Source organism: Triticum aestivum, chromosome 2A, assembly GCF_018294505.1.
Source record: "Triticum aestivum cultivar Chinese Spring chromosome 2A, IWGSC CS RefSeq v2.1, whole genome shotgun sequence".
NCBI classification, from domain to species: domain Eukaryota; kingdom Viridiplantae; phylum Streptophyta; class Magnoliopsida; order Poales; family Poaceae; genus Triticum; species Triticum aestivum.
In genome coordinates this window covers 724,818,827-724,890,915 of record NC_057797.1, presented here as the reverse complement: position 1 = coordinate 724,890,915, position 72,089 = coordinate 724,818,827, and the positions used below count along the sequence as shown (strand labels likewise).

At 44.3% G+C, this 72,089-nt stretch overlaps 1 protein-coding gene and 1 pseudogene across 1 annotated transcript; both read left to right on the top strand.

Annotated features, from left to right (window-relative positions):
• LOC123191931 (G-type lectin S-receptor-like serine/threonine-protein kinase B120) overlaps positions 1 to 3,908 on the top strand; it is a 6,923-nt pseudogene extending 3,015 nt beyond the window's left edge.
• A 9,048-nt stretch (positions 3,909 to 12,956) lies between these two features.
• On the top strand, positions 12,957 to 26,183 carry LOC123186224 (receptor-like serine/threonine-protein kinase SD1-7). Its single transcript, XM_044598009.1, has 7 exons — positions 12,957 to 14,251; positions 17,920 to 17,939; positions 24,742 to 24,926; positions 25,010 to 25,068; positions 25,319 to 25,557; positions 25,656 to 25,807; positions 25,881 to 26,183. The coding sequence occupies exons 1-7, from the start codon at positions 12,957 to 12,959 to the stop codon at positions 26,181 to 26,183; spliced, it is 2,253 nt and encodes a 750-aa protein (XP_044453944.1).
• The last annotated feature ends 45,906 nt before the right edge of the window (positions 26,184 to 72,089 follow it).

Genomic DNA, 72,089 nt, shown 5'->3' with positions numbered 1-72,089 from the left:
GTTTTCCCTATTGGATTCCTCGTGTCGAGATCTTCAAAACTAGATCCCATGTTAATAGGTTTTGACGAACTTTTTTTCACGAAAAAAATCAGGCGAAAAAACCGAACCGAGAGCACGTGTTTTCCCCTTCCGAAAGAGGCACACCCGTGCCTCTCGTGGAAGAAAAAAAAACAAAAACGCGTTTTTCCGTTTCCGAGAGGCACGACCATGACTCTCGTGAAAGCACAACCGTGCCTCTCACGGAAGCAAAACCGTGAATCTCACAAAAGAAAAAAACAGAAAATGTGTTTTTCCCTTTCTGTGAGGCACGGCCGTGACTCTCGTGAAAGCACAACCGTGCCTCTCGCGGAAGCAAAATCATGACTCTCGTGAAAGAAAAAAGACAGAAAACGCGTTTTGTTTTTCCCTTTCCGAGAAGCACGGCCGTGACTCTTGCGAAAGCACAACCGTGCCTCTCACGGAAGTAAAACCGTGACTCTCGTGAAAGAAAAAAAAACAGAAAATGCGTTTTTTTTCCGTTTCCGAAAGACACGGTCGTGACTCTTACTAAAGCACAAGCGTGCCTCTCATGAAAAAAAACCGTGACTTTCGCGAAAGAAAAAAAAGAAAACGCGTTTTTTGCACGCAAATTTTTTTTAAATTTTTTTTGATCAAAAAGCTAAGGAAGACCGGGGGAAAACCAAAACGTAAAAATAACCCGGAAAAAACTATTTAAAAAGCCAAAAACCCGTGCGAAAAAAAACAAAATCCGAAGGAAGCGTCCAAAACGCGACACGTGACGAATGACTGAGAGTGCGCCAAGTGACGCTGATTGTTGCGACGCTCCCGAGGGAGCAACTAGTTAACGAGAGCTCCTTCTCTTCGGATGGCTCTCCTCCGGCAACACCATCGTCTCCAAGGGCGGGGACTTCGCACTCGGCTTCTTCTCCCCGGATGGCTCCAACACGAGCTTGTACCTTGGCATATGGTACCACAACATACCCGGCCGCACCGTTGTATGGACCGCCAAGCGCGATGATCCAATCGCCGCCGCTTCGTCTCCGACGCTCACCATCACCAACAGTTCTGACATGGTGTTGTCGGACTCCCAAGGTCGCACTCATTGGGCCGTGAAGAACAACATCATGGGCATGTGAGTTGTTGCGGTGCTGCTTGACACGGGGAACTTTGTCCTCCAGTCTCCAAATGGCACATCCATATGGCAGAGTTTTGATCACCCGACGGACACGCCCCCCCCCAGGTAGGATTGTGTTGAGCAAGAAGGGCCATGTCGTTTGGCGCCTGATTGCTTCTAAGGGCCTCAATGACATGTCAACTGGAGTCTTTTCTATGAGTCTTGATCCTAGCTCTGACCTTCAGTTTTTCATTTGGAATGGGACAAGGCCCTACCGCTGCCTCTCTATCTTCAATGGTAACATGGCGGTTGGCAACATATACCAGAATACTGTCTTGTATGAAGCCATTGTTAGCACAGGGGATGGGTTCTATTATGATTTTAGAGTCTCTGATGGCTCACAGTATGCACATCTTACGCTCGACTACATGGGTGTGTTGATTCTGAGATTGAACAACCGCTCATCTTGGACTACCATCACCGCACCCCCTGCTAGCTGTGACATCTACGCTTCATGTGGCCCGTTCAGCTATTGTGACTACACGGCGGCTCTCTGTCGTTGCCTCGATGGGTTTGAGCCCTCTGGTCCTAACTTTTCAAGCGGATGTAGAAGAATCGAAGAGCTGAAATGCAGCAAGCAAAGTCATTTCGTGACCTTACCTAGGATGATGGTCCCTGACAAATTTTTACATGTCCACAACAGAAGCTTTGGCTAGTGCATGACTGAGTGCAGCAACAATTGCTTGTGTACAGCCTACTTTAGCACTAATGGTGCTATGGCCGACCAGTCACGGTGCTTGGTTTGGACAGGTTAGCTTATCGACACAGGAAAGTTTAGCGACCATGGCGAGAACCTGTACCTCCGGCTTGCCAACTCTCCTGGTGTGCACCAACTTATTCTAGGCTTCTAGCCTTATATTAGCATGGCACTTAATGTTGTCAGATAAACACCAAAATTTAATCGTATATCAGTAATGGGCAAATACTTTTTTTGCATCCAACTACTTTGGTGCAAGCGTAATCGATAGATCTCTTTTTACCATAAGCATAGCAGTAATTCTAGAGGGTTATGTGTAGCACTTTATTCGATCCATGGTTCTCTCATGGCTGTAAATTAGCGATGGGCAAGCTTTCCATTTTGCAGTTCAAAAGAATAACAAATTGGTAAAGATTGTACTACCAACCATGGCATGCGTGCTGATACTTGCATGTATAGCCCTTGTCAGCATATGCAAATACAGAGGTAGACTGAAAAACGACCCTTATTTTCAAAATTCTACTTCATTTTATGAGTGTTAATGACAAAAGTATTAATCTTTAGCAATCACATGGCAGAAGAAGGAAATACACAAGGGGCTGATGCTAGGATACCTTAGCTCGTCCAGTGAAATGGGTGGTGAACATGTCGAGTTTCCATTTGTTAGCTTCGAAGATATTGCTACTGAAACGGATAATTTCTCTGAATTTAACCAAATTGGAAGTGGAGGTTTTGGTAAAGTTTACAAGGTAGCAGAAAGCCTTGCACCCACAGTTATAGTAGCACGTGCTCTGTTTTTGAAGAATAGTTTTATTTGTGGAAACAACTGCTTTCATTGTTTAACAATTCAGCATGATGCAAACATGTAGGGACTGTTGCAAGGTGACAAAGAAGTTGCTATCAAAAGGCTTAGTAAGGGTTCTGCCCAAGGGATAGAGGAGTTCAAAAATGAAATAATTCTAATTGCGAAATTGCAACACAGAAATCTTGTTAGACTTCTTGGTTGTTGTGTTTATGGAGATGAGAGGTTACTTATCTATGGATACTTACCTAACAAAAGCTTGGACACATTTCTCTTTGGTATGTTCAGACTTCTGATGCATATTACATGTTTTTGATTTACCAAAAGAACATCACTCAGTACTAATGATGTATTTCATTCATCTTTGCAGATGATACAAGACAATATGTGCTTGATTGGCCCACACGCTTCAAAATAATTAAAGGGGTAGCGAGAGGGCTTCTTTACCTCCACCAAGATTCAAGATTAACTATAATTCACAGAGATCTCAAACCAAGCAACATCTTGTTGGATTCCGAAATGACTTCCAAAATATCAGACTTCGGTATGGCGAGGATCTTTGGTGGAAACAAACAAGAGGCAAACACTACCCGGGTTGTTGGGACATAGTAAGTTATTCAATGCAGTAGCTACATCTCAAGGTTCTAATTTCTGTTGTCTAGTTTATCCCAAATTATGCACCTCTTGCTGAATTGTCTAAAACAGTGCTTACATGTCGCCTGAATATGTGATGGGAGGTGCCTTTTCTATAAAATCGGACACCTATAGCTTCGGTGTTCTCCTCTTGGAGATTATAAGTGGATTGAAGATCACCTCCCAGCAACTCGTAATGAACTTTGTCAGCCTTACAGCTTATGTAAGTATAGATAAATTCTTAGAATCTCAATATATCAAACATAGTAACTTGATCATAAGTTGGTTCTGTTGGCTTAGGCATGGAGACTATGGGAAGATGGAAAAGCAACAGAACTGGTGCACTCTTCAGTTACTGAGAGTTGTTCACTTGATGAAGTTCTATGGTGTATCCATGTCGGACTCCTGTGCGTTCAAGACTGTCCGAATGATAGGCCACTCATGGCATCAGTTACTTTTATGTTGGAGAATGGAAGTGCACTGCTCCCACTCCAAAGCAACCTGTATATTTTGCTCTAAGTACTTACGCAGACGATGAAGGAAGGGAGATTACAACAAATTCAGTGAATGCAGTGAGTATCACAACAGTTGATGGACGTTAGAGATCTTAGTACAACATAATTGTATACTTTATGTTTGCTCTCCGTGAACTGATTTTTTGTGTGGTTATTTACAATAACTTGTATATGAGTTTATTATATAATAAAAGTTGTGATTAACATAGGGGGACCGTCCTCACCCCTACCCCTGCCCTGCAACTCAATATGCCGTACTAAATGTATAGTGCCTTCAGATTTTTTTTGTTGATAAAAGAGTTTAATCAGATTTTTTTTTACTTTCAGAAGCCATACATGATATAATATCCTAATAAACAAGACAATCACCTTCTGCTGTTTGATCAGTTAAAAAAATGTGTCCAAAACATTACAAAATACTATAGTCATGATTTAGTTCATGTAACTGTAGCACACACCATTTGATTCATTAAGCAAATTGTGCGCTTCATGTCACTGTGGCAAACACCATTTGTTTCATTCAACAAACAAATTGTACACTGAACTCAAGATGCCCCCCTTTGCACCTCAACCAAATAAGATATGCTAAAAATTCAGTTCAGAACATGAATCCAAATGCGGGTTAGTACCTTTGCTCAAGCCTGGACTATGAAGGCATCTTGTGTCCTGCTCCACCAGTTCGTTGAACAGGACCTGGGCAGACCTGCTCCACCATTTTGTAGAGCTGACGGTGTTTTGCTGTGCTAAATTTCCTTGGATTCAACGGACGGCCGGGCTGCCACTGCGCCACCACTGGTTGAGTCGGTTGCTTCCTCCGAGGCATGTACACCTCGACTGATGCGCCATAGCTTTCCTCAGTGGCGATGCAGCTTTCCTTAGGCCCTTCCCAGTGCTCCAAAGTGCACAGGTGCTAAGCATACCACATAAGCAAAAAATGACATGGCACAACAATTAAGGAGGAGAGAGAGGACTTTGGTGACCTCAGAAAGAACCAATGTCAAGCGCGTGAACTTAGGCAAACCACTTAAATGAAACAACTTGACCAATGCATGAAAGACTTTGGCCTCCTTTGGTTCATAGGGCAAAAAAATCATAGGAATAGGAAAGTCGTAGGAAATGAGATGACATGTATAAAAAATCCTATGAATAGGAATAGGAAAAGAGATGCCCTTTGATTTATATCATAGGATTTTTTTCCATTAAGTCTAGGCTAATGTTATTTTCCTATGAAATGTGAAGGTTAAGGAAAATTCCTCCATAGGAATAGAATTCCATTCCTACAAACCAAAGGGCTCTAAAAGAATTTTTCCTATAGAAATCCTATCATATGAAATTCCTACAAAATTCCTCTAAACCAAAGGAGGCCTTTATGTGCCAACTCATTAAATAGAGTATGCTTAGCAACAAGAATTAAACACCTATGCATTGGGAAGTTGACTTGCTAAGGTATTTAATGCACTTAGCACCTCATCTAAGCACCTTTGCATTGGAATAGGTCTTAGAGCAAGTATAATAGGATGACATAGGCGGGCTGTAAGACTTTAAATATTATATTTTTGATGAGTTGGCGGAGAGAGAAATGAAGAGAGAAGAGAAACGGGCTACTCACTAACAACCGGCTGTAGCACATGCTCCTAGACACTTTGTGAGAGAGGGTGGTGGGTCATGTATCAACAAAGTAGTACAAATTGATATGCGTCTATTATACTTGCTGGCTATAAGGCTGACTATACATGACGTGGCAAGATTATGTAGCCAGCAGCTGGCTATACTATTAATCATGCTTTTAGACTACCTACAATGAAAGTAACATAGATGATAACATCACACTTATCTATATAAAATAGATGATGTGACATATAATTAATGAAGAAAAAAAGACATGTGGTAACATAGCTAGTTACTGTAACATCATACATATCAAGAAAAGATGAGTCTATAACCTAGCTAGTTACTATAACTTAATACATATGGAACCACTTGGTATAGCCGAAAGTCCGTGATGGGTAAGGATGGGAGGCCCATATCAAGCACTCGTTGCTCCCCCATCCCCAGCCGAAAAAACACACACACTCATTCTTCCCCAAACCCACGTTGTGGTTTCCTCGATCAAATCCACGCCGGTTGCCGCGATACCTCCTCCTCTATCTCTCTAGTAGAGCAATCCGGGCACGGATGGATAAGCCACGCCGTCGCCCCGATCCCAGTCAGCCATGGCGTCCAGGCCCCGCACCGGGAGGGAGGCGACGGCAGCGTCCACGGCTGCTGGCGGTACGGTAGGGCGCTCCCCATGGTGGTTGGTGCCTTGGCGGCGGCGGAAGGAGGTCGCCGTGGTTGCCGTCATGGGCCGCTCTCCCCGCCGGCCCCTTATATGTACCGTCGCACATTTACATATCTCAAAATGTGGAGTCTCAAATCCATCTAGAAGGTTCGCACAGCCCCTCCGTCTTGGCTTTTTTTAACCTTCAAATAATATGTGCGTCAGGTAGGGTTTGAACTCCCAACCTCCTAATTTACTTCCACACACTTTAGCCAACTAGAACAGCTAACTTGCCATGCCTAGTTACTTCTTTTATTCTTCTTGCTGTGCATCTTCTCAGTTTTTTTTTGTTTGGCCCTTTTATTCTCCCGTTTTATTTATTTTTTATTTTTCTTCCTAAAAACGTTCTCGTCCCCGTGTTAACAAAACGAGTCACGCGCATGGTGTTGAACACATACAGTTAACGCAAAAAAAATATTAAATACAAAAGGTGAGCGTGTTTCAGTAAATGAACAAAGGAAACGTCCGCATGCACAAGATGGATGGACGTACAGGTTCTTTTCTTGTCACATGAATCGCCATGTTGGTCCTCAATTTTTCTTTAAAAATTAAACGCAAAACAAAAAATGAGTCGTGTTAGGAATGGATGAAACGTACGCCGACTGGTCCGTGCATGGTTTCAATGAGTAGCTACCTACACTTTTTTCTAATAATAATTCAAAGAAGAACTACGTACACTTTTTTTTTCATTTGCTTAAATTCGTGAACATTTTCTTAAATTCATAAACATCTTACAAATCCATGAACTTATTTTTTGAATCCATGATTTTTTTTCAAATGAATAACGTTTTTAATTTTGTATACTTTTATCAATTTCGTGAAGTTTTTTGTCAAATTCGTGAAGTTTTTTTCAAATCGATGAACTTTTTTCAAATTGCTTAACATTTTTGTCAAATTCATAAACTTTTTTCAATTTCATGAACTTTTTGTCATATTAGCTTAATTTTTTGAAATCAACAAACGGTTTTTAAACTTGTGAACGTTTTTTTTCAAATCGACAAATACACCATGTTCAACCGGGCCGTCCGGGTCGGCCGGTAGGGCATGTCTCGAAGCACTTTTTTCTTCACCTCCACCAAACGTACCCAAATGTTTTCCATGCAGCGGCAACACCATGGCAGGCATGGATGCCAAGTTTCGTTGGTTTTTGACATTTAATGCATTTTCCAAGATTTTCCCGGTGGAAAAAAACTCCGCCTATGTTGTCTCAACATAGCCGGTCCCAAGCCCAGGTAAAGGAGGAGGATTGTGATAGGCTTGGCGAGCCAACGTAAAAACTCAGCCACTCTTATGGAGATGAAACCCAGAAGATTTTCGTTGGGGCGTAACCCTCTCAGCGACGCGCCACATCGGAACCCGGGTGTGGTGGAAAATGGGCAAGGGCCGGGCCGTCACCCCCCAAGTGGCGCACCGTATCTTGATCCGGATACGGTGGCAAGTGAACGAGGATCGGGTCGTCGCATCCTTAGTGGCGCGCTACATCGGCGCCCGGATGTAGTGGAAAATGAGCAAGGGTCTTCGCATTTGACTCGACGAGTGCGAAGGGTAAGGAAGCTAGCCGAGCCTAGGAGGATTCGCTTAGGTAGCTGGAACGTAGGGTCTCTGACAGGGAAGCTTCGGGAGCTAGTTGATGCAGCAGTGAGGAGAGGTGTTGATATCCTTTGCGTCCAAGAAACCAAATGGAGAGGACAGAAGGCGAAGGAGGTGGAGGATACCGGCTTCAAGCTGTGGTACACGGGGACGGCTGCAAACAGAAATGGCGTAGGCATCTTGATCAACAAGAGCCTCAAGTATGGAGTGGTAGACGTCAGGAGACGTGGGGACCGGATTATCCTGGTCAAGCTGGTAGTTGAGGACTTGGTTCTCAATGTTATCAGCGCATATGCCCCGCAAGTAGGCCACAATGAGAACACCAAGAGGGAGTTCTGGGAAGGCCTGGAAGACATGGTTAGGAGTGTACCGATTGGTGAGAAGCTCTTCATAGGAGGAGACCTCAATGGCCACGTGGGTACATCTAACACAGGTTTTGAAGGGGCGCATGGGGGCTTTGGCTATGGCATCAGGAATCAAGAAGGAGAAGATGTCTTAAGCTTTGCTCTAGCCTACAACATGATTGTAGCTAACACCCTCTTTAGAAAGAGAGAATCACATCTGGTGACTTTTAGTAGTGGCCAATACTCTAGCCAGATTGATTTCATCCTCTCGAGAAGAGAAGATAGGCATGCGTGCCTAGACTGTAAGGTGATACCTGGAGAGAGTGTTGTACCCCAGCATAAGCTGGTGGTTGCTGACTTCCGCTTTCGGATTCGTGTCCAGCGGGATAAGCGTGCCAAGGTCGCTAGAACGAAGTGGTGGAAGCTCAAGGGGGAGGTAGCTCAGGTGTTCAAGGAGAGGGTATTTAAGGAGGGCCCTTGGGAGGAAGGAGGGGATGCGGACAATGTGGATGAAGATGGCGACTTGCATTCGTAAGGTGGCCTCGGAGGAGTTTGGAGTGTCCAGGGGAAGGAGAAGCGAATATAAGGATACTTGGTGGTGGAATGATGATGTCCAGAAGGCGCTTAAAGAGAAGAAAGATTGCTTCAGACGCCTATACCTGGATAGGAGTGCAGACAACATAGAGAAGTACAAGATGGCGAAGAAGGCCGCAAAGCGAGCTGTTGGTGAAGCAAGGGGTCGGGCATATGAGGACCTCTACCAACGGTTAGGCACGAAGGAAGGTGAAAGGGACATCTATAAGATGGCTAAGATCCGGGAGAGGAAGACGAGGGATATTGGCCAAGTCAAATGCATCAAGGACGGAGCAGGCCAACTCTTGGTGAAGGACGAAGAGATTAAGCATAGATGGCGGGAGTACTTCGACAAGCTGTTCAATGGGGAGAATGAGAGTTCTACCATTGAACTGAATGACTCCTTTGATGAGACCAGCATGCGTTTTGTGCGGCGCATCCAGGAGTCTGAGGTGAAGGAGGCTTTAAAAAGGATGAAAGGAGGCAAGGCGATGGGCCCTGATTGTATCCCCATTGAGGTGTGGAAAGGTCTCGGGGACATAGCGATAGTATGGCTAACCAAGCTTTTCAACCTCATTTTTCGGGCAAACAAGATGCCAGAAGAATGGAGACGGAGTATATTAGTACCAATCTTCAAGAACAAGGGGGATGTTCAGAGTTGTACTAATTACCGTGGAATTAAGCTGATGAGCCATACAATGAAGCTATGGGAGAGAGTCATTGAGCACCGCTTAAGAAGAATGACAAGCGTGACCAAAAATCAGTTTGGTTTCATGCCTGGGAGGTCGACCATGGAAGCCATTTTCTTGGTACGACAACTTATGGAGAGATATAGGGAGCATAAGAAGGACTTGCATATGGTGTTCATTGACTTGGAGAAGGCCTATGATAAGATACCGCGGAATGTCATGTGGTGGGCCTTGGAGAAACACAAAGTCCCAGCAAAGTACATTACCCTCATCAAGGACATGTACAATAATGTTGTGACAAGTGTTCGAACAAGTGATGTCGACACCGATGACTTCCCGATTAAGATAGGACTGCATCAGGGGTCAGCTTTGAGCCCTTATCTTTTTGCATTGGTGATGGATGAGGTCACAAGGGTATACAAGGAGATATCCCATGGTGTATGCTCTTTGCGGATGATGTGGTGCTAGTTGACGATAGTCGGACGGGGGTAAATAGGAAGTTAGAGTTATGGAGACAAACCTTGGAATCGAAAGGGTTTAGGCTTAGTAGAACTAAAACCGAGTACATGATGTGCGGTTTCAGTACTACTAGCTGTGAGGAGGAGGAGGTTAGCCTTGATGGCCAGGTGGTACCTCGGAAGGACACCTTTCGGTATTTGGGGTCAATGTTGCAGGAGGATGGGGGTATTGATGAAGATGTGAACCATCGAATCAAAGCCGGATGGATGAAGTGGCGCCAAGCTTCTGGCATTCTCTGTGACAAGAGAGTGCCACAAAAGCTAAAAGGCAAGTTCTACAGGACGGCGGTTCGACCCGCAATGTTGTATGGCGCGGAGTGTTGGCCGACTAAAAGGCGACATGTTCAACAGTTAGGTGTGGCGGAGATGTGTATGTTGAGATGGATGTGTGGCCACACGAGGAAGGATCGAGTCTGGAACGATGATATACGAGATAGAGTTGGGGTAGCACCAATTGAGAAGAAGCTTGTCCAACATCGTCTGAGATGGTTTGGACATATTCAGCGCAGGCCTCCAGAAGCTCCAGTGCATAGCGGACGGCTAAAGCGTGCGGAGAATGTCAAGAGAGGGCGGGGTCGACCGAATTTGACATGGGAGGAGTCCGTTAAGAGAGACCTGAAGGATTGGAGTATCACCTAAGAGCTAGCTATGGACAGGGGTGCGTGGAAGCTTGTTGTTCATGTGGCAGAGCCATGAGTTGGTTGCGAGATCTTATGAGTTTCACCTCTAACCTACCCCAACTTGTTTGGGACTAAAGGTTTTGTTGTTGTTGTTGTTGTTGTTTCCAGTGGAAAAAACCCAAAACATAGGCCGGACGTGATGCAATGTGCGACCGGTGTCCAAATTCGTTCAAATTTTATGCGAGGGACTACCATGGGCATGCCCACCCGTTGGAAAATTTTGGTGTCACTTTATGCATGGCATGAAACACGACATGTACAACCTGAACCTTTCGGGTATGCCGATACTTTTTTTTCACCTCCATCAAATGGACCTTTTTTTTTCACACAACAGAAACATCATGGCAAGCATGCATGCAAAGTTTTGTTTGGTTTCCCAAATTTCATGCATTTTATAGGGGTTTCCATGTGAAAAAATCCTAAAATACAGGCCGAATGGACGCAACGTGCGTTCGGTGTCTGAAATTGTTCTATTTTTGCGTGGGGGACTTCCATGGGCATGTTCACATGCTGGTAAATTTTGGTGTCATTTTATGCATGGCAACAAATACACCATGTACAACCGAGTACCTAGGCTACCATATTTTTTGGTTTGCAAACATTCTTTCAAGCAATAAGATACCAAACAAAAAAAATTACGATCCCGGTTAACCCAAGGGAGGTTAGGCCACTGTAGTATTTTGTAAGCAAATTTCATTAGTAAGCAAAATTTCATTAATAAACAATGTAAAAAATGTCCACGTAATTTATAAAAATGTTTTTTTGCACCATTGAAGTAAATATTCTTAATGTTTTTAAATATTCAGGCATTTCAGAAATATGCTCGGGATTTTTTCTAAAATGTTTATACAATGTAAAATATGTACATAAGTTAAAAACATTGTTTATTACCATTCAGAAATGTGCATAGCATTTAAAAGAAATTTTGGCACTCAAGAAATGTGTTCAAAAACCATCGTGTGTTTAAAAATATTAACATGTGTTCTAAAAAGTTGAACATGTATCTTTAAAAAGTTTAACTTGTATTAAAAAGTTCAATATATTCTTAAAAATGTTCAATGTGTATCCAAAAAATATTATACCTGTATATAAAACCAAAAAATCGATAAGGAAACACCTAGGAAAAAGCCAAAAATGTTCAAGATGTACTTGATAATATTAAAAAAATCATTTACTTGCTAAGGTACACTTTGCTGCATCAGTTATGTGTAATACTTCTCGCATCATTTGGAAGGCTTGGGCTCCTTTAAAATGCAAGCTCTTTCTCTGGTTGGTCGTCAAGGGGCGTGTCTGGACAGCGGACCGTGTAGCTAAGCGTGATTTTTGCCTCATAATGCTGCATGTTGTTTCTGCAATATTGCGCAAGAATCAGTTCATCATCTCTTCATGGGTTGTAGTGTTGTGACCATCATTTGGAGTTCAGTGCTTCTATAGGCAAATCTAAGAGACGCCATCCCTCAAAATGCTCCTGATTTGTAGGATTGGTGGCAAGAGGCCAGAAATAGAGTCCATGGACCTAGAAGGAATTCCTTGAACACTATGTTACCACTAATTATATGGAGTATATGGAGGGAAAGAAATGACAGAATTTTTGAAAACTCGCACACACCGCTTCAAGGAATCATTAATCAGATCAAGATTGACGCGATGCATTGGGCAGAAGCAAGTCTAGGTCGTTTTGTATTATCTTAGTTTCGTTCTATTCGAGGCTTTTGTAGACAGTTGTGATGGTCAGGGTTTTGGGTCTTTTTGTTTGCTGAAGTTTAGGTTGCCCTTCTTGTAATTCTGATGAACCTTGATCGTGTATTTCTCCTTCTCTCTTTAATATAATACATGCACTCCTCCTGCATGGTTCAAAAAAAAATGTAGAGTTCTATTTTTTAGATGAAACATGTACATTGCTTGATAATGTTCAACATGCGTAGAGAAACATACATATAAAATAAATCAGTGAAGGGAAACTCAATACACACACACACACGCGCACACACAAACACAGAAGGTTCTAAAAACGATTTATACCGGTCTTTAGAGCCTTTTCAAAACCGTTATACTGAGTGGCCGGCCATTTCATTGCCGTTGCTGGTCGTCGCATGCCGGCCATTTGGTCCAGGTCTTTCCACATACCTCCCCAGCCTTTTCATTGCCGTTGCTGGTCGTCGCATGCCGGCCATTTGGTCCAGGTCCACCTAGCTGTCTTTATCCATTACCAGTCTCAATACTTCTAGACATTTGACCACCTCCTTTTTCCCTTCTTCAAGTGCGGTAAAAGTCTCGAGTTCATATTTGGACGGACGGGAAGAAAGGTCCCCAGCCGAGCTGTTTCGAAGAAGCACCCACCTCAGTTAAAATTTCTATAGATAGATTGTCCTCACTTGGCGCGGGCAGAGGAAGAAGACGCCTAACGCATATCGCACATGCATGGCCGCCTCTTGCGTTCCCATTTTCATCGTCCTCTTGTTCTTGAGTTCATTCTGCAAGTCCGACGATGATACTCTCACGCAAGCAAAGCCGCTCTTCTCCAGCGACAAGCTCGTCTCCAAGGGCGGGGACTTTGCTCTCGGCTTCTTCTCGCCGACGAGCTCCAACACGAGCTTATACCTTGGCGTATGGTACAACACCATCCCTGCACGCACCGTCGTGTGGGTCGCCAACCGTGACAGCCCGATCGCCGCCTCTTCGTCCGCGACGCTCGCCATCACAAACAGTTCTGACCTGGTGCTGTCGGACGCCCAAGGCCTCGCTTCTTGGGCGACCAAAACAAACATCGTGGCTGGAGGAGCTGGAACTGCCGCGGTGCTTCTCGACACGGGTAACTTCGTCCTTCGCTCGCCCAACGGCACCTACATATGGCAAAGCTTCGATCATCCCACCGACACCCTCATTCCAAGCATGAAGTTCGTGGCGAGCTACGGGGCACAGGTGGTTGGGCGTCTCATTGCTTGGAAGAGCTCGGATGACCCATCCTCCGGGGACTTCTCCTGCGGCCTTGATCCTACCTCCCCAGCCCTTCAGATGCTCATTCGGAACGGATCCAAGCTGTACTACCGAGGTGTGTGGAATGGCGCGACTGTGTCCGGCGGCACATACTCAAGCAACGACGACTCCATAGTGTACCAAGTAAACGTCGGGCAAGGGGGTGAGGTATCCTTGACCCTCAATGTCTCCGACGGCTCGCCTCTCACGCGCATCGTGCTTGAGCACACAGGCAAGTTGACGTCTCTTAGCTGGATCAACCAGTCATGGGTAGTCATCGGTTCACGCCCCGACGCTGCCTGTGGCATCTACTCCTCGTGTGGACCGTTCGGATACTGCGATTTCACTAAGGCAGTACCGGTGTGCCAGTGCCTCGATGGGTTCCAGCCTAACGGTCTTGACGTTTCGAGTGGATGCCGGAGAACAGAAACACTGACATGCAGCAAGCAAAGTCATTTTGTGGCCTTGCCTGGAATGAAGGTCCCTGACAAGTCTTTGCATATACCCAACAGGAGCTTTGACGATTGTACCGCTGAGTGCAATAGCGATTGCTCCTGTACAGCATATGCTTATCGCAGTTTGAGCAGCGTCATTGCTAGGGTCAGCCTGCCACGGTGCCTGGTTTGGAAAGGGGAGCTTATCGACACGGGGAAGTACAACGGTAACACTTCTTTTACTGCAGGGACATACCCTAACTTAGGTGAGAACCTGTACCTCCGGCTTGCCGACACCAATGGTATGCATCATCCAAATCTACTGTTATATTATTTTCATTTTTGTTTTATTTCAATCTCGTTTTAGCTTATTTTCTTAGTGTCCATAGTGAAACTGTGCAATTGCATTTCGTCAACATTTTCCCCTTAAGTAGTCCGCCGCGTCAAATTACACCAATGTTTGAACAATTTAGAGAGGAATGGACTAAAAATTTGTGTGAACTAATTCAAGTACTTTTGTGTGTGCTACTAGAGCTATTATGTACTACATCTACATGCAATGCATGTTTTTGCAGCAAATGACACACCGGCTGAATTAACCACTGATAAAATGATTAAAATAACGACAAAAGTATTAACAACAAATGGCTTCTACAAAACCAACTTGTTGATGATAATCAATTTTCTTAATTTGAAACTAAATATGCACTCTTTGAGTAAAAAAAAAAAGAATAGTTTCAGTTCAGCTTAATGTGTTTAATAACTGGATGGTATGTAGATAGCATGGGCTAAGCATAGTAACCTAAAAATAGTTTGATCTTTGGCTTTAGGAGGACTATTACCAAGTTCTTTAGGGAATAAGCTACTACGAAGTTAATTTATAAAGACATCCCCTAACACTACTACAACCAGGTTTTGTGCCGAGTTCATTCTATCGGGCACTCGGTAAAGTAATGTCTGTCGAGTTTGATTCAAAATTGGACTCGGCGGTGATAAGGAACTCGGTCGACTTCATACTTTGCCTAGTTCCATCTAGTTCCAACGGAAGACGACTCGGCGAACTAAATAAACTTGATAGAATCACAAGTTCACCGAGTTCTCAACAGAAAAACTCGGCAAAGTATGACAGTTGGGCCCTGTTGTACAGAAGGCGATGCAGCCGTGATGACGGCCGTTCTTTGCTGAGTTTCGGCTAACAAAGACTTGGTAGGCATTTTCTCTTTTTCATTTTTTAAAATGGAAATTCCAGGGGTCACCTCTTTGCCAAGTTGCAGCTAAAGGAGACTCTGTAAACATTTGACCTTTTTCATTTTTTAAATCAGAATGGCAGGGTCACGGCTTTGCCGAGTTCCCGACAAGATGAATTCGGCAAAGATATGACTCTTCGTCTACCTAATCGACGACATACAATCAGTGGCTTAGTCCCACATCGCCGCGTTTATCACGGGCTCTGGCGAGTTTCTTTGAAACTCGGCAAAAAGGGTGATTCTAGTAGTGTAATATGTTCACACAGTTCCAATACATGCCCCCCCCCCCCACACACAGACACACACACACACACAAAGAAGTAACTTTTTCACATAGCTTAGTTGTTGGGGAACGTAGTAATTTCAAAAAAAATTCTACGCACACGCAAGATCATGGTGATGCATAGCAACGAGAGGGGAGAGTGTTGTCCACATACTCTCGTAGACCGAAAGCGGAAGCGTTAGCACAACGCGGTTGATGTAGTCGTACGTCTTCACGGCCCGACCGATCAAGCACCGAAACTACGACACCTCCGAGTTCTAGCACACGTTCAGCTCGATGACGATCCCCGGACTCCGATCCAGCAGAATGTTGGGGAAGAGTTCCGTCAGCACGATGGCGTGGGGACGATCTTGATGTTCTACTGTCGCAGGGCTTCGCCTAAGCACCACTACAATATTATCGAGGACTATGGTGGAGGGGGGCACCGCACACGGTTAAGAGATCAATGATCAACTGTTGTGTCTGGGTGCCCCCCCGCCCCTGTATATAAAGGAGCAAGGGGGAGGAGGTGCGGCCAGGCAAGGGGCGCGCCAGGAGGAGTCCTACTCCTCCTGGGAGTAGGACTTCCCCCTTTCCATGTTGGACTAGGACTTGGGGGGGGGGGGAGGAGAGAGAGGGAAAAGGAAAGGGGGGGGGGGCGCCGAACCCCCTCCTTGTCCAATTCGGACTGGGGGGGGGGGGAGGGCGCGCGGCTGCCCCTTGGCCTCCTCTCCACTTCCTCCACTAGGCCCATTAAGGACCATTAGGTTACCGGGGGGTTCCGATAACCTCCCGGTACTCCGGTAAAATGCTGATTTCACCCGGAACACTTTCGATGTCCAAACATAGGCTTCCAATATATCAATCTTCATGTCTCAACCATTTCGAGACTCCTCGTCATGTCCGTGATCATATCCGGGACTCCGAACAACCTTCGGTACATCAAAATATATAAACTCATAATGAAACTATTATCGTAACGTTAAGCGTGCGGACCCTATGGGTTCGAGAACAATGTAGACATGACCGAGACATGTCTCTGGTCAATAACCAATAGTGGAACCTGGATGCTCATATTGGCTCCTATATTTTCTACGAAGATCTTTATCGGTCAGACCGCATAACAACATACGTTGTTCCCTTTGTCATCGGTATGTTACTTGCCCGAGATTCGATCGTCGGTATATCAATACCTAGTTCAATCTCGTTACCGGCAAGTCTCTTTACTCGTTCCGTAATACATCATCCCGCAACTAACTCATTAGTTGCAATGCTTGCAAGGCTTAAGTGATGTGCATTATCGAGAGGGCCCAGAGATACCTCTCCAACAGTCGGAGTGACAAATCCTAATCTCTAAATACGCCAACCCAACAAGTACCTTCGGAGACACCTGTAGAGCACCTTTATAATTACCCAGTTACATTGTGACGTTTGGTAGCACACAAAGTGTTCCTCCGGTAAACGGGAGTTGCATAATCTCATAGTCATAGGAACATGTATAAGTTATGAAGAAAGCAATAGCAACAAACTAAACGATCAAGTGCTAAGCTAATGGAATGGGTCAAGTCAATCACATCATTCTCCTAATGATGTGATCCTGTTAATCAAATGACAACTCATGTCTATGGCTAGGAAACATAACCATCTTCGATCAACGAGCTAGTCAAGTAGAGGCATACTAGTGACACTCTGTTTGTCTATGTATTCACACATGTATTATGTTTCCGGTTAATACAATTCTAGCATGAATAATAAACATTTATCATGATATAAGGAAATAAATAATAACTTTATTATTGCCTCTAGGGCATATTTCCTTCAGTCTCCCACTTGCACTAGAGTCAATAATCTAGATTACACAGTAATGATTCTAACACCCATGGAGCCTTGGTGCTGATCATGTTTTGCTCGTGGAAGAGGCTTAGTCAGCGGGTCTGCAACATTCAGATCCGTATGTATCTTGCAAATTTCTATGTCTCCCACTTGGACTAAATCCCGAATGGAATTGAAGCGTCTCTTGATGTGCTTGGTTCTCTTGTGAAATCTGGATTCCTTCGCCAAGGCAATTGCACCAGTATTGTCACAAAAGATTTTCATTGGACCCGATGCACTAGGTATGACACCTAGATCGGATATGAACTCCTTCATCCAGACTCCTTCATTTGCTGCTTCCGAAGCAGCTATGTACTCCGCTTCACATGTAGATCCCGCCACGACGCTTTGTTTAGAACTGCACCAACTGACAGCTCCACCGTTCAATATAAACACGTATCCGGTTTGCGATTTAGAATCGTCCGGATCAGTGTCAAAGCTTGCATCAACGTAACCATTTACGATGAGCTCTTTGTCACCTCCATATACGAGAAACATATCCTTAGTCCTTTTCAGGTACTTTAGGATGTTCTTGACCGCTGTCCAGTGATCCACTCCAGGATTACTTTGGTACCTCCCTGCTAGACTTATAGCAAGGCACACATCAGGTCTGGTACACAGCATTGCATACATGATAGAGCCTATGGCTGAAGCATAGGGAACATCTTTCATTTTCTCTCTATCTTCTGCGGTGGTCGGACATTGAGTCTTACTCAACTTCACACCTTGTAACACAGGCAAGAACCCTTTCTTTGCCTGATCCATTTTGAACTTCTTCAAAACTTTGTCAAGGTATGTGCTTTGTGAAAGTCCAATTAAGCGTCTTGATCTATCTCTATAGATCTTAATGCCCAATATGTAAGCAGCTTCACCGAGGTCTTTCATTGAAAAACTCTTATTCAAATATCCCTTTATGCTATCCAGAAATTCTATATCATTTCCAATCAATAATATGTCATCCACATATAATATCAGAAATGCTACAGAGCTCCCACTCACTTTCTTGTAAATACAGCTTCTCCAAAAGTCTGTACAAAACCAAATGCTTTGATCACACTATCAAAGCGTTTATTCCAACTCCGAGAGGCTTGCACCAGTCCATAAATGGATCGCTGGAGCTTGCACACTTTGTTAGCTCCCTTTGGATCGACAAAACCTTCTGGCTGCATCATATACAACTCTTCTTCCAGAAATCCATTCAGGAATGCAGTTTTAACATCCATTTGCCAAATTTCATAATCATAAAATGCGGCAATTGCTAACATGATTCGGACAGACTTAAGCATCGCTACGGGTGAGAAGGTCTCATCGTAGTCAATCCCTTGAACTTGTCGAAAACCTTTTGCAACAAGTCGAGCTTTGTAGACAGTAACATTACCGTCAGCGTCAGTCTTCTTCTTGAAGATCCATTTATTCTCAATTGCTTGCCGATCAACGGGCAAGTCAACCAAAGTCCATACTTTGTTCTCATACATGGATCCCATCTCAGATTTCATGGCTTCTAGCCATTTTGCGGAATCTGGGCTCACCATCGCTTCTTCATAGTTCGTAGGTTCATCATGATCTAGTAGCATGACTTCCAGAACAGGATTACCGTACCACTCTGGTGCGGATCTTATTCTGGTTGATCTACGAGGTTCGGTAGTAACTTGATCTGAAGTTTCATGATCATTATCATTAGCTTCCTCACTTATTGGTGTAGGTGTCACAGATACCGGTTTTTGTGATGTACTACTTTCCAATAAGGGAGCAGGTACAGTTACCTCATCAAGTTCTACTTTCCTCCCACTCACTTCTTTCGAGAGAAACTCCTTCTCTAGAAAGGATCCATTCTTAGCAACGAAAGTCTTGCCTTCGGATCTGTGATAGAAGGTGTACCCAACAGTTTCCTTTGGGTATCCTATGAAGACACATTTCTCCGATTTGGGTTCGAGCTTATCAGGTTGAAGCTTTTTCACGTAAGCATCGCAGCCCCAAACTTTCAGAAAAGACAACTTTGGTTTCTTGCCAAACCATAGTTCGTAAGGCTTCGTCTCAACGGATTTCGATGGTGCCCTATTTAACGTGAATGCAACCGTCTCTAAAGCACAACCCCAAAATGATAGCGGTAAATCTGTAAGAGACATCATAGATCGCACCATATCTAGTAAAGTACGATTACGACGTTCGGACACACCATTACGCTGTGGTGTTCCGGGTGGCGTGAGTTGCGAAACTATTCCGCATTGTTTCAAATGTAGACCAAACTCGTAACTCAAATATTCTCCTCCACGATCAGATCGTAGAAACTTTATTTTCTTGTTACGATGATTTTCAACTTCACTCTGAAATTCTTTGAACTTTTCAAATGTTTCAGACTTATGTTTCATTAAGTAGATATACCCATATCTGCTTAAATCATCTGTGAAGGTGAGAAAATAACGATATCCGCCACGAGCCTCAATATTCATCGGACCACATACATCTGTATGTATGATTTCCAACAAATCCGTTGCTCTCTCCATAGTACCGGAGAACGGCGTTTTGGTCATCTTGCCCATGAGGCACGGTTCGCAAGTACCAAGTGATTCATAATCAAGTGATTCCAAAAGTCCATCAGTATGGAGTTTCTTCATGCGCTTTACACCGATATGACCTAAACGGCAGTGCCACAAATAAGTTGCACTATCATTATCAACTCTGCATCTTTTGGCTTCAACATTATGAATATGTGTATCACTACTATCGAGATTCATCAAAAATAGACCACTCTTCAAGGGTGCATGACCATAAAAGATATTACTCATATAAATAGAACAACCATTATTCTCTGATTTAAATGAATAACCGTCTCGCATCAAACAAGATCCAGATATAATGTTCATGCTCAACGCTGGCACCAAATAACAATTATTTAGGTCTAAAACTAATCCCGAAGGTAGATGTAGAGGTAGCGTGCCGACCGCGATCACATCGACTTTGGAACCATTTCCCACGCGCATCGTCACCTCGTCCTTTGCCAGTGTTCGCTTAATCCGTAGTCCCTGTTTCGAGTTGCAAATGTTAGCAACAGAACCAGTATCAAATACCCAGGTGCTACTGCGAGCTCTAGTAAGGTACACATCAATAACATGTATATCACATATACCTTTGTTCACTTTGCCATCCTTCTTATCCGCCAAATACTTGGGGCAGTTCCGCTTCCAGTGTCCAGTCTGCTTGCAGTAGAAGCACTCAGTTTCAGGCTTAGGTCCAGATTTGGGTTTCTTCTCCTGAGCAGTAACTTGCTTACTGTTCTTCTTGAAGTTCCCCTTCTTCTTCCCTTTGCCCTTTTTCTTGAAACTGGCGGTATTGTTGACCATCAACACTTGATGCTCCTTCTTGATTTCTACCTCCGCAGCCTTTAGCATTGCGAAGAGCTCGGGAATTGTCTTATCCATACCTTGCATGTTATAGTTCATCACGAAGCTCTTGTAGCTTGGTGGCAGTGATTGAAGAACTCTGTCAATGACACTATCAACAGGAAGATTAACTCCCAGTTGAGTCAAGTGATTATGATACCCAGACATTTTGAGTATATGTTCACTGACAGAACTATTCTCCTCCATGTTGCAGCTATAGAATTTATTGGAGACTTCATATCTCTCAATCCGAGCATTTGCTTGAAATATTAACTTCAACTCCTGGAACATCTCATATGCTCCATGACGTTCAAAACGTCGTTGAAGTCCCGATTCTAAGCCGTAAAGCATGGCACACTGAACTATCGAGTAGTCATCAGCTTTGCTCTGCCAGACGTTCATAACATCTGGTGTTGCTCCAGCAGCAGGCCTGGCACCTAGCGGTGCTTCCAGGATGTAATTCTTCTGTGCAGCAATGAGGATAATCCTCAAGTTACGGACCCAGTCCGTGTAATTGCTACCATCATCTTTCAACTTTGCTTTCTCAAGGAACGCATTAAAATTCAACGGAACAACAACACGGGCCATCTATCTACAATCAAACATAGACAAGCAAGATACTATCAGGTACTAAGTTCATGATAAATTTAAGTTCAATTAATCATATTACTTAAGAACTCCCACTTAGAAAGACATCCCTCTAATCTTCTAAGTGATCACGTGATCCAAATCAACTAAACCATAACCGATCATCACGTGAAATGGAGTAGCTTTCAATGGTGAACATCAATATGTTGATCATATCTACTATATGATTCACGCTCGACCTTTCGGTCTCAGTGTTCCGAGGCCATATCTGCATATGCTAGGCTCGTCAAGTTTAACCTGAGTATTCTGCGTGTGCAAAACTGGCTTGCACCCGTTGTAGATGGACGTAGAGCTTATCACACCCGATCATCACGTGGTGTCTGGGCACGACGAACTTTGGCAACGGTGCATACTCAGGGAGAACACTTTTATCTTGAAATTTAGTGAGAGATCATCTTATAATGCTACCGTCAATCAAAGCAAGATAAGATGCATAAAAGATAAACATCACATGCAATCAATATAAGTGATATGATATGGCCATCATCATCTTGTGCTTGTGATTTCCATCTCCGAAGCACCATCATGATCACCATCGTCACCGGCGCGACACCTTGATCACCATTGTAGCATCGTTGTCGTCTCGCCAATCTTATGCTTCCACGACTATCGCTACCACTTAGTGATAAAGTAAAGCATTACAGCACAATTGCATTGCATACAATAAAGCGACAACCATATGGCTCCTGCCAGTTGCCGATAACTCGGTTACAAAACATGATCATCTCATACAATAAAATTTAGCATCATGTCTTGACCATATCACATCACAACATGCCCTGCAAAAACAAGTTAGACGTCCTCTACTTTGTTGTTGCAAGTTTTACGTGCCTGCTACGGGCTTAAGCAAGAACCGTTCTTACCTACGCATCAAAACCACAACGATAGTTTGTCAAGTTGGTTTTGTTTTAACCTTCGCAAGGGCCGGGCATAGCCACACTTGGTTCAACTAAAGTTGTAGAAACTAACACCCGCCATCCACCTGTGTGCAAAGCACGTCGGTAGAACCAGTCTCACGTAAGTGTACGCGTAATGTCGGTCCGGGCCGCTTCATCCAAAAATACCGCCGAACCAAAGTATGACATGCTGGTAAGCAATATGACTTATATCGCCCACAACTCACTTGTGTTCTACTCGTGCACAACATCAACGCATAAAACCTAGGCTCGGATGCCACTGTTGGGGAACGTAGTAATTTCAAAAAAATTCCTATGCACACGCAAGATCATGGTGATGCATAGCAACGAGAGGGGAGAGTGTTGTCCACGTACCCTCGTAGACCGAAAGCGGAAGCGTTAGCACAACGCGGTTGATGTAGTCGTATGTCTTCACAGCCCGACCGATCAAGCACCGAAACTACGGCACCTCCGAGTTCTAGCACACGTTCAGCTCGATGATGATCCCCGGACTCCGATCCAGCAGAATGTCGGGGAAGAGTTCCATCAGCACGATGGCGTGGTGACGATCTTGATGTTCTACTATCGCAGGGCTTCGCCTAAGCACCACTACAATATTATCAAGGACTATGGTGGAGGGGGGCACCGCACACGGTTAAGAGATCAATGATCAACTGTTGTGTCTGGGTGCCCCCCTGCCCCTGTATATAAAGGAGCAAGGGGGAGGAGGTGCGGCCAGGCAAGGGGCGCGCCAGGAGGAGTCCTACTCCTCCTGGGAGTAGGACTTCCCCCCTTTCCATGTTGGACTAGGACTTGTGGGGAAGCAGAGAGAGGGAAAAGGAAAGGGGGGGCACCGACCCCCTCCTTGTCCAATTCGGACTGGGGGGGGGGGGGAGGGCGCGCGGCTGCTCCTTGGCCTCCTCTCCACTTCCTCCACTAGGCCCATTAAGGCCCATTAGGTTACCGGGGGGTTTCGGTAACCTCCCGGTACTCCAGTAAAATGCTGATTTCATCCGGAACACTTCCGATGTCCAAACATAGGCTTCCAATATATCAATCTTCATGTCTCGACCATTTCGAGACTCCTCATCATGTCCGTGATCATATCCGGGACTCCGAACAACCTTCGATACATCAAAATATATAAACTCATAATGAAACTGTCATCGTAACGTTAAGCGTGCGGACCCTACGGGTTCGAGAACAATGTAGACATGACCGAGACATGTCTCTGGTCAATAACCAATAGTGGAACCTGGATGCTCATATTGGCTCCTACATTTTCTACGAAGATCTTTATCGGTCAGACCGCATAACAACATACGTTGTTCCCTTTGTCATCGGTATGTTACTTGCCCGAGATTCGATTGTCGGTATCTCAATACCTAGTTCAATCTTGTTACTGGCAAGTCTCTTTACTCGTTCCGTAATACATCATCCCGCAACTAACTCATTAGTTGCAATGCTTGCAAGGCTTAAGTGATGTGCATTACCGAGAGGGCCCAGAGATACCTCTCCAACAGTCGGAGTGACAAATCCTAATCTCGAAATATGCCAACCCAACAAGTACCTTCGGAGACACCTGTAGAGCACCTTTATAATCACCCAGTTACATTGTGACGTTTGGTAGCACACAAAGTGTTCCTCCGGTAAACAGGATTTGCATAATCTCATAGTCATAGGAACATGTATAAGTTATGAAGAAAGCAATATCAACAAACTAAACGATCAAGTGCTAAGCTAATGGAATGGGTCAAGTCAATCACATCATTCTCCTAATGATGTGATCCCGTTAATGAAATGACAACTCATGTCTATGGCTAGGAAACATAACCATCTTCGATCAACGAGCTAGTCAAGTAGAGGCATACTAGTGACACTCTGTTTGTCTATGTATTCACACATGTATTGTGTTTCCGGTTAATACAATTCTAGCATGAATAATAAACATTTATCATGATATAAGGAAATAAATAATAACTTTATTATTGCCTCTAGGGCATATTTCCTTCATTAGTTACCATTAGATAGTAGGAATAGCTCATTATCATAGCAAATGAGTTAATGTTTGGTGCTAATACTAACAAACAGTCATCGGGTCTAGAGGGATAATAGAGGCTATTTGTTATAGAAAGGAATAGATATAGCTATGTGTTTTCGGTCAATGTATTTGTATTTACTCATCACATTTTTTCATACAAAAATCATGGTATTATGTGGATGTAATATAGTAATATCATATTCAATGCTTGATGCAGTAAGTTAGTTTTTCTTTTTGGAAACGGCATGTAACAAATTTTGATGGGATACATTTTTTCAGGTCGAAAGAAGAAAACATTGCTAAAGATAATACTCCCAATTATATCATTCTTGTTGATACTTACATTTATAACTCTTATGAAGATGTTCAAATACAGAGGTAGAATAATGAAACCCTTAGTTTGAAAGCTTGGTGTTTTATCTAATGGAGGATAAATGTATTGGTCTTCAGCAGGTAATCGACAAAATAAAGGGATCCTAAAGAGACAAATCCTAGGGCACTTTAGCTCTTCCAGTGAAATCACAGACAAAATCATAGAATTCCCATTTATCAGCTTCGAAGACGTTGTTGCCGCAACCAACAATTTCTCTGACTCAAACCAAATTGGAATGGGAGGTTTTGGCAAAGTTTACAAGGTAAGACAAATCATATGTCCATACTTGTAGTATGAAAAATATCACTTCAAAAATAATTATATTCGTATTTCACTAACATATAGGGAATGATTGATGGTGGTAAAGAGGTTGCTATCAAAAGGCTTAGTGAGGGTTCTAGGCAAGGGATAGAGGAGTTCAAAAATGAGATTGTTCTGTTTTCTAAGCTACAACACAGAAACCTAGTTAGACTCCTTGGTTGTTGCATTCATAGAGATGAGAGACTACTAATCTATGAATATTTGCGTAACAAAAGTTTGATGCCTTCATATTTGGTATGTTCTAACTCCTTGTCACATATTAAAAGTCCATAGATTAACCAACATGATATCTATGATAGCTAACAACATACTTCATTCATATTGACCTTTTGGAGATGCTACAAGACAACATGTTTTGGATTGGCCTACGCGCTTTAAAATAATTAAAGGAGTAGCAAGAGGTCTTCTTTATCTCCATCAAGATTCAAGGTTAACAATAATTCATAGAGACCTCAAAGCAAGCAACATACTATTGGACACAGAAATGAATCCCAAAATATCAGATTTTGGCATGGCAACAATTTTTGGTGAAAATCAGCAACAAGGAAACACTGCACGGGTTGCTGGGACATAGTAAGTAACAAAAGTACTTGCCAACCCATAATACTATAAATCTTATGGCCTAGTTTGATCAGTTTTTATGTACTTTGCCGCTGAAATTATTCAAACAATGGTTACATGTCACCGGAATATATGATGGAAGGTTCATTTTCTGTGAAGTCGGACACCTATAGCTTTGGTGTTCTTCTCTTGGAGATTGTAAGTGGCTTGAAGATTAGCTCAGCGCAACTCACAATGAACTATCCAAGCCTTACAAATTTTGTAAGTGTTGTGAATGATCATAATTTTGACAGACTAGACAAGCATAGAAATTTGATGAACTATTTTTGTACAGGCATGGAAATTATGGGAAGATGGAAAAGCATGCGAGTTGGTCGACTCTTCAATTTTTGAGACATGCCCACTCCATGAAGTTCTACGATGTATCCATGTAGGACTCTTGTGTGTTGAAGACCATCCGAATGATAGGCCACTAATGTCTTCTGTTATATTTAGCTTGGAGAATGAAAGTGCACTACTGCCATCACCAAAGCAACCTCTATATTTTGCACAAATAAATTGCAAAACAAAAGAAACGAGGGATTATACGGAGAACTCTATGAATACAATCACTATCACAACACTACAGGGTCGCTAGATCTTTGGCAATTTGAAGTATATTTAAAATTCAATCTATCTAGTTGTTGTATATGTCAAATTTTAATCTTTGTGGTGGACTAGTTGAAGAAAATATGCCCTAGAGGCAATAATAATGTTATTATTTTATTTCCTTATATCATGATAAATGTTTATTATTCATGCTAGAATTGTATTATCCGGAAACATAATACTTGTGTGAATAAATAGACAAACATAGTGTCACTAGTATGCCTCTACTTGACTAGCTCGTTAATCGAAGATGGTTATGTTTCCTAACCATGAACAAAAGAGTTGTTATTTGATTAACGGGATCACATCATTAGAAGAATGATGTGATTGACATGACCCATTCCATTAGCTTAGCACCCGATCGTTTAGTATGTTGCTATTGCTTTCTTCATGACTTATACATGTTCCTATGACTATGAGATTATGCAACTCCCGTTTGCCGGAGGAACACTTTGTGTGCTACCAAACGTCACAACGTAACTGGGTGATTATAAAGGAGCTCTATAGGTGTATCCAAAGGTACATGTTGGGTTGGCGTATTTCGAGATTAGGATTTGTCACTCCGATTGTCGGAGAGGTATCTCTCGGCCCTCTCGGTAATGCACATCACATAAGCCTTGCAAGCATTGCAACTAATGAGTTAGTTGTGAGATGATGTATAACGGAACGAGTAAAGAGACTTGCCGGTAACGAGATTGAACTAGGTATTGAGATACCGACGATCGAATCTCGGGTAAGTAACATACCGATGACAAAGGGAACAACGTATGTTGTTATGCGGTCTGACCGATAAAGATCTTCGTAGAATATATGGGAGCCAATATGAGCATCCAGGTTCCGATATTGGTTATTGACCGGAGACGTGTCTCGGTCATGTCTACATTGTTCTCGAACCCGTAGGGTCCGCACGCTTAAGGTTTCGGACAGTTATATTATGAGTTTTGATGTACCGAAGGAGTTCGGAGTCCCAGATGAGATTGGGGACATGACGAGGAGTCTCGAAATGGTCGAGACGTAAAGATCGATATATTGGACGACTGTATTCGGACATCGGAAAGCTTCCGAGTGATTCGAGTATTTTTCGGAGTACCGGAGAGTTACGGGAATTCACCGGGGAGTATATGGGCCTTATTGGGCTTTAGGGGAAAGAGATAGGAGAGGTTGGGCGCCCCCCAAGGCCTAGTCCGAATTGGACTAGGGGGAAGGGCTGCGCCCCCTCCTTCCTTCTCTTCTCCTTTCCCTTGCCTTGACTCCTACTCCTACTACATGGAAGGACTCCTAGTTGGACTAGGAAAGGGGGAATCCTACTCCCGGTGGGAGTAGGACTCCCCTAGGGCGCGCCATAGAGAGGGCCGGCCCTCCCCTCCTCCACTCCTTTATATATGGGGGCAGGGGGCACCCCATGGACACACAAGTTGATCCACGTGATCGTTTTCTTAGCCGTGTGCGGTGCCCCCTTCCACCATAATCCTCGATAATATTGTAGCGGTGCTTAGGCGAAGCCCTGCGACGGTAGAACATCAAGATCGTCACCATGCCGTCATGCTGACGGAACTCTTCCCCGACGCTTTGCTGGATCGGAGTCCGGGGATCGTCATCAAGCTGAACGTGTGCTAAAACTCGGAGGTGCCGTAGTTTCGGTGCTTGATCGGTCGGGCCGTGAAGACGTACGACTACATCAACCGCGTTGTGCTAATGCTTCCACTGTCAGTCTACAAGGGTACGTAGATCACACTCTCCCATCGTTGCTATGCATCATCATGATCTTGCGTGCGTGTAGGATTTTTTTGAAATTACTACGTTACCCAACAGTGGCATCTGAGCCTAGGTTTTATGTGTTGATGTTATATGCATGAGTAGAACACAAGTGAGTTGTGGGCGATATAAGTCATATTGTTTACCAACATGTCATACTTTGGTTCGGCGGTATTGTTGGACGAAGCGGCCCGGACCGACATTACGCGTACGCTTATGCGAGACCGGTTCTCCCGACGTGCTTTGCACAAAGGTGGCTAGCGGGTGTCAGTTTCTCCAACTTTAGTTGAACCGAGTGTGGCTACGCCCGGTCCTTGCGAAGGTTAAAACATCACCAACTTGACAAACTATCGTTGTGGTTTTGATGCGTAGGTGAGTTTGGTTCTTGCTTAAGCCCGTAGTAGCCACGTAAAACTTGCAACAACAAAGTAGAGGACGTCTAACTTGTTTTTGCAGGGCATGTTGTGATGTGATATGGTCAAGACATGATGCTAAATTTTATTGTATGAGATGATCATGTTTTGTAACCGAGTTATCGTCAACAGGCAGGAGCCATATGGTTGTCGCTTTATTGTATGCAATGCTACTGCGCTGTAATGCTTTACTTTATCACTAAACGGTAGCGATAGTCGTGGAAGCATAAGATTAGCGAGACGACAACGATGCTACGATGATGATCAAGGTGTCGCGCCGGTGACGATGGTGATCATGACGGTACTTCGGAGATGGAGATCACAAGTACAAGAAGATGATGGCCATATCATATCACTTATATTGATTGCATGTGATGTTTATCTTTTATGCATCTTATCTTGCTTTGATTGACGGTAGCATTATAAGATGATCTCTCACTAATTATCAAGAAGTGTTCTCCCTGAGTATGCACTATTGCGAAAGTTCTTCATGCTGAGACACCACGTGATGATCGGGTGTGATAGGCTCTACGTTCAAATACAACGGGTGCAAAACAGTTGCACACGCGGAATACTCAGGTTATACTTGACGAGCCAAGAATATATAGATATGGCCTCTGAACACGGAGACCGAAAGGTCGAGCGTGAATCATATAGTTGATATGATCAACATAGTGATGTTCACCAATGAAACTACTCCATCTCACGTGATGATCGGACATGGTTTAGTTGATTTGGATCACGTGATCACTTAGAGGATTAGAGGGATGTCTATCTAAGTGGGAGTTCTTAAGTAATATGATTAATTGAACTTTAATTTATCATGAACTTAGTCCTGGTAGTATTAGCATATCTATGTTCTAGATCAATAGCTCGCGTTGTTGCTTTCATATGTTTATTTTGATATGTTCCTAGAGAAAATTGTGTTGAAAGATGTTAGTAGCAATGATGCGGATTGGATCCGTGATCTGAGGTTTATCCTCATTGCTACACAGAAGAATTATGTCCTTGATGCACCGCTAGGTGACAGACCTATTGCAGGAGCAGATGTAGACATTATGAACATTTGGCTAGCTCAATATGATGACTACTTGATAGTTTAGTGCACCATGCTTAACGGCTTAGAATCGGGACTTCAAAGACGTTTTGAACGTCATGGACCATATGAGATGTTCCAGGAGTTGAAGCTAATATTTCAAGCAAATACCCGAGTTGAGAGATATGAAGTCTCCAACAAGTTCTATAGCTAAAAGATGGAGGAGAATCGCTCAACTAGTGAGCATGTGCTCAGATTGTCTGGGTACTACAATCGCTTGAATCAAGTGGGAGTTAATCTTCCAGATAAGATAGTGATTGACAGAATTCTCTAGTCACCATCACCAAATTAGTAGAACTTCGTGATGAACTATAGTATGCAAGGGATGACGAAAACGACTCCCGAGCTTTTCATGATGATGAAATTGATGAAGGTAGAAATCAAGAAAGAGCATTAAGTGTTGATGGTTGACAAGATCACTAGTTTCAAGAAAAGGGCAAAGGGAAGAAGGGGAACTTCAAGAAGAACGGCAAGCAAGTTGCTACTCAAGTGAAGAAGCCCAAGTCTGATCCTAAGCCTGAGACTAAGTGCTTCTACTGCAAAAGAACTGGTCACTGGAAGTGGAACTGACCCAAGTATTTGGCGGATAAGAAGGATGGCAAAGTGAACATAAGTATATTTGATATACATGTTATTGATGTGTACTTTACTAGTATTTATAGCAACCCCTCAGTATTTGATACTAGTTTAGTTACTATGATTAGTAACTTGAATCGGGAGTTGCAGAATGAACAAAGACTAGTTAAGGGTGAGGTGACGATATGTGTTGGAAGTAGTTCCAAGATTGATATGATCATCATTGCACACTCCCTATACTTTCGGGATTAGTGTTGAACCTAAATAAGTGTTATTTGGTGTTTGCGTTGAGCATGAATATGATATGATCATGTTTATTGCAATATGGTTATTCATTTAAGTTGGAGAACAATTGTTGTTCTGTTTACATGAATAAAACCTTATATGGTTACACACCCAATGAAAATGGTTCATTGGATCTCGATCGCAGTGATACACATATTCATAATATTGATGCCAAAAGATGCAAAGTTCATAATGATAGTGCAACTTATTTGCGGCACTGCCGTTTAGGTCATATTGGTGTAAAACGCATGAAGAAACTCCATGCTGATGGACTTTTTGGAATCACTTGATTATGAATCACTTGATGCTTGCAAACCATGCCTCATGGGCAAGATGACTAAGACTCCGTTCTCCGGAACAATGGAGCGAGCAACTGACTTATTGGAAATAATACATACTGATGTATGCGGTCCGATGAGTGTTAAGGCTCGCGGCAAGTATCATTATTTTCTGATCTTCACAGATGATTTGAGCATATATGAGTATATCTACTTAATGAAACACAAGTCTGAAATATTTGAAAAGTTCAAAGAATTTCAGAGTGATCTGAGCATATATGATTTTCAATTTCACTCTGAAACTCTTTGAACTTTTCAAACGTTTCAGACTTATGTTTTATTAAGTAGATATACCCATATCTGCTTAAGTCATCTGTGAAGGTGAGAAAATAATGATATCCGCCATGAGCCTCAATATTCATGATAAATGTTAAATGTTTATTATTCATGCTAGAATTGTTTATTATTTTATTTCCTCCATGAGCCTCAATATCCGCCATGAGCCTCAATATTCATGATAAATGTTAAATGTTTATTATTCATGATAAATGAGAAAATAACGATATCCGCCTAGAGGCAATAATAATGTTATTATTTTATTTCCTTATATCATGATAAATGTTTATTATTCATGCTAGAATTGTATTATCCGGAAACATAATACTTGCGTGAATAAATAGACAAACATAGTGTCACTAGTATGCCCCTACTTGACTAGCTCGTTAATCGAAGATGGTTATGTTTCCTAACCATGAACAAAAGAGTTGTTATTTGATTAACGGGATCACATCATTAGAAGAATGATGTGATTGACATGACCCATTCCATTAGCTTAGCACCCGATCATTTAGTATGTTGCTATTGCTTTCTCCATGACTTATACATGTTCCTATGACTATGAGATTATGCAACTCCCGTTTGCCGGAGGAACACTTTGTGTGCTACCAAACGTCACCATGTAACTGGGTGATTATAAAAGAGCTCTACAGGTGTCTCCAAAGGTACATGTTGAGTTGGCGTATTTCGAGATTAGGATTTGTCACTCCGATTGTCGGAGAGGTATCTCTGGGCCCTCTCGGTAATGCACATCACATAAGCCTTGCAAGCATTGCAACTAATGAGTTAGTTGTGAGATGATGTATTACGGAACGAGTAAAGAGACTTGCCGGTAACAAGATTGAACTAGGTATTGAGATACCGACGATCGAATCTCGGGTAAGTAACATACCGATGACAAAGGGAACAACGTATGTTGTTATGCGGTCTGACCGATAAAGATCTTCGTAGAATATGTGGGAGCCAATATGAGCATCCAGGTTCCTCTATTGGTTATTGACCGGAGACGTGTCTCGGCCATGTCTACATTGTTCTCGAACCCGTAGGGTCTGCACGCTTAAGGTTTCGATGACAGTTATATTATGAGTTTTGATGTACCGAAGGAGTTCGGAGTCCCAGATGAGATTGGGGACATGACGAGGAGTCTCGAAATGGTCGAGACGTAAAGATCGATATATTGGACGACTATATTCGGACATCAGAAAGGTTCCGAGTGATTCGAGTATTTTTCGGAGTACCCGAGAGTTACGGGAATTCGCCGGGGAGTATATGGGCCTTATTGGGCTTTAGGGGAAAGAGATAGGAGAGGTTGGGCGCCCCCCAAGGCCTAGTCCGAATTGGACTAGGGGAAGGGCTGCGCCTCCTCCTTCCTTCTCTTCTCCTTTCCCTTGCCTTGACTCCTACTCCTACTACATGGAAGGACTCCTAGTTGGACTAGGAAAGGGGGAATCCTACTCCCGGTGGGAGTAGGACTCCCCTAGGGCGCGCCATGGAGAGGGCCGGCCCTCCCCTCCTCCACTCCTTTATATACGGGGGCAGGGGGCACCCCATGGACACACAAGTTGATCCACGTGATCGTTTTCTTAGCCGTGTGCGGTGCCCCCTTCCACCACAATCCTCGATAATATTGTAGCGGTGTTTAGGCGAAGCCCTGCGACGGTAGAACATCAAAATCGTCACCACACCGTCGTGCTGACGGAACTCTTCTCCGACGCTTTGCTGGATCGGAGTCCGGGGATCGTCATCGAGCTGAACGTGTGCTAAAACTTGGAGGTGCCGTAGTTTCGGTGCTTGATCGGTCGGGCCGTGAAGACGTACGACTACATCAACCGCGTTGTGATAACGCTTCCGCTGTCGGTCTACAAGGGTACGTAGATCACACTCTCCCCTCGTTGCTATGCATCACCATGATCTTGCATGTGTGTAGGATTTTTTTTGAAATTACTATGTTACCCAACACTAGCTTTATTATTTTTCCCTACTTATTTGTAATGTCCATGATTTATATTGTATAGGAACCACTATGAGTGGAAGATCCACCATCAAGGCAGTTTCACATAATACATAAATGTTTCATTTCATGATTTATAGCACACTAAACCATAATTGTTGGTTGTTGCTTTTCCATCCAAGCTTTAATTTTGCTATGCACAATAACAATAAGTTGAAAGATATATTAATACTTGCAAAGCAAAAGCTTGGATGCCTTCATTTTTGGTAAGTTGCAACTTCTAATCACATGGTACATTATACAAGATGTCCTTAGATTAAAAAAATGATACTCTCTTCGATCCATAATAAGTGTCGTGGTTTTAGTTCAAATTTGAACTAAGACCACGACACTTATTTAGGATCGGAGAGGGTATTTATCGCGAATAACAACACATTTTGTTTCATATTGACTCTGGGAGTTGCTACAAGACAAGCAATGCTTGGCAGGGGGCTTTATTCATCTACATAGACATGTGCAATGTTCTTTACTACAGATCCGAATAGGAGTGACCCCTCATCATTGACCAGCGTGACCGCGCAAAAGTCATGTGCATTAGCACTGACCAAGCACTCCATAGACATTGGTGATAAGGTTCTGAGGTCTCGCATGGAGGTTTATTAATGACATGTCTAAAACTGATAGGTCAATGATCATGTGGTCCAATGACCAAAATGGAATTGAAGTTATCAGTGACCCACTATGGAAACTGGCTGTTCTATGGTATTCATTCAAAACTAACCCTTCATTTCCCCCTCCGATTAGTGTTGTTGTGTAGGCGGCCCGTTATAATCCATGTCTGGTCACTGCTCATCCCCATTCCAAACCCTCACGCAACCGCTATCGAGCCCCTCTTTTTTTAGTTGGCACTGTTTGTCGGGGCTGGACCTAGCATGGGCCTCCCTCTTATCCCTCCCTAACAAGCACATACCTGCCCTCTCAACGAGGTTGCTCCCACGCCATCTTGAGAAATTCTCTCTCGCCATCCCAAGAGACACTCCCTCGACGATCGTGTGACGTTACCTCTATCTTCCCATTTTTTATTGCCATGCAATCTGCCTACTATCGGTGTAAAATCTGGCAGACCTCGGGGTAGGGGGTCCCGAGCTATGGATCTTGGATCAGTGGCAACAGGAACAAGGGAGATGATGTTACCCAGGTTCGAGCCCTATTGATGGAGGTAAAACCCTATGTCCTGCTCTTGTTTATATTGATGGAAATGTATCGAGTACAAACATGATCTACCTCGAGATCGTAAGTTGTGTTCTAACCATAGGGCTAGGTGAATGTAATTGTGATTAGCCCCCACCTATGGGCTAAACCCTCTGGCTCATATACACGCCAGGTAGGACATCTAGGGTTACATGGTCGGTATCCAGGGAGATCGCATGGAGGCGGTAGGAGATGTCTTGGGGTGTACGTCAAGTCTTCGACATATGCAGTCTTGATCGCGTCCAGGCGTGCAGCTTCCGGAGTCCGTCAGGTGGAGAGTGAGGCCAAAACACCAACCCGAGGACTACGGACCGACTCGGTTGGCACCCCTTAGTCCAGGACACCATCAGTAGCCCTCAAACTGGTCTTCTACGCCGAGGACGACTTTTTGATGTAAGTAACTTCGGATCCGAAGTCCTTGGCTCGACAGATGAGTTCCCCTTCTCTGGCAATTCGAGATTCGTTCCCTTTAAATGGTACTACGGACCACACCTCAAAAGAGTAGTACTCAACGACCATGACCTAGCCGAACTTGCTCAACGCCTGAAGGCGCGAGGTTACTTAACCATGAAGGCCAGCTGCATAGATGTGAATAGTCTTTATAGAATGACAACTTTATCGAAGCGGCACCACCCACGACCAGTCAAGTAGTTACTGCTCACTCGAATCGTGGCTCGAGGCAATCTTCTCATTGGCACGTCCCATCAAAATGGAGATCGTGCCCGTTTTCTTAGGAATATCATTAAGCTTTCATTTCTCCCCGTACGCACAACGGCATCCTTCGCGGGGAGTGGAAATTTCAAAAACGCGATAAAGGGACTCTTGGCCTTTCACCAGCCTATAAGAGTAAAAAGATAGTGACAGAAAGAAGTACACTCTCATTTCTGCTTGCCTGCTACCTCTCGAGCTCCAACGTCCAGATCCAATCTCACCCTCATCCTTCGTAGCGCATCCTAGTCTCCATCCCTAGCAATGGCCGAAGCCAACGTCAAGGGGCACTGGGCTATAGTTCCTCCATTACGGAGGGTACCATCCTGGAGCTGGGCAACGCGGGGTACATCACCACTCAGGTCAACACCCGTGTGCCAGACCCAAATCAACGGGTACCTGCTCCCAACCCATGGGAGAGGGTGTTTTTCGTCCCCCACCTCATTAGAAGTCTGGGGTTCCGTAGCACCCCTTCATGCACGGGGCCATGTTCTTCTACGGGCTGGATTTTCATCATCTAAACCCAAACTCTATCCTCCACCTGTTGGGAAACGTAGCATGCAATTTCAAAAAATTTCCTACGCTCACACAAGATCTATCTATTAGATGCATAGAAACGAGAGGGGGAGAGTGTGTCCACGTACCCTCATAGACCAAAAGCGGAAGCCTTTGACAACGTGGTTTATGTTGTCGAACTTTTCGCTCCGACCGATCAAGCACCGAACGTACAACACCTACGAGTTCTCACACGTTCATCTCGATGACGTCCCCCGAACTCTTGATCCATCAAAGTGTCGAGGGAGAGTTTCGTCAGCACGACGGCGTGGTGACGGTGATAGTGAAGTGATCCGCGTAGGGCTTCGCCTAAGCACTACCACAATATGACCGGAGGCATAAACTGTGGAGGGGGGTGCCGCACACGGCTAGGAATCAATGTTGTGTGTTCTAGCGGTGCCCCCCCCACACACACACACACACATATATATATATATATATATATATATATATATATATATATATATAGGTGGGAGAGGGAGAGGGGCTGCAAGGGGCGCCCCAAGTAGGAGCAATCCTACTTGGGCGCCTCCTACAAGTCGGCCTCCCCCCTTCCATAAGTGTCGGAGGGGGAAGGAAAGAGAGGCGGGAGGGGAAGGAAAGGGGGAGGCCGAATCCTCCCCTTCCCTGCTTTCCTTTCCCCCTTATTTCAGCCTATAGGGGGCACACCAGCCCCTTAGGGTCTGGTCTGTCCCTCGCTTGGCCCATTAGGCCCATATTTCTTGCCGGGGGTTGCCCGGAACCCCTTCTGGTGACCCGATACGTACCCGGTACCCTCGGAACACTTCTGGTGTCCGAATACTATTGTCCTATATATGAATCTTTACCTCTTGACCATTTCGAGACTCCTCCTCATGTCCGTGATCTTATCTGGGACTCTAAACAACATTCGGTCACCAAATCACACAACTCATAATACGAATTCGTTATCGAACGTTAAGCGTGCGGACCCTACGGGTTCGAGAACTATGTAGACATGACCGAGACACCTCTCTAGTCAATAACCAACAACGGAACATGATGCTCATATTGGTTCCTACATATTCTACGAAAATCTTTATCGGTCAAACGTAATGACAACATATGTTATTCCCTTTGTCATCGGTATGTTACTTTCCCGAGATTTGATCATCGGTATCTTCATACCTAGTTCAATCTCGTTACCGGCAAGTCTCTTTACTCGTTCCGTAATGCATCATCCCGCAACTAACTCATTAGTCACATTGCTTGCAAGGCTTATTATGATGTGCATTACCAAGAGGGCCCAAAGATACCTCTCCGATATTCGGAGTGACAAATCCTAATCTCGATCTATGCCGACCCAACAAACACCTTCGGATATACCTGTAGAGCATCTTTATAATCACCCAGTTACGGTGTGACGTTTGATAGCACACAAGGTATTCCTCTGGTATTCGGGAGTTGCATAATCTCATAGTCAAAGGAATATGTATATGACATGAAGAAATCAATAGCAATAAAACTTAATGATCATTATGATTAGCGAAAGGATGGGTCTTGTCCATCACATCATTCTCCTAATGATGTGATCCCGTTTACCAAATGACAACTCATGTCTATGGTTAGGAAACTTAACCATCTTTCATCAATGAGCTAGTCTAGTAGAGGCTTACTAGGGACACTGTGCTTTGTCTATGTATCCACACATTATCAAGTTTCTGGTTAATACAATTCTAGCATGAATAATAAAAATTTATCATGATATAAAGAAATATAAATAACAACTTTATTATTGCCTCTAGGGCATATTTCCTTCAGTCTCCCACTTGCACTAGAGTCAATAATCTAGATTACATTGTAATGAATCTAACACCCATGGAGTCTTGGTGCTAATCATGTTTTGGCCTTGGAAGAGGCTTAGTCAACGGGTCTGCCACATTCAGATCCGCATGCATTTTGCAAATCTATATGTCTCCCTCCTTGACTTGATCATAGATGGAGTTGAAGCGTCTCTTGATGTGTTTGGTTCTTTTGTGAAATCTGGATTCCTTTGCTAACGCAATTGCTCCAGTATTGTCACAAAAGATTTTCATTGGACCCGATGCACTAGGTATTACACCTAGATCGGATATGAACTCCTTCATCCAGACTCCTTCATTTGCTACTTCCAAAGATGCTATGTACTCCGCTTCACATGTAGATCCCGCCACGATGCTTTGCTTGGAACTACACCAACTAATAGCTGCACCATTCAATATAAATACGTATCCGATTTGTGACTTAGAGTCATCCGGATCAGTGTCAAAGCTAGCATCGACATAACGATTTATGACGAGCTCTTTGTCACCTCCATAAACGAGAATCATATCCTTAGTCCTTTTCAGGTTCTTCAGAATGTTCTTGACCACTGTCTAGTGATCCACTCCTGGATTACTTTGGTACCTCCCTGCTAGACTTATAGCAAGGCACACATCAGGTCTGGTACACAGCATAGCATACATGATAAAACCTATGGCTGATGCATAGGGAATGACTTTCATTTTCTGTCTATCTTTTGCAGTGGTCTGGCATTGAGTCCGACTCAACTTCACACCTTGTAACACAGGCAAGAACCCTTTCTTTGACTGATCCATTTTGAACATCTTAAAGACTTTATCAAGGTATGTGCTTTGTGAAAGTCCAATAAGCGTCTTGATCTATCTCTATAGATCTTGATGCCCAATATATAAGCAGCTTCACCGAGGTCTTTCATTGAGAAACTCTTATCACTACAAAAAAGACACATCTGTGACATTTTGGGCCGAACGAATTTTTTCTGTCATACTTATGACACTTCTATGACGATAATTGTGACAAAACCCGGTATCATCATAGATGTGGTGGGCTCCTACTTCTACGGCAAAATATCATGACAGAAAATGGGCTTTTCGTCCTGGGCGAGCCGAAGACGCAGCTGCATGACATTCTTTGGGCCGTCCATGACGGAAAAACCATGGTAGAAGCGAGGGCGTGGAAAATATCGGGGAGTTCCCGGTACGATGGGTGGTTGGGGGCCGAGCGATGCGCGTTTATCTCGTACGTACGCACGTGTGTGCGAGGCGTTGCGCTCTAACTGAACCCGAGCGAGGCGTTGGGATCTAATTGAACCCTAGCGATTGCACTGCAGTCTACGCGTTACTGAACCCGTGCGATCGATCGATGGCTGTTAACTGAACCTGATCGAGCGAGTCCTTCACTACTACTGCTAACTGAAGCCGATCGATGCTGCCTCTGGATGAACAGTGAGCGTTGTTGGGGGGTTTGGATGAACAGTTCCCGGTGGGGGTTGGATGAACAGGAACCCGTGGTAGTAGAGGCTGTTGCCGCTGGTTGAACAGTACCCCGATCGATCGAGCCAGTGGATGAACAGGACCCAGTGGAGGGCTGGATGAAGAAAGGACCCCGTGGAGGGCTGGTTGAACAGTAGTCGGTGGAGGGCTGGTTGAACAGTAGCCGGTGGAGGGCTGGATGAACAGTAGCCCGTGGAGGGGTGGTTGAACAGGACCCCTATGGATAGGGCTGGTTGAACAGTAGCCGGTGGAGGTTGTATGAACAAGAGCCCGTGGATGAACAGTCGCAAGTGGAGGCTGGAGGAGGTCGACGGTGGATGAACAGTACCCCTTGGAGGCTGGAGGAGGTCGACGGTGGAGATGAACAGTATCCCCTGGAGTCCCGTTTTGCAGTACGCCACACCCCTCCCGATGAACAGGACCCTGTTTCGACCGTAGTGCTCCAACACAAGTCCGTTTCCTCTGTTTTGCGGTACGCACACCCTTCCCAATCAACAGGACCCCGTTTCGACCGTAGGAGGTCCAAGAGAAGTCCGTTTCCTCTGTTTTGCGGTACGCCAAACCCCTCCCGATGAACAGGATCCCGTTTCCACCATGGCCGGTCGAACACAAGGCCGTTTCCTCCGTTCTGCGATACGCTAGGCCTCGTTTCCATCGTATGTTCCGTCCAAGCCGGTTGGTTCCCGATGAACAACACGCATTTTGTTGCCTCCCGATGAACACGACGCATTCCGTTGCCTCCCCATGAACACGATGACGATGCAGTTTCTTTGTTTCGACCCAGCCACAACCATGTACACGAGCCCTGACCGTACGTATGCGCGAGTAGGCGTTTGAGACCCCGCCCGTATGTATGTACATGGCCGTATTTACTTTCTTGCACCCTGGCTGCTATACGTACGTGTACATGCTACGTGCGCGCCTCTACTACCACACGTGCACGCCTCTACTACCACACGTGCCCTTCCTTACACGACCACGGTTCATCGCTGCAGCCTGCAGACAGACCGATCGACCAGTATGTACGTACACGTTCGCGACCAGAATGACAATGCTACGTACGCTTCGACCGGGTGGGTCCCGACTGTCAGGCACTTCCTTGCGTGCGAAGATGTAGCTGGTGGGTCCCAGCAGTCACGGGGCGAATGATTTTTTGCCCGTAATATGGACGCACTTCCTTGCGTGCGAAGATGTAGGTGGTGGGTCCCAGCAGTCAGGGGGAAACATTTTTTTCATGTAATATGGTGGCCCGTTCGATGGGTCCCCACTATCAGATGGAGGGATCATTATTTTCCGCGTAATAAGGAGGCACTTCCTTGCTGCGGCCGTGGACCCTGCTGTCAGCCTCTCCATGTAGAGTACTCTTGCATTGGAAGTCGTTCCTTGACCACGTTGACCACGCCGCGTTGAGAGCACCAGTGCGGTGGACGACGGCGAGGCCTAGGAAGGGGACGACGCGGAGCCGGGGAAGACACGGCAGTGGCTGTCCACGTGGAGAGGAGTACGAGGGTTCACTGGTTCGGCTTCAGTGTGAGGCTGCCGTCGCCGCAGAATAACAGGGGGTGTGGGTGAGTGGAGGGATGCCCTGACCAGCGTGGGAGTAGTAGGGGGCGGTGAGGCCTCCGCGGCAACACAACCGGCCACGGGAGGCAGGAGCAGGTGGCACGACCGGCGCTGCTTTGGGCGGCTGGAGCGAGTAGACCAGAGGTTGAAGAAGCACTACAGCCGTTGGATGGACATCGTACGGTCACTGGAGCTAGAATCATTCATATTGACTAAGTTGACAAAGCCCTCCATCCCCGTCATCTTAGTAGGCCCACAAGTCAGCCTCCCACAATGGTGGGTCCTAGCTAGCAGGGGGAGTATTCATTTTTTTGTGTGTAATAAGGAGGCACTTCCTTGTGTGCGAAGATATAGCTGGTGGGTCCGAGCTGACAGCGGGCGGAAAGTTTTTTTCAAGAAATACAGAGGCCCTTCGGATGAGTCCCAGCTGTCAGGTGGAGGAATCATTATTTTGCGCGTAATAAGGAGGCATTTCCTTGTGTGTACCCCTACTGTCAGCCTCTTCCGATGTCTATTGTTTGTTGACCATGTTGTCCTCACCGCGCCGAGAGCACAAACGCGGTGGACAAGGGCGAGGCCCAGGAAGGGCGACCCGGAGCCGGCGAAGCCACCGCAGCGGATGCCCACACCAAGGGGTGTACGAGTGCTGACTGGTCGGCTGCGGGGTGAGGCTGACGTCGCCAGAAAATAACAGGGTGTGCGGGTGTGTACAGGGATGGCCTGGCGGTAGCACAACTAGCCACGGGGGGGAGGGAGCAGGCAGTCCCGCCGGCGCTGGTTTGGGCGGCTGGAGCAGGAAGATCAGAGATTGAAGAAGCACGATGGCCGTTGGATGGACATCCAACAGTTACTGCTCTGTGTTGACTAAGTTGACAAAGCCTTGCGTACGCGTCAAAAATTTTTTAGGACAACGTCATCGTCAACCTAGTAGGCCCAGAAGTCATCCTCCAAATCTGTGGAAAACAACATACAACCCATTAGCCATTATTTTCAATAATTTAGAGCCCATTTGCTAATTCTTAAGGATTTTTGAAGCCCATATTCTTTTTATTAGCACTACAGACCATATATTCTGGGCACTGCTAAAAAATTGAATGAAAATTTTCATATTTCGATGGGGTCCGAACTCTTTTAATCACGAAATTTTGAGTTGCGTTAAAAATAATTTTTAAAAAATTATATCAAAATAAAATCCAAAAAACAATTCTCCGCAAAAAAATTAATTAAATTTAAAATCTTAACTAGCAAGATGCCGTGCGTTGCACGGAACATGAAGATGCATTTGTATGAGTAGTTTATCTTGTGGGAGAAAAGACGATCTTTTAATGTAATTGCCAGTTGGCTTTGGTTTTTATAAGAGTAGAGAGTAGAGAAATCCAGAAAAATGATATTTTAATGTAATTGCCGGTTGGCTTTGTTTTAAAAATTTACAGCCCGTTTCTTACAACTTATAGCCCATTTTCTGAGGAAGCCCATTTCTTACTACTTTACATCCCTCCCTCCTCGTCTTGAAAGATTTGCTGCCCAGCAGGGCTGAGAAAAGAAAGTAGGCCTCAGTTTGGGTGTTCTCCAAAAAAAAAAGAACTGGGCTAGCCATTTTCAGAAAGAAAAAAAGATATCAATTGGGCTCGTCATGTGCTTAAATAAATGCGCAGTTGAGCTCCGTCTTTGAAACTAGAAAAACAACTGGGCGAGCTGCTGGGTCCTTGGTGTTATCCGCTCGTTGTGTAATTTTAACAAATCCGCTGCCGCGCCGGCCTATGCATCGCTGGTGTGAGATGAGACGTCGATGACTTGTCCTGGCTTGTAATAACGAGGCGCCTGCTTGCGTAATGCAATGACCCTGGTGGGTCCCTACTGTCAGCCTCTCCATGTACAGTCATCTCCTGATTCCTTTTGGTTGTTGACCAATTTGACAACGCCAGACGTAGGCGGGCATAGCGAGCGAACCAAGGCGGAGAACGACGGCGAGGCCTCGGGCGGGAAGGAACATCAGCCGTGGAAGATGCGGCAGTGTAGTGGCAGGTGGAGGGGAGTATGAGGGCAACAACATGCAACTCAAGCTTACAAACGGTACAAAAAGCCCAAGGATTAATTGTTCATCAAATTTTTAGACAAAACCCAGATTGAACATGGCAGTAACATCTAACCCAACCACTGTTTTTTGCAGTCACAAACAAATGGATCGGTCTGATCCATAAAATCAACATCCCGTGCATAAAAATTTATTGCACGATGACTACAACTTGTTGTAAATAGAAGCCGAGCATGTTTAGAAGCCCATTTGTCCACCTGAAACTTCTTTTTTTGCTCTTCGACGTGTCCGCCCGTCAGAAATCTCTTGCAGTAAAACTTAAGCCTCACGGACAATAGTAACCTCGCATTCAACAGGAAGAATGTGACAAAGCTTCTGTTTGCCTGGTTGGATGCATATCCTTCCATCGTTATTGTCCTCAAACGAATGTCATGAGAACTGAGAAAATCCTGGTGCTTATTACGCCACTGATTGGTTATACGTTTTTGTCCATGTACTTGAAGTACCTAAGTAGACATGAAGATTTGAAAATAGTTAAGGTCTGAAAAAAGAGTATGTCGAAAGAGCAACACCTGAACGGTTAATTCTAGTACAATATATACAGTCTTTCAATGTGCATGAAATCATCACCTCCATATATAAACTCTCCAGAGACCGAAAGCATCATAGCAAGCCAATAATTATGTTTAGATCATAACTATACATTCCGATATATAAGATCTTGACAGAATCCAGCAGCATTGATAGGCTATCCATGGACGAACTCTTCATTGAGCATATAACATAATATTAGTACCCAAAGTGTACTCCAAGATGATATAAAACTTATGCGCACAAATAAAAAATGCAGCTTATGATTACAAACGTGTAGATGATAATATACGGTACCTGAAAAAGTGAGGAGCCAAACACCAACTCTTTGTGATCATTAAACGGATCACGAATTACACCCAAGGTCTCTAGTTTGGGCGTAGAGACAACAATTATTTGCGAAGGTTTATAACAATTATCAAGGAGCAACCTTTCAAGTGAAGGGGCATCTTCGATGATGAGCTGCTATCCTTCAAAACAAATTCCAATGCTTTTAAGGTGAGGCGACTTTATTTGGAGACAACTGATAGGGATTTCTATTCCCAAAACAATCAGCAAGCGCTCCAGGGCAGGGAAACTGGAGTGGATGATGTTGTGCGCCTCCGACAGATAAACCACCACAAGCAAAAGTTTTTTAACAGTGGGAGTCAAAGCATTTGTACCAGATCGCCTGGTAGATGGCACTAGGCGAAGGTGGCGGTGTGGAGAGAGGAGGAAAACCGTGAGATGGACAACGGTGGTGTGGGCACGAATTCTTGGTATGTTCGTGGTATGAAACTTTCGTGGTAATGGTAGAACTCAAACTACTGGAGTTTTTAGAATTTAGGGGATGTCAGCCAAGCGCCCACCGTGCCGGGTATGGAGAGCAGGTAGCGTGTCGGGATGTAGAGGCGTTGAACAGGGCCCTGCTGGTGAGAGGAGATGATGGCTCTGAGGAGATAAAATTCAGGGAGGACAGATATCTGATGACAGTCGAGATTGAGGGGTGCGGTGGGCCATAGAAGGCGCCACCATGTTGAGAGGACTTGTGTGCGGCAGGAATCCTTGGTGGGGAGAAGCGAGATGATCTCCTCAAGGATGACGTCTGGGAGATCACTGATGCGGTCCACCGAAGATTCTACCAGTTCCTCAGATCCGGGTGGGGGGGGGTCGCCGCTTCTCCCTGCGCTGCCGGGTGCGAGATCTACAACCGGCGTCGCCGCCGGTGGGAGCCTCATCTTCTTTGCGCTGGGGTCAGCCGACTCCATTTTCCTTGTGGGCGTTGCGCCGAGCTCACGGGTTTGAGTAGAGTAGCTAGAGACGAGCCTAGTGGCAGTGCTAGTGGGGAAGAAGGAGGGCTGGGGTTTTCTATAGGAGTGGAAGAAGAGGAGGAAGTGTTTTCTGTACTAGTGAGGAAGAAGGTGAGCAGTGTTTTTCTAGACGAGTGAGGAACATGGGGAGCGGGGGGGATTGGGGGGCGACGAAAGCGGGAGAGTCCACCGAGCTGCAGTATAAGTGGAAGCGAGGAGGAAGGAGGGTTTTCCTGGGATCGCCCCCTCTTCAAGAAATATGGGCTTCTCCTCACAAAAAACAAAACAAATGGGCTTTAAGATGGATAGGCTTTTGTATCGGCCCAGTCGGCTTCCCGTGTTTCGATCTAGAGGGCCTTGTGCTAGAGGCAGCCCGAGACACTCTCCAGCTTATTGCCCATTCAAAATAAAAAAAGAGACACCTCCAGCTTATGGCTACTCATCGGTAACCTTTTTCAACTTGGCATCCACCAAATTAGAGTAAGCGGTACTAGATGCAGACACTCACACTGGTCGCGTAGCGCGGCAAAGTGAGGTGTCAAATAACAGGCCTACAATATACTTACTAGACTGTGAAGGTTCACAGGCTAGTTAACATTTACATTAAACTAAGCTTCAAAAGATATGGTATGCATACTAACATTCAGAAGAACAAAAGTTCAGCATGTTTATACATCTCAATGATTCACCATACTATAACCAATACAAAGTTGTGAGAAGGTGCGGAAATAAAGAAAATCGGTCGATGCTTCTCTGAGCAAAGGGCCTCCCTGCAGACGCATTAATTTCCTTAATTTCCTGGGCATGCTTGTTTCTTCTCAATGATGCGAGCACTTTGAGCATGTTGGCAACTCCACAGCTAGCTAGCTGCCTCATATTGCAATTGATGCCGACACATTTGCAGCAAACACATGAGGCAATAGAGATGACTCAACATGAGTCCATATTATGCAGTTCCCCTGAAATCATCTTCATTGTCCTGAATCTGAAAAGATAATAAAACAATAGCTATACTTAAACGGTGTTGCAAAACAGTAGCACATATCAATAGCTCGGCATGACAAAACATGATCATCTGGACGAAGGGGATACTGACTTGCCTGAGGAAGATTATATATAATTTCATAAGTCCTTGGTTGATTTCCACCTTCGGCTGCACTGCTTGTTTGCTACTCCACATATGACAAGATCGTTCCGCACTGCAATCAGCAAGTCAACGTATGAATAAGCTTATTTCATCTTGCGTGGTGATTGTACCTAGTTACGAATGTAGGAATACCCGGTGCACCATGAGGTTAGCTGATAGCAGGTAGATGCAGCCATGTAAGTTTTGTGCGGTGCTACCAAAATTGAGGTTTGAATCCCTTCCCATTATGAGAATTCTTCTTGAAGTTGGTAGAATGTGATGGCTTGTTCTTTGCATCAAACTTGCCTTTCCCCTGAGATTTGTTCTTATTGTTTTGGGGCTGGTTGGGCTGGAAGTTCTTCTCATGTACCATGTGGGCACTAGAAGCTCCCTCAGCGACCCAAGCACGTGTATATTTTGCTCTCGCCTTCTCTTCAAAATGAAGAGTGCTAATGAGATCCGAAACGGAAAACTCATGTCTCTTGTTTTCTTAGAGAAGTAGCAAAATCGTTCCACGAAGGTGGAAGCTTGGCAATGATGGTTCCAACAACAAATTTGTCCGGCAACACACACTTGAAGTACTCAAGTTCCTTAGCGAGTGACTGTATCTCATGAGTCTGCTGAACAACAGAGCGCTCATCAGTCATCTTGTAGTCACAGATTTGCTCCATGATGTACAACTTGTTGCCAGCGCCCGAGGCCTCAAACAGATTTGCTCCATGACGTACATCTTGTAGTCACAGATTAACACCCAAAGAGTACTAAGGTGTGATCATGTTTTGCTTATGAGATAATATTAGTCAACGGGTCTGTCACATTCAGATCCGTAAGTATTTTGCGAATTTCTATGTCAACAATGCTCTGCATGGAGCTACTCTAGCTTATTGTTCCCACTTTCAATATGTATCTAGATCGAGACTTAGAGTCATCCAGATCTGTGTCAAAACTTGCATCGACGTAACTTTTTACGACGAACCTTTTTGTCACCTCCATAATTGAGAAATATTTCCTTATTCCACTAAGGATAATTTTGACCGCTGTCCAGTGATCTACTCTTAGATCACTATTGTACTCCCTTGCTTAACACAGTGTAGGGTATACAATAGATCTGGTACACAGCATGGCATACTTTATAGAACCTATGGCTGAGGCATAGGGAATGACTTTGATTCTATTTCTATCTTCTGCCGTGGTCGGGCTTTGAGTCTTTCTCAATTTCACACCTTGCAACACAGGTAAGAACTCTTTCTTTGACTGTTCCATTTTGAACTACTTCAAAATCTTGTCAAGGTATGTACTCATTGAAAAAACTTATCAAGCGTCTTAATCTATCTCTATAGATCTTGATGCTCAATATGTAAGCAGCTTTACCGAAGTCTTTCTTTGAAAAACTCCTTTCGAACACTCCTTTATGCTTTACAGAATAATTCTACATTATTTCCGATCAACAATATGTCATTCACATATACTTATCAGAAATGCTGTAGTGCTCCCACTCACTTTCTTGTAAATACAGGCTTCACCACAAGTCTGTATAAAACTATATGCTTTGATCAACTTATCAAAGCGTATATTCCAACTCCGAGATTCTTGCACCAGTCCATAGATGGATCGCTGGAGCTTGCATATTTAGTTAACACCTTTAGGATCGACAAAACCTTCTAGTTGCATTGTATACAACTCTTCTTTAGTAAATCCATTAAGGAATGCAGTTTTGTTTATCCATTTGCCAGATTTCATAAAATGCGGCAATTGCTAACATGATTCGGACAGACTTAAGCATAGATACGAGTGAGAAAATCTCAACACCTTGAACTTGCCGAAAACCTTTTGCGACAATTCTAGCTTTGTAGATAGTAACACTGCTATCAGTGTCCGTCTCCCTCTTGAAGATCCATTTATTTTCTATGGTTTGCCGATCATCGGGCAAATCCATCAAAGTCCATACTTTGTTCTCATACATGGATCATATCTCAGATTTCATGGTCTCAAACCATTTCGCGGAATCTGGGCTCATCATTTCTTCCTCATAGTTCGCAAGTTCGTCATGGTCTAGTAACATGACTTCCAGAACAGGATTACCGTACCACTCTGGTGCGGATCTCACTCTGGTTTACCTATGAGATTTGGTAGTAACTTGATCTGAAGTTACATGATCATCATCATTAGCTTCCTCACTAATTGGTGTAGTAGTCACAGGAACAGATTTCTGTGATGAACTACTTTCCAATAAGGGAGCAGGTACAGTTACCTCATCAAGTTCTACTTTCCTCCCACTCACTTCTTTCGAGAGAAACTCCTTCTCTAGAAAAACTCCGAATTTATCAACAAAAGTCCTGCCTTCGGATTTGTGATAGAAGGTGTACCCAACAGTCTCCTTTGGGTATCCTATGAAGACATAATTCTCCGATTTGGGTTTGAGCTTATTAGGATGAAACTTTTTCATATAAGCATTACAACCCCAAACTTTAAGAAACGACAACTTTGGTTTCTTGCCAAACCACACTTCAGATTGTGTCGTCTCAACGGACTTAGATGGTGCCCTATTTAACGTGAATGCAGCTGTCTCTAATGCATAACCCCAAAACGATAGTGGCAGATCGGTAAGAGACATCATAGATCGCACTATATCCAATAAAGTACGGTTATGACGTTCGGACACACCATTACACTATGGTGTTCTAGGTGGCGTGAGTAGTGAAACTATTTCACATTGTTTTAATTGAAGGCCAAACTCGTAACTCAAATACTCTTCTCTACGATCAAATCGTAGAAACTTTATTTTCCTTTTACGATGATTTTTCACTTCACTCTGAAATTCTTTGAACTTTTCAAATGTTTCAGACTTATGTTTCATCAGGTAGATATACTCATATCTGCTCAAATCATCTGTGAAGTTCAGAAAATAACGATACTTGCCGTGAGCCTTAACACTCATCGGACCGCATACATCAGTATGTATTATTTCCAATAAGTCAGTTGCTCGCTCCGGAGAACGGAGTCTTAGTCATCTTGCCCATGAGGCATGGTTCGCAATCATCAAGTGATTCATAATCAAGTGATTCCAAAATCCCATCAGCATGGAGTTTCTTCATACGCTTTACACCAATATGACCTAAACAGCAGTGCCACAAATAAGTTGCACTATCATTATTAACTTTGCATCTTTTTGGTTTCAATATTATGATTATGTGTATCACTACGATCGAGATCCAACGAACTATTTTCATTGGGTGTGTAACCATATAAGGTTTTATTCATGTAAACAGAACAACAATTTATTCTCTTACTTAAATGAATAACCGTATTACAATAAACATGATCAAATCATATTCATGCTCAACGCAAAACACCAAATAACACTTATTCAGGTTCAACACTAATCCCGAAAGTATAGGGAGTGTGCGATGATGATCATATCAATCTTGGAACCACTTCCAACACACATCGTCACTTCACCCTTAACTAGTCTCTGTTTATTCTGCAACTCCCATTTCGAGTTACTAATCTTAGCAACTGAACTAGTATCAAATACTGAGGGGTTGCTATAAACACTAGTAAAGTACACATCAATAACATGTATATCAAATATACTTATGTTCACTTTGCCATCCTTCTTATCTGCCAATCACTTGGGGTAGTTCCGCTTCCAGTGACCAGTCCCTTTGCAGTAGAAACACTTAGTCTCAGGCTTAGGACCAGACTTGGGCTTCTTCACTTGAGCAGCAACTTGCTTGCTGTTCTTCTTGAAGTTCCCCTTCTTCCCTCTGCCCTTTTCTTGAAACTAGTGGTCTTGTCTACCATCAACACCTGATGTTTTTCTCAATTTCTACCTTCGTCAATTTCCGCATTACGAAGAGCTTGGGAATCATTTCTGTTATCCCTTGCGTATCATAGTTCATCACGAAGTTCTACTAACTTGGTGATGGTGACTAGAGAATTCTGTCAATCACTATCTTATCTGGAAGATTAACTCCCACTTGATTCAAGCGATTGTTGTACTCAGACAATCTGGGCACATGCTCACTAGTTGAGTGATTCTCCTCCATCTTTTAGCTATAGAACTTGTTGGAGACTACATATCTCTCAACTCGGGTATTTGCTTGAAATATTAACTTCAACTCCTGGAACATCTCATATGGTCCATGACGTTCAAAACGTCTTTGAAGTCCCGATTCTAAGCCATTAAGCATGGTGCACTAAACTATCAAGTAGTCATCATATTGAGCTAGCCAAACGTTCATAATGTCTGCATCTGCTCCTGCAATAGGTCTGTCATCTAGCGGTGCATCAAGGACATAATTCTTCTGTGCAGCAATGAGGATAAACCTCAGATCACGGATCCAATCCGCATCTTTGCTACTAACATCTTTCAACACAATTTTCTCTAGGAACATATCAAAATAAACATATGAAAGCAACAACGCGAGCTATTGATCTACAACATAATTTGCAAAATACTACCAGGACTAAGTTCATGATAAATTTAAGTTCAATTAATCATATTACTTAAGAACTCCCACTTAGATAGACATCCCTCTAATCCTCTAAGTGATTACGTGATCCAAATCAACTAAACCATGTCCGACCATCACGTGAGATGGAGTAGTTTCATTGGTGAACATCACTATGTTGATCATATCTGCTATATGATTCATGCTCGACCTTTCGGTCTCCGTGTTCCGAGGCCATATCTGTATATGCTTGGCTCGTCAAGTATAACCTGAGTATTCCGCGTGTGCAACTGTTTTGCACCCGTTGTATTTGAACATAGAGCCTATCACACCCGATCATCACGTGGTGTCTCAGCACGAAGAACTTTCGCAACGGTGCATACTCAGGGAGAACACTTCTTGATAATTAGTGAGAGATCATCTTAAAATGCTACCGTCAAACTAAGCAAAATAAGATGTATAAAAGATAAACATCATATGCAATCAAAATATGTGACATGATATGGCCATCATCATCTTGCGCCTTTGATTTCCATCTCCAAAGTACTGTTATGATCTCTATCATCACCGGCATGACACCATGATCTCCATCATCTTGATCTATATCAATGTGTCGTCACGTGGTCGTCTCGCCAACAATTGCTCTTGCAACTATTGCTATCGCATAGCAATAAAGTAAAGCAGTTATTGGGCGCTTGCATCTTATGCAATAGAGAGACAACCATAAGGATTTTGCCAGTTGTCGATAACTTCAACAAAACATGATCATCTCATACAACAACTTATATCTCATCACGTCTTGACCATATCACATCACAACATGCCCTGCAAAAACAAGTTAGACGTCCTCTACTTTGTTGTTGCAAGTTTTACGTGGCTGCTACGGGCTTAGCAAGAACCGTTCTTACCTACGCATCAAAAACCACAACGATAGTTTGTCAAGTTGGTGCTGTTTTAACCTTCGCAAGGACCGGGCGTAGCCACACTCGGTTCAACTAAAGTTGGAGAAACTGTCACCCGCAAGCCACCTATGTGCAAAGCACGTCGGGAGAACCGGTCTCGCGTAAGCGTACGCATAATGTCGGTCCGGGCCGCTTCATCCAACAATACCGCCGAACCAAAGTATGACATGCTGGTAAGCAGTATGACTTATATCGCCCACAACTCACTTGTGTTCTACTCGTGCATATAACATCAACACATAAAACCTGGCTCTGATACCACTGTTGGGGAACGTAGTAATTTCAAAAAAATTCCTACGCACACGCAAGATCATGGTGATGCATAGCAACGAGGGGAGAGTGTGATCTACGTACCCTTGTAGATCGACAACGGAAGCGTTTGGTTGATGTAGTCGTACGTCTTCACAGCCCGACCGATCAAGCACCGAAACTACGGCACCTCCGAGTTTTAGCACACATTCATCTCGATGATGATCCCCGGACTCTGATCCAGCAAAGTGTCGGGGAGGAGTTCCGTCGGCACAACGGCGTGGTGACGATCTTGATGTTCTACCGTCGCAGGGCTTCGTCTAAGCACTACTACAATATGACCGAGGTGGAAATATGGTGGAGGGGGGCACCGCACACGGCTAAGGAACGATCACGAAGATCAACTTGTGTCTATGGGGTGCCCCTTGCCTCAGTATATAAAGGATGGAGGAGGAGGAGGCCGGCTAAGGCAATTGGTGCAGCCAAGATGTGGAGTCCTACTAGGACTCCAAGTCCTAGTAGGAGTCCACCAAGAGGGGAGGAAGGGAGAAGGAAGTGGAGGAGAAGGAGAGGTGGCCGGCCCCCTTTTCCCTAGTCCAATTTGGACTAGAGGGGAGGGGGGGGGGGGCGCAGCACCCCCTTGGCCCTTTTTCCTCTTCCCACTAAAGCCCATCAAGGCCCATTGCTTCTCCCGTAACTACCCGGTACTCCGAAAAATACCCGAATCACTCGGAACCTTTCCGATGTCCGAATATAGTCGTCCAATATATCGATCTTTATGTCTCAAACATTTCGAGACTCCTCGTCATGTCCCTGATCTCATTCGGGACTCCGAACTCCTTCGGTACATCAAAACTCATAAACTCATAATATAACTGTCATCGAAACCTTAAGCGTGCGGACCCTACGGGTTCGAGAACAATGTAGACATGACCGAGACACGTCTCCGGTCAATAACCAATAGCGGGACCTGGATGCCCATATTGACTTCTACATATTCTACGAAGATCTTTATCGGTCAGACCGCATAACAACATACGTTGTTCCCTTTGTCATCGGTATGTTACTTGCCCGAGTTTCGATCGTCGGTATCCAATACCTAGTTCAATCTCGTTACCGGCAAGTCTCTTTACTCGTTCTGTAATACATCATCCCGCAACTAACTCATTAGTTGCAATGCTTGCAAGGCTTAAGTGATGTGCATTACCGAGAAGGCCCAGAGATACCTCTCCGACAATCGGAGTGACAAATCCTAATGTCGAAATACGCCAACCCAACATGTACCTTTGGAGACACCTGTAGAGCTCCTTTATAATCACCCAGTTACGTTGTGACGTTTGGTAGCACACAAAGTGTTCCTCCGGCAAACGGGAGTTGCATAATCTCATAGTCATAGGAACATGTATAAGTCATGAAGAAAGCAATAGCAACATACTAAACGATCGGGTGCTAAGCTAATGGAATGGGTCATGTCAATCACATCATTCTCCTAATGATGTGATCCTGTTAATCAAATAACAACTCTTTTGTTTATGGTTAGGAAACATAACCATCTTTGATTAACGAGCTAGTCAAGTAGAGGCATACTAGTGACACTTTGTTTGTCTATGTATTCACACAAGTATTATGTTTCCGGTTAATACAATTCTAGCATGAATAATAAACATTTATAATGATATAAGGAAATAAATAATAACTTTAGTATTGCCTCTAGGGCATATTTCCTTCAACCATGTCATGGCTACCATCCCGTGCTCCTGTTGGGTTTCGTAGTAATTTCAAAAAATTTCCTACGCGCACACAGGATCATGTGATGCATAGCAACGAGGGGAGAGTGTTGTCTACGTACCCAACGCAGACCGACTGCGGAAGCGATGACACGACGTAGAGGAAGTAGTCGTACGTCTTCACGATCCAACCGATCAAGCACCGAAACTACGGCACCTCCGAGTTCGAGCACACGTTCAGCTCGATGACGATCCCCGGACTCCGATCCAGCAAAGTGTCGGGGAAGAGTTCCGTCAGCACGACGGCGTGGTGACGATCTTGATGAACTACAGCAGCAGGGCTTCGCCTAAACTCCGCTACAGTATTATCGAGGAATATGGTGGCAGGGGGCACCGCACACGGCTAAGGAATCGATCACGTGGATCAACTTGTGTCAACTTGTGTGTTTAGAGGTGCCCCTGCCTCCGTATATAAAGGATGGAGGAGGAGGAGGCCGGCCAAGGCAAAGGTGCGGCCAGGATAGGGAGTCCTACTAGGACTCCAAGTCCTAGTAGGAGTCCACCAAGAGGGGAGGAAGGGAGAAGGAATAGGAGGAGAAGGAGAGGTGGCCGGCCCCCTTTTCCCTAGTCCAATTCGGACTAGAGGGGAGGGGGGCGCAGCCTTTTTCTCCTCTTCCCACTAAAGCCCATCAAGGCCCAATACTCTTCCCCGTATTCCCGTAACCCCCCGGTACTCCGGAAAATACCCGAATCACTCGGAACCTTTCCGAACTCCGAATATAGTCGTCCAATATATCGATCTTTACGTCTCGACCATTTCGAGACTCCTCGTCATGTACCCGATCTCATCCGGGACTCCGAACTCCTTCGGTACATCAAAACTCATAAACTCATAATATAACTGTCATCGAAAACCTTAAGCGTGCGGACCCTACGGGTTCGAGAACAATGTAGACATGACCAAGACACGTTTCCGGTCAATAACCAATAGCGGGACCTGGATGCCCATATTGGCTCCTACATATTCTACGAAGATCTTTATCGGTCAGACCGCATAACGACATACATTGTTCCCTTTGTCATCGGTATGTTACTTGCCCGAGATTTGATCGTCGGTATCCAATACCTAGTTCAATCTCGTTACCGGCAAGTCTCTTTACTCGTTCCGTAATACATCATCTCACAACTAACATATTAGTTGCAGTGCTTGCAAGGCTTATGTGATGTGCATTACCGAGAGGGCCCAGAGATACCTCTCCGACAATCGGAGTGACAAATCCTAATCTCGAAATACGCCAACCCAACATCTACCTTTGGAGACACCTGTAATGCTCCTTTATAATCACCCAGTTACGTTGTGACGTTTGGTAGCACCCAAAGTGTTCCTCCGGCAAACGGGAGTTGCATAATCTCATAGTCATAGGAACATGTATAAGTCATGAAGAAAGCAATAGCAACATACTAAACGATCAGGTGCTAAGCTAATGGAATGGGTCATGTCAATCAGATCATTCAACTAATGATGTGACCTCGTTAATCAAATAACAACTCATTGTTCATGGTCAGGAAACATAACCATCTTTGATTAACGAGCTAGTCAAGTAGAGGCATACTAGTGACACTCTGTTTGTCTATGTATTCACACATGTATTATGTTTCCGGTTAATACAATTCTAGCATGAATAATAAACATTTATCATGATATAAGGAAATAAATAATAACTTTATTATTGCCTCTAGGGCATATTTCCTTCAGTCTCCCACTTGCACTAGAGTCAATAATCTAGTTCACATCGCCATGTGATTTAACAGCAATAGTTCACATCACCATGTGATTAACACCCATAGTTCACATCGCTATGTGACCAACACCCAAAGGGTTTACTAGATTCAGTAATCTAGTTCACATCGCTATGTGATTAACACCCAAGGAGTACTAAGGTGTGATCATGTTTTGCTTGTGAGAGAATCTTAGTCAACGGGTATGTCATATACAGATCCGTAAGTATTTTGCGAATTCTATGTCTACAATGCTCTGCACGGAGCTACTCTAGCTAATTGCTCCCACTTTCAATATGTATCTAGATCAAGACTTAGAGTCATCTAGATTAGTGTCAAACTTGCATCGGCGTAACCTTTTACGACGAACCTTTTTCCACTTCCATAATCGAGAAACATATCCTTATTTCACTAAGGATAATTTTGACCGCTGTCCAGTGATCTACTCCTAGATCACTATTGTACTCCCTTGCCAAACTCAGTGGTAGGGCATACAATAGATCTGGTATACAGCATGGCATACTTTATAGAACCTATGACTGAGGCATAGGGAATGACTTTCATTCTCTTTCTATTTTCTGCCGTGGTCGGGCTTTGAGTCTTACTCAACTTCACACCTTGTAACACAGGCAAGAACTCTTTCTTTGACTGTTCCATTTTGAACTACTTCAAAATCTTGTCAAGGTATGTACTCATTGGAAAAACTTATCAAGCGTCTTGATCTATCTCTATAAATCTTGATACTCAATATGTAAGCAGCTTTACCGAAGTCTTTATTTGAAAAACTCCTTTCAAACACTCCTTTATGCTTTACAGAATAATTCTACATTATTTCCGATCAACAATATGTCATTCACATATACTTTATCAGAAATGCTGTAGTGCTCCCACTCACTTTCTTGTAAATACAGGCTTCACCGCAAGTCTGTATAAAACTATATGCTTTGATCAACTCATCAAAGCGTATATTCCAACTCCGAGATTCTTGCACCAGTCCATAGATGGATCGCTGGAGCTTGCACACTTTGTTAGCTCCCTTTGGATCGACAAAACCTTCCGGTTGCATCATATACAACTCTTCTTCCAGAAATCCATTCAGGAATGCAGTTTTGACATCCATCTGCCAAATTTCATAATCATAAAATGCGGCAATCGCTAACATGATTCGGTCGGACTTAAGCATCGCTACGGGTGAGAAGGTCTCATCGTAGTCAATCCCTTGAACTTGCCGAAAACCTTTTGCGACAAGTCGAGCTTTGTAGACAGTAACATTACCATCAGCGTCAGTCTTCTTCTTAAAGATCCATTTATTTTCAATTGCTTGCCGACCATCGGACAAGTCAACCAAAGTCCATACTTTGTTCTTATACATGGATCCCATCTCAGATTTCATGGCTTCAAGCCACTTTGCGGAATCTGGGCTCACCATCGCTTCTTCATAGTTCGTAGGTTCATCATGATCTAGTAGCATGACTTCCAGAAAAGGATTATCGTACCACTCTGGCGCGGATCTTACTCTGGTTGATCTACGAGGTTCAGTTGTATCTTGTTCTGAAGTTTCATGATCATCATCATTAGCTTCCTCACTAACTGGTGTAGGTGTCACAGAAACAGTTTTCTGTGATGTACTACTTTCCAATAAGGGAGCAGGTACAGTTACCTCGTCAAGTTCTACTTTCCTCCCACTCACTTCTTTCGAGAGAAACTCCTTCTCCAGAAAGTTTCCGAATTTAGCAACAAAAGTCTTGCCTTTCGGATCTGTGATAGAAGGTGTATCCAATAGTTTCCTTTGGATATCCTATGAAGACGCACTTCTCCGATTTGAGTTTGAGCTTATCAGGATGAAACTTTTTCATATAAGCATCGCAACCCCAAATTTAAGAAACGACAGCTTAGGTTTCTTGCCAAACCATAGTTCACACGGTGTCGTCTCAACGGATTTAGATGGTGCCCTATTTAACGTGAATGCAGCTGTCTCTAATGCATAACCCCAAAATGACAGTGGTAGATCGGTAAGACACATCATAGATCGCACCATATCTAATAAAGTATGATTATGACGTTCGGACACACCATTACATTGTGGTGTTCTAGGTGGCATGAGTAGTGAAACTATTTCACATTGTTTTTAACTGAAGGCCAAACTCGTAACTCAAATACTCTTCTCTACGATCAGATCGTAGAAACTTTATTTTCTTGTTACGATGATTTTTCACTTCACTCTAAAATTCTTTGAACTTTTCAAATGTTTCAGACTTATGTTTCATCAAGTAGATATACTCATATCTGCTCAAATCATCTGTGAAGATCAGAAAATAATGATACCTGTCGCGAGCCTCAATATTCATCGGACCACATACATCAGTATGTATGATTTTCAACAAATCTATTGCTCGCTCCATTGTTCCGAAGAACAGAGTTTTAGTCATCTTGCCCATGAGGCATGGTTCGCAAGCATCAACTGATTCATAATCAAGTGATTCCAAAAGCCCATCAGTATGGAGTTTCTTCATGCGCTTTACACCAATATGACCTAAACGGCAGTGCTACAAACAAGTTGCACTTATCATTATTAACTTTGCATCTTTTGGTTTCAATATTATGATTATGTGTATCACTATGATCGAGATCCAACGAACTATTTTCATTGGGTGTGTAACCATATAAGGTTTTATTCATGTAAATAGAACAACAGTTTATTCTCTTACTTAAATGAATAACCGTATTGCAATAAACATGATCAAATCATATTCATGCTCAACGCAAACACCAAATAACATTTATTTAGGTTCAACACTAATCCCGAAAGAATAGGGAGTGTGCGACGATGATCATATCAATCTTGGAACCACTTCCAACATACATCGTCACTTCACCCTTAACTAGTCTCTGTTTATTCTACAACTCCCGTTTTGAGTTACTAATCTTAGCAACTGAACTAGTATCAAATACTGAGGGGTTGCTATAAACACTAGTAAAGTACACATCAATAACATGTATATCAAATATACTTATGTTCACTTTGCCATCCTTCTTTTCCGCCAATCACTTGGGGTAGATCCGCTTCCAGTGACCAGTCCCTTTGCAGTAGAAGCACTTAGTCTCAGGCTTAGGACCAGACTTGGGCTTCTTCACTTGAGCAGCAACTTGCTTGCTGTTCTTCTTGAAGTTCCCCTTCTTCCCTTTGCCCTTTTCTTGAAACTAGTGATCTTGTCAACCATCAACACTTGATGCTCTTTCTTGATTTCTACCTTCGTTGATTTCAACATCACGAAGAGCTCGGGAATCATTTTCATCATCCCTTGCATACTATAGTTCATCACGAAGTTCTACTAACTTGGTGATGGTGATTAGAGAATTCTGTCAATCACTATCTTATCTGGAAGATTAACTCCCACTTGATTCAAGCGATTGAAGTACCCAGACAATCTGAGCACATGCTCACTAGTTGAGCGATTCTCCTCCATCTTTTAGCTATAGAACTTGTTGGAGACTTCATATCTCTCAACTCGGGTATTTGCTTGAAATATTAACTTCAATTCCTGGAACATCTCATATGGTCCATGACGTTCAAAACGTCTTTGAAGTCCCGATTCTAAGCCGTTAAGCATGGTGCACTAAACTATCAAGTAGTCATCATATTGAGCTAGCCAGACGTTCATAACTTCTGCATCTGCTCCTGCAATAGGTCTGTCACCTAGCGGTGCATTAAGGACATAATTCTTCTGTGCAGCAATGAGGATTAACCTCAGATCACGGATCAAATCCGCAACATTGCTACTAACATTTTTCAACACAATTTTCTCTAGGAACATATCAAAATAAACACAGGGAAGCAACAACGCGAGCTATTGATCTACAATATGATTTGCAAAATACTACCAGGACTAAGTTCATGATAAATTTAAGTTCAATTAATCATATTACTAAAGAACTCCCACTTAGATAGACATCCCTCTAATCCTCTAAGTGATCACGTGATCCAAATCAACTAAACCATAACCGATCATCACGTGAGATGGAGTAGTTTCATTGGTGAACATCATTATGTTGATCATATCTACTATATGATTCACGCTCGACCTTTCGGTCTCCGTGTTCCGAGGCCATATCTGCATATGCTAGGCTCGTCAAGTTTAACCTGAGTATTCCGCGTGTGCAACTGTTTTGCACCCGTTGTATTTGAACGTAGAGCCTATCACACCCGATCATCACGTGGTGTCTCAGCACGAAGAACTTTCGCAACGGTGCATACTCAGGGAGAACACTTCTTGATAATTTAGTGAGAGATCATCTTATAATGCTACCGTCAATCAAAGCAAGATAAGATGCATAAAAGGATAAACATCACATGCAATCAATATAAGTGATATGATATGGCCATCATCATCTTGTGCTTGTGATCTCCATCTCCGAAGCACCGTCATGATCACCATCGTCACCGGCGCGACACCTTGATCTCCATCGTAGCATCGTTGTCGTCTCGCCAATCTTATGCTTCCACGACTATCACTACCGTTTAGTAATAAAGTAAAGCATTACATCGCGATTGCATTGCATACAATAAAGCGACAACCATATGGCTCCTGCCAGTTGCCGATAACTTGGTTACAAAACATGATCATATCATACAATAAAATTCAGCATCATGCCTTGACCATATCACATCACAACATGCCCTGCAAAAACAAGTTAGACGTCCTCTACTTTGTTGTTGCATGTTTTACGTGGCTGCTATGGGCTTAAGTAAGAACCAATCTCACCTACGCATCAAAACCACAACGATAGTTTGTCAAATAGACTCCGTTTTAACCTTCGCAAGGACCGGGCGTAGCCATACTTGGTTCAACTAAAGTTGGAGAGACAGTCGCCCGCAAGCCATCTCTGTGCAAAGCACGTCGAGGGAACCGGTCTCGCGTAAGCGTACGCGTAAGGTTGGTCTGGGTCGTCTCGTCCAACAATACCGCCGAACCAAAATATGACATGCTGGTAGGCAGTATGACTTGTATCGTCCACAACTCACTTGTGTTCTACTCGTGCAAATAACATCAACATAAATAACCTAGGCTCGGATGCCACTGTTGGGTTTCGTAGTAATTTCAAAAAATTTCCTACGCGCACACAGGATCATGTGATGCATAGCAACGAGGGGAGAGTGTTGTCTACGTACCCAACGCAGACCGACTGCGGAAGCGATGACACGACGTAGAGGAAGTAGTCGTACGTCTTCACGATCCAACCGATCAAGCACCGAAACTACGGCACCTCCGAGTTCGAGCACACGTTCAGCTCGATGACGATCCCCGGACTCCGATCCAGCAAAGTGTCGGGGAAGAGTTCCGTCAGCACGACGGCGTGGTGACGATCTTGATGAACTACAGCAGCAGGGCTTCGCCTAAACTCCGCTACAGTATTATCGAGGAATATGGTGGCAGGGGGCACCGCACACGGCTAAGGAATCGATCACGTGGATCAACTTGTGTCAACTTGTGTGTTTAGAGGTGCCCCTGCCTCCGTATATAAAGGATGGAGGAGGAGGAGGCCGGCCAAGGCAAAGGTGCGGCCAGGATAGGGAGTCCTACTAGGACTCCAAGTCCTAGTAGGAGTCCACCAAGAGGGGAGGAAGGGAGAAGGAATAGGAGGAGAAGGAGAGGTGGCCGGCCCCCTTTTCCCTAGTCCAATTCGGACTAGAGGGGAGGGGGGGCGCAGCCTTTTTCTCCTCTTCCCACTAAAGCCCATCAAGGCCCAATACTCTTCCCCGTATTCCCGTAACCCCCCGGTACTCCGGAAAATACCCGAATCACTCGGAACCTTTCCGAACTCCGAATATAGTCGTCCAATATATCGATCTTTACGTCTCGACCATTTCGAGACTCCTCGTCATGTCCCCGATCTCATCCGGGACTCCGAACTCCTTCGGTACATCAAAACTCATAAACTCATAATATAACTGTCATCGAAACCTTAAGCGTGCGGACCCTACGGGTTCGAGAACAATGTAGACATGACCAAGACACGTTTCCGGTCAATAACCAATAGCGGGACCTGGATGCCCATATTGGCTCCTACATATTCTACGAAGATCTTTATCGGTCAGACCGCATAACGACATACGTTGTTCCCTTTGTCATCGGTATGTTACTTGTCCGAGATTTGATCGTCGGTATCCAATACCTAGTTCAATCTCGTTACCGGCAAGTCTCTTTACTCGTTCCGTAATACATCATCTCACAACTAACATATTAGTTGCAGTGCTTGCAAGGCTTATGTGATGTGCATTACCGAGAGGGCCCAGAGATACCTCTCCGACAATCGGAGTGACAAATCCTAATCTCGAAATACGCCAACCCAACATCTACCTTTGGAGACACCTGTAATGCTCCTTTATAATCACCCAGTTACGTTGTGACGTTTGGTAGCACCCAAAGTGTTCCTCCGGCAAACGGGAGTTGCATAATCTCATAGTCATAGGAACATGTATAAGTCATGAAGAAAGCAATAGCAACATACTAAACGATCAGGTGCTAAGCTAATGGAATGGGTCATGTTAATCAGATCATTCAACTAATGATGTGACCTCGTTAATCAAATAACAACTCATTGTTCATGGTCAGGAAACATAACCATCTTTGATTAACGAGCTAGTCAAGTAGAGGCATACTAGTGACACTCTGTTTGTCTATGTATTCATACATGTATTATGTTTCCGGTTAATACAATTCTAGCATGAATAATAAACATTTATCATCATATAAGGAAATAAATAATAACTTTATTATTGCCTCTAGGGCATATTTCCTTCAGCTCCGTCATTGAGTACGTGCACTATTCATGTGCCATCGAGGAGAAAAAACTATTGCGTATAGGAGTAGGTGCCATCGAAGTGCACGACTCACTTACGCATTGCTTATCTGATTATCTCCATTTTCTTTCATGACACGTGCACCTTGATGCTAGATGTCTCGCGTGTTGGCAAAAGGATTAACAAAGATCACGTAAAAAAAGAGTGGAAGAACATAGATTCCCGACGACCGAGAAGGAGCAAGGAACCTCGCGGTGGAGCGTCTGCAAGGAACCTTGTGTGTTTTCCCCTGTTTTTTGCCGCCTACCCGTCTATCTCTCCCTAATATATATATATATATATATATATATATATATATATATATATATTATATAATAATAATATATTATAATAATAAAGCACGGATTGAGTCTTCAGGTTCACCGTCACGACGTTTTATAAAAAAGTCCCTGGTGTTTTAGGTATCCAACCCGCAGTCCCCCTAATAAGTCAATAGAACCCGTACGGTACTGGCGAGAGAAAAGAAAAAAAATTTGCACGATGACCTTGCCTTCCATCTCCACCCCCAGCGCATCTCCACGCTGTCGCACGCCGCCAGCCCTCGCCATGCGCCGTCGCAGCCGGCCCCCGACATGCCGCCGCGCACCGCCAACGCCCCTCCGCTGTGCGCCTTCCCCACCCATGCGGCTTTCCACCACCAGCGACACTTGATGCCAGAGCCACACCTTCCCCCAATCCTCCTCTCTCGCCGCGACCCGACGCCGTCGTCCACCACCATCAGCCCAGCCCCCGCGTGTTCCTTTTCCAGTGATGCTACTCACCCTCCCTCCTCTCTTAGCCAACGTCCAGTGCTCCGAGGACGGCAAAAGACAGTTCCAAAACCGTTTGCCCCGCCTCTCAATCACAGGTGAGCCGACGAGAGCTGGTTGCTCTCCTCCCCGGCGCTCTTCTTCACCTGGCCGGAGCACCTACTCCTTCCATCACGCACAGATTGACGGAGCAGTTCGATGGTCGTTGCCCAGGCTGCGTGCAGTTTAGTGCTGCTCTGCCCCCATCGACTTCAACCACCAACCCGCTAGGTGCATGCCATGTGTTTGCTAAAAAGACTCAGTGCACTGCAGCACCATTTTTGCTTTGTTTCACGGCCATTTGTAGGTAGCTCATTCTTGCTATACATGTTTGAATATAGTCCACGCTGATATGTGTAGTGGTGTGCTCTTTTATTTTTTTATTTTCAAGGAAAAGAGTTGTTAGTTAATGCGCTAGCCATAGAACTGAACAAGTAAAATGAATATACAGCCACAATTACCTGCTCTCTAGCAATAATACTTTGCGGTTTGCAGAGTTGACTTGAACTGTTGTCGAAAAGCCATGTTCTGATTTTTTCTATTATATTTGATAGAGAAGAGATGGCTATTGATGAAGCTGAGCTTGAGCCTCTAGAATTTGGCAAGAAAATGCACACTCAATAGGAATTACAACCATAGATGAAGAAAAAATGTTTTTGTAGTGCCTCTTTCGAAGCATCAAACTTAACTGTATTGAAGATGCTAATTACATCATTTTGATTGCTGTTACAGAAACTGGAGATGTTAGTTCAAATTAGAAAACACAATTCCGAGAGCCAATCTGTCATACTTGAGAATGATGTACTCTATGCTTGCCCCCTCTCACTGAAACACACACAACTAAACTTTTGCTCAGTGTTTATGAGCAGAAGAAGCAATGCGTTATGCTTATCTCGACTTTGTTGTCAATGCAGTTGCAGAGGCAGTTGGAGAGTGCTGATTTCGATACCAGTGCGTCAATCTTCACTTCGGAGCAGATCCAAGGGATTGTTGAGAAATAATCCAGTTGACATATTTGAAGAGGTGAGATATTTAAGTCACATCCAGTCTCCTTCCTCTACTATAGCCGATGGTTGTATTCTGCCCATACAGGAAGCATAATTGCCATCCAGCTTTACTTCATGTAATCTGCACTTTGCTCACTGAAAGACTACAAGTGTTGTAATTACATTGGCAGTGGCACCTGTTGAAACCATCCGCCTGGCTCCCGCGGCGAACATCGCCGCCACCCCGCTATCGATTCCCACCCAAGCGGCTGGCCTCCTTGCGGTGGTGGTCTTCACTCACTTTCATCACCATGAAGCAGATCGTCGTTGTGGCGTTGTCCGGCACTGACGAGAAGGATGACTCGCGTCGAGACAGCCAAGGTGAGTGCCCACTATATGCATCTCTCAGCTTTGTGTTCATCGAGATTGGCTTGTGACACGGCTGTCCAGGTTGGGTGGTCTAATGGCCAGGCTCGTTGGGATGGTGACTGGCAAGATGGATAGGAATACAGACGCGTCCTTCACCCTCGACAATGACACTAGCTACATCAATTTCATCAGATGGTGAGAGTGTCTCATCGAATTGCACACTTTCTAATTTAGTTTCAGCTATCTTAGGGGTACAATTTTATACTTTTGTGCTCTCGGTGCCACTGCTGGATGTTGACATGGTTGTGGGATTTGTCAAAAAATAAATTAGGTTGGCTGTTACAGCAATGCAAGCACCAAACAGGACTTAGTAACGGGAAATCTACAAGTTCTTAATCATCTCTGGTTTGATAAAATAACTATTTGAGAGAGAGATATTACTGTAAAATTCTTAAAATTTGCGACAGTGGATTTTGCAGCTTTGGATTTTCCTCTCGATTTTTCAAATTGATGTGGCTGTAGAAACTTGAGGCTGAATTTATTAATTGGTGTGGACGCAACATGGATTGTGTATTTATTTTACAAATTCATTCAAAGCTCGATTGGTAGGTTTGCTTACTTGTTTTTACTGCTTGTGTTGTTACATCTCAGAAGAAGTTCAGAAGAAATTCAGTGTGACATATTTTCTATCATGCACAAATGTGTGATAGATTTAGGACAACCAATGTAGAGAAACATTAAGCCTTAAGGTCAACTCATAAACATCGGTTGAGTTCTTGGTTAATTGTGTGAAGATGATTAACGGAGAACTACAAAAGGATGATTCCAAGGGAAAAGGGAAAGAAATCGTTGCAGGCATATTTCTGCAATCTGTAATCCTTTGCTAAACAAAACAGAATCTCCAATGCTAATCCTTGTAGAAGTGTGACACTCCAAAATTTTTATTTGGTTTTTATCAAAAAAACTTTGTGGTTTTTGAGGAGAGGCTTTTTAAAATTTTTCTTTTTCAGAAAAACCTTCCACTTAAAAACTTCCTTTGCTTTGGCAAGGATATTATTTTTTCAAACTTTGGTGTTTGATCTTTTGAAACTTCTTCTCTGTTGGTTCTCTCTCAAATTTATTTTTGGGAGTTTAAATTGTTTTCTTTTAAAATGAAACTCTATGAAAATTTGGGGATTTTCATATCTTGGAATCACCCTTGACTTTGCATTGTTCCCATGTGGTAAAACCCCTCCAAAACCTCCCCTACACCTTGTGATCAACCTAAGTCCTCTGTCCCAACTAATCCAAACAAGTTTTGGATTTTATTCTAATTATTTTTCCTCTCAAAACAAATCTGAAAATTATTTGGAGCCTGAGGGATTTTCAAAGCAAGTACCATATTGCATTTGAGTTTTGACCTCAAACCAACTCTCCTGGATAGTCCTTTGTACCCACAACCCAGAACCATCTTGATCCACTCCTCCTCTTTTCAAAATTTTCAAAATTCAGTCTCTGCAAGTTTGGACTAGATTTGCCAAATTTGATGAAATTCATATCTACACTTCCCCAAAAATTCCACCAAAATTTAGGCAGCCTACTTGAGCAACGAGAAGCCACTCCACCAAGTTTCAGCTCAAGGAAAAATCCCTAGATGCCAATTTCATTCTGTCGAACACCTTGCATGCACTGCTGCTGTTCAAAATTCAGAAAAATTCAGTTTCAGTGTCGTTTGCATTCGTCAGTTCCTCTCACGCGTAGACAGTGCACTTGGCACGTTCCTCGCAGCCTCTCCCTCCTGTCCGGAGCTTCACACGCGTGCGTGGAGCCTTCCTGGCGTCGGTAGCAGCGAGCCTCGCCGGCGTTGGGAGCTTCTGCGGTGGCTGCACCTCCCGTGGCGGCAAACAAGGGCCCGAGCCCTCTCGCCACGCCACCCGGCGCCGCCCAAAGCCCCTTGGCTCTCCGCGTGTCCCTGCCGTGCCAGCGCACGCCCGTGGCACCGTCGCCGTGGCCCGGCAAGCACGGAACATGCTCCCTACCGCCGACGTGCCGCGCCACCCCCGTTCCGTCGAGCTCACCCTCAGCACCAAGTCCCAGCTCGTTTAGCACCTAAATGGGACCGGTGGACCTCAACGACGAAGCCCTAGACCTGATCCCCCTGCACATCCCCGGCACCGCCGTAATCACTCGCCGGAGATCCCCGTTCACGGCAACCGCCTCGGGCTGCCTATAAAAAGGGCCCCCGAGCTCACCCTCGTGCACGCCTCATCCCCACTCCTCACCAACGCCATGCCAGGCCACTAGGGGGACCCCGAGGAGGTCTCCCCACCCAACTCCGGCCGCCCCGATCCGCCTCGGCCGCCACCTCGATTCGCTCCGGTGAGGCCACCTCCGGCGCCCAAACCCCGTCCGTTACCCTCTCTAGCTACCAGGAGCCTAACCCCCTCGTCAATTTGATCTCTGCAGCTCTCTCCGACGGGTTCCTCGACCACCCGAGCCGCCGTCCGCCGGAGCAAAGCTCGCCGTCGACGTGGTACTCGCCGGCGACCACCACCACCACCAACCGACGCGGAATGGCGCCCTGAGCACGGAGGTACCCTCCAATCCCCCTACCTCGCCGTGGATCGCCGCCGGCGACCACCGCGGCTCTCGGGCGCCGACGAGCTTCGCTCCCCCTTTTTGAAATTCAAACCTGACGCGTGGGACCCCACCGTCAGCCTCTCTGCTCTCTCTGTTGAAACGTTTTCTGGAAGCGCCTTCGGGCAAAGTACGTTTTCCCTTTGGGCTGGCGTAGTTTCTGCCGAAGCGTTTTCTGTTTTATAAGCTAGCCCCTGGAAATCTTCTGTTTCATTACAGATTAGTCCCTGGGCAAAAACCCTTATAACTTTTAAGCAGAAAAGTATTTTTGATTGATTCTTTTTCTGTTCTCTTTAAAATTTTGTCTAGTTTTTTATCAGATTTATTTGAAAAATATTTGGTATACTTTCTGTGCACTCCTTGGTATTTACGATAGCGCATATATTTTCTTTATACCGTAGATACCGAAGGAGGTGACGGAGCCGCGAACTTCACCGAGCTAGGCTCCGACTACTCTGAACCAGGCAAGCATGTTTGAACTTTTGATATGATGAGTGTCTTGGCATGTTTTGCATTTAGTTAGTTTCATGGCATGTTGAGAAGCATATCGATGAATGTTATTTTATGCGATAATGAGGTAAGTGAGTTCGATGATCCATAAGTGGATGGATGTGAGTATGAATGGCCATGTGTTGGCATGAGGATGGGTAAGATGGCAGTGTCGTAGCATGCCAGTCTTATGCCAGACTATGTGACTTCAGTGTCAAACCGTATCGGTCCAGTTCCTCTCATTTCCTTCCCTGTACTACCACATGTTTTCCGCAAGGAATATGGTTTAGTAAGTTGCAAACCGCTTTTCTGGTACACACCAAAAGGAGAGGCCGTGATGATGGTTCCATGGCCCTGGATTAAAGCCAGTCATCCGGTCAGGGGGCATGGGTGTTTCCGGTTGGGACCGAGAGGGGGGGCACCCCTTAGAGCGCGCGTATATAAATTTGATCCCATGCTATTCGAGATTGTGATCTCCCCGTCTCAAAAGTTTTTCTTGGACGATGTCTAGGGTGATTCCTAGCATCGAGAGGTAGGATGGGTGTGTACTGGTTAGCTGTGTTTTCTTCCGAAATACCGTAAACGGAACTAGTCCTTAGTGACTACGGAAATCCGTTGGCTGTGGGAATAATTTTGTACAAACTCTGCAGAGTCATATATTTCCTCAAAATCATCTATTCCATGTCCTAGATCGATATTATCTTATCCTAATCAAATGTCAGTTTTGATGACAGAGACTCCGGTGATTCGCATGAGTGCTAATTCCGGTTAATTGAATATTCCTGTGGATGGACTAACCCATTTATTCTCATGAATTAAATGTTTATTATGAGTATTATTTACTTGTGAATCAAAGCCCTTTCTGTGATGTCGCCCCGATGTCCGACTGTGGCATTTCTTTTAAAGCCCTTTCTGTGATGTCGCCCCGACGTCCGACTGTGGTATTTCTTTTAAAGCCCTTTCTGTGATGTCGTCCCGACGTCCGACTGTGGCATTTCTTTTAAAGCCCTTTCTGTGATGTCGTCCCGATGTCCGACTGTGGCATTTCTTTTAAAGCCCTTTCTGTGATGTCGCCCCGACGTCCGACTGTGGCATTTCTTTTAAAGCCCTTTCTGTGACGTCGCCCCGACGTCCGACTGTGGTATTTCTTTTTAAGCCCTTTATGTGGTGTCGCTAAGACGCCCGACTGTGGCATCATTTTCCTTATATTTATTTGTTCACCTTTCGAGGCGTCGCTTCAGACACCCGATCGGTAATTATTTATGTTCTGTTGGGATTTCAGGCGGACTACCGCCGTTCCCCTTTTACTTACCTTGTTATGCTAATTTTTGAAAATGTACATTGGTGAATTTATTCATGTCGCATCCATGCATGCATTTGTTATATCTTACGTCCGAACTGTCTTGTGAGTACTTTCAAAGTACTCACTGGCTTGTTGATTTGGCCAGATGCTGACGAAGGCGATCTCATGGATGAAGAGTTTGATAGCGAGTCCGACACTTAGAGGAGTCCCAGTCAGTCTCGTGCGACCCTGGATTTGGTCACTGTTTTATATCCGCTTCCGCTACCAAATAAATTCATCGAGCCTCACCTCGACGCTCGATGAGATGATAGACTTAGAGTCTTGTATTTCTCTCCCCGCTGTGTTTTTCCACCACCGCCCTATCCTCGAGTCAGTAGTATGCCTCCACACCACTGTGTCATGTCCGCCATTATGTATAATTATTGGCGTGCTTGTAATAATTTGGTTGAGCAACCGTACTTCGACCCTATAACATATTTTATGCTACTGGCTTATTGTATCAAGAAATTGTCTACCAGTGAGGAGGATTTCTCTCATACTGGACTCAAAAGATTGGTTTCTCAATAAATATTTTTATTGGAAAACCGGTCGTGACAAGCTTGGTACCAGAGCCAGGCTGACTGTAGGAAGCCACTAGGTGCGATCGCTAATTAGTTATTAGCATGATAGAGCTAATTTATATTTTTGCAATTGTAGTCATTTTCTGTCAGTCAGCATAAATTTATGATCTGACCCTGCAGAATTTTTGCCTACTTTTGTAGATGGCCGACAACAGCTGCGAGTCTCAGACCTTCGCCAACGTGCCCGATGGGTTCGTCAAGCTTCTTTCTTTCATCGTTCAGGTCGCGATGGGGCCATCCGTGCGCCCAGTCTTCACACTCTGCCAGCACCGAGTCAACGACAGTCTGACCATGCACCAGGCCGCGGTGCAGTTCAAGGGAGGGCGTGGTGAGTTACGCCGCTTCCGGTTCGTGGGAAGAGCCATGCCTACGGAGAGGCATGCTATGCAGATGGCAGCCCGTGAGGCGATAGCTCGTCTCAGGGATGTCCTTCCCGTGATGAAGACTCGTCGTTACCGTTATCTTCCGTGCCATGTGCCTTACACCTGTCACTACGCATACTCCTGCCCCAGAGGAGAACGAGACGAGGCTTTTGAGATGCTCATTGAGTATCTCCGGGCCCTGGAGGCAGCCTTCGACAACCTGGTGGACGACTTCGTAGCTACCCGCATGGACTCAGTCCATGGCTGTGCTGCCAACAGGAGGGAGCTCCTACCCATCGCACCGCCACTGACTTTGGTCTCGTCCTCAGCATCTTTTACGCCTACTCGTCGCCTGCCTTCTACCGAAGAATTCAACCAAGTCATTGCACCCACTCCAGCGCGCACTGCACCACCCTTCGCGCCCACTCCTGTACGTGTTGCTCCGCCCCTGGCAACCGCTCCGTCCACTCTGCGCAACACTACACGTATGGAGCCTATTAGCGAGGAGGAAGTCGAGTCCCCAACCTCGCTACGCCTCGCCCTCGGCAGGGCAAAGGAGGTCGTCAACATCTCTGCCTGAGTACGCTTAGCTACCGTGTATTGTACCGCTTTGTAAGATATGTACATAGGTTGTGAGAAGTAGCCTGTTTGCGCATCATGTAGGATCTGGAGAAGTGCACTAGCCTAAATAACATGTCAGGATTATGTACGCATATCCTGAGTGATGTATTGTATAATTACCGCCCGCGTGTAAGATATGTAATGAGCAGTCCTTCTCCGTGCGCAAGTCGATTTGTTTTTCTTAAGTAAGCTGAGTTATTTAATTCTATCTGCCAGCTTTATGCATTTATGGTTTGTTTTTGCGACTCTTTCCGCTTTTCTTATGAGTTTTACAAAAATATATCCCCAGAGTGAAAAATGTCTCGTCCTTGGACACGCTCCATGCCAACTCCACCAGAGGAAAATTATGATACACAACCCAGCAACGAGTTCACTCAGGGACAGTCAAGCCAACAGGGCAGTGAATCGGCACTTTCACAAATGTGCCGCCTTTATGAGCAGAGTCAGCAACAACATCGTGAGATGATGAACCAAGTCATCAACATGGGGAATCATCATGGACAGTATCAGCAGCATTCCAAGTTATCTGAGCTACAGAAGACACGTCCTCAAACATTTTCTCACACTGACAAGCCTCTTGAAGCCGAGGACTGGCTTCGAGATATGGAGAGGAAATTAATTATTGCAAAATGTTCAGATCTCGAGAAAGTACTATATGCTCCACACTATCTCACAGGAGCAGCCGCATCGTGGTGGGAGAATTTTCTGCACATGCATCCCAACGAAAATGACATAACCTGGGATGATTTCAAGGAAGGTTTCCGTGGTGCACATATTCCTAAGAGTATTATGAAAATCAAGAAGAGAGAATTCGATGACCTCAAACAAAGGAACATGACAGTGTCAGATTACAACAGTCAATTTACCCTATTGTCCCGCTACGCCAATGAAGAGCGTATGACTGAAATCAAGAAGATGGAGAAATTCCTTGACGGTCTGGCGCCCGCGCTTAAATGCCAACTGGTCGTGCACACTTTTCCTGATTTTAAAACACTGGTGGACAAAGCCATTACTCTGGAAAATGAGAGACGCAGTCTGGAAGATATCCGCAAGCGAAAAAGGGACCAGACTAATCATGCTCGCAATCACCGAAGCAAGACAGATTTTCAAAAGGGTGGGACACACAAATTCCTCATCCAATGTCTCACGCCCAATCAAGAATTTTCATGCAAGGGACAAGGAATTCACCTATCGCCCCGGCGTTACTTGTTACGCTTGTGGAGAAGAAGGGCACTATGCCAAACAGTGCCCCAAGCCAAGGAATTCAACCCCAAAGCCGAACAACGGCGGCAATAATTCAGCGCCCAAGCGAAACAATTTCAATCCCAACAATAACCACAGGAAGGGTCATCTGAACCATGTAACCAAAGAGGAGGCACAAAATGCTCCGGATATCGTACTCGGTACGTTTCCTGTCAACACAATACCTGCAATGGTTTTGTTTGATTCTGGAGCTCTCACTCTTTCATTTCGAAAAGTTTTGCTTTGCAAAATAATTTTTCGATGCTTCCTTTGGAGAAATCCATGACCATCAAGTCCCCTGGGATTCAGCAAGTTACTCAGAATTACTGTCAGAATGTGGTCATTGAGTTCGAAGGATTGGAGTTTCACGCAAATCTTATTGTGTTGGAAAATAAAGGACTGGATGTCATCCTAGGGATGGATTGGCTAACCACCAATAAGGGTTTTATCGACTGTTTCAACAGGACCGTAATTCTCACACACCACCAAGGGAAGACAATAAGAGTATCAGCCAAGGAAGGAAAAATACCCCGGCAACCGAGATTAAATAAGGTGGACGTTTCTGAGCTAAACAAGGTTCCAGTAGTGTGTGAATTTCCAGATGTATTCCCTGAAGAGCTGCCAGGCATGCCACCAGACCGAGAAATAGAATTCCGCATTGAGCTAGCACCAGGAACCACCCCCATATACAAGAAACCATACAGAATGGCACCATCCGAGTTGATCGAGTTGAAGAAGCAAATAAAGGAATTACTGGAAAAAGGATACATTCGAGCCAGCTCCTCACCTTGGGGATCACCAATTTTATTTGCCAAAAAGAAGGATGGAACGCTGAGATTGTGTATTGACTATCGAGCACTTAACATGGTCACAGTCAAAAACAAATACCCGATGCCAAGGATAAACGATTTGTTTGATCAACTTGCTCAGGCCAAGGTATTCTCAAAAATTGACTTAAGGTCAGGATACCATCAATTGAAGGTACGAACGGAAGATATCCCCAAAACAGCCTTCACCTCCAGATATGGACTGTACGAGTTCACAGTGATGCCATTTGGATTAACTAACGCCCCAGCATATTTTGTTCACCTCATGAACAAAGTATTTATGAAGTTTATGGACAAGTTCGTCGTGGTATTCATCGACGATATTCTGGTATACTCCAAGACACCAGAAGAGCACGCAGAACATCTCAGGATTGTGCTAGGAGAGCTAAGAAAACACCAATTGTATGCCAAGTTCAGCAAGTGCGAATTTTGGCTAAGACAAGTAGGCTTTCTAGGCCACGTGCTGACTCAAGACGGTATCGCAGTGGACCCAGAGAAAGTCAAGGCCGTACTTGGCTGGAAGTCACCAGCCAGCGTAACG

Coding starts and splice junctions, on each gene's coding strand:
- LOC123186224 (XM_044598009.1), top strand. CDS start 12,957: ATGGCCGCCTCTTGCGTTCCCATTTTCATCGTCCTCTTGTTCTTGAGT. Junction 24,927..25,009: donor GTTTTGGCAAAGTTTACAAG/GTAAGACAAATC, acceptor ACTAACATATAG/GGAATGATTGATGGTGGTAA. Junction 25,069..25,318: donor CTTAGTGAGGGTTCTAGGCA/AGGGATAGAGGA, acceptor TTGACCTTTTGG/AGATGCTACAAGACAACATG.